Source organism: Cupressus sempervirens, chromosome 11 (assembly GCF_028749045.1).
Source record: "Cupressus sempervirens isolate cs-2001-9-10 chromosome 11, ASM2874904v1, whole genome shotgun sequence".
Classification (NCBI taxonomy): Eukaryota; Viridiplantae; Streptophyta; class Pinopsida; order Cupressales; family Cupressaceae; genus Cupressus; species Cupressus sempervirens.
In genome coordinates, this window is record NC_143128.1 from 24,627,959 (window position 1) to 24,700,047 (window position 72,089).

The 72,089-nt window shown below is 33.3% G+C and overlaps 2 protein-coding genes across 2 annotated transcripts; both read right to left on the reverse strand.

The window, feature by feature from the left end:
- Positions 1 to 3,656: 3,656 nt before the first annotated feature.
- LOC149528045 (uncharacterized) lies at positions 3,657 to 4,690 on the reverse strand. The gene is made up of 2 exons (XM_089807982.1): positions 4,343 to 4,690; positions 3,657 to 4,247 (listed from the first exon to the last, which is right to left on the reverse strand). The coding sequence occupies exons 1-2, from the start codon at positions 4,688 to 4,690 to the stop codon at positions 3,657 to 3,659; spliced, it is 939 nt and encodes a 312-aa protein (XP_089664108.1).
- An 808-nt stretch (positions 4,691 to 5,498) lies between these two features.
- LOC149528046 (uncharacterized) lies at positions 5,499 to 33,561 on the reverse strand. Its single transcript, XM_089807983.1, has 5 exons — positions 33,315 to 33,561; positions 6,867 to 7,010; positions 6,490 to 6,614; positions 6,181 to 6,406; positions 5,499 to 6,083 (listed from the first exon to the last, which is right to left on the reverse strand). Exons 1-5 carry the CDS (start codon positions 33,559 to 33,561, stop codon positions 5,629 to 5,631), a joined length of 1,197 nt encoding a protein of 398 aa, XP_089664109.1. The 3' UTR covers positions 5,499 to 5,628.
- Positions 33,562 to 72,089: the final 38,528 nt, after the last annotated feature.

Below are 72,089 nucleotides of genomic sequence, written 5' to 3' on the forward strand. Positions count from 1 at the left end.
TTTGTTCAGTTAAGCTTTACATCTATGATGGAAATAATCACTTTATTTTAACAAAGTCTAACTAATCAAATGTCCACTATAGCTTCCTTTTCATAACTCAACCTTTCCTCTTAGGTGCTATTGTTATGAGCAATCTTCTCAAATCCTCTTCATCAACCAAATAGACATGACTTTTAGATCAGATAGCAACATGTTTCATTAGTATATTTCACATCAATGCCAAAACAATAATTGTTCCAATTGTAAGTTTCCAACAAATATGATGGATTAAAAAAAATGAGAACATAAAGATAATAAAGTAGTAGATAGCCAAATGGGACTAGAAGTCTCCAAATATATTTCTTAACAAAGAAATCAATGGCTTCGGTTTATTAATTTATAGAAGGCTAGGATTTGAGGAGGATGCAAGACATGAATCGAAAGCTTTGTCAATATATTAAGAGCTAGGTGTGCTCACGTGTGAGGACACCATATGTAAGGAATAAGATGACTTGTGAAATACAAAGGTGAAACAAGTAGAGAGGCTACATTATGACATAAGAAATAAAATGACTACACATATATGAAATAAGAAGTAAAGTGACTACATGTATATGAAGAACATGCATGCTCATAAGAAATAAAATAAGAACTCCAAAATAAATAAAATTAACAATTGATCCATATAAATGAATTTAATAGTTACAATTAAATAAACAAACCAAAAGCAAATCCTTAAATTGAAGTGGAGACCATTTAAATCAATAATTATCATTAATACAATAAAATTTGTTTATTCCATAAATCTCCTTAGGTTCACGGCATTCAATACACGCACTGCCTTCGTATGTTTAACAAGATTTGCCATCGAGAATTATTTGAAACAAAATATGTTTTAAAAAACGAAGAATCTTAACGAATATCGTGACTATTAAACCGTTACATGTGCGATTCCTTTGACTTGTAATTCAACAATTCCATGTAATCCTTAAGGGCCCGTTTGGTTGCAAGCGTAGGAATAGAGAATTAGAATGGAAATTTGGAATAGGAATAGAAATGGAGAATGGGAATGGAAAAGACCAATCCCATTCTTGTTTGGTTCGCATAGTATTTGATTGGGAATACGTTACTCCCTTGTTTGTTTGTACAATATTGGAATTGGAATACATTTAAGTTTATATTTTAATATATTTTATTTATTTTAATATATTTTATTTGTTTTAATATATTATTATATTGGGTTAATTATTTCAATTTATTGTAAAGAGAATTTTTTTTATAAATCTATTTTATTTAATGAAATTAATAAGAAATCATTATTTTTAATATTTTTTAAATTGAATAGATATAAACATTAAAATGTTATACATAATAATATACTCGTCAAATTAGTAAAATTTGCTCATTTATTAAGTTTGGTAAATTTATTTTTGTTAACATTTATTAAATGAATATACAATAATATACTTGTCAAATTAGTAAAATTTACTCATTTAATAAGTTCGGTAAAATTATTTTTTTAACATTTTTTAAATGAATAGATATAAACATAAAAATGTTATACACAATAATATACTTGTCAAATTAGTAAAATTTGCTCATTTCTTAAGTTCGATAAATTTATTTTTGTTAACATTTATTAAATGAATACACAATAATATACTTGTCAAATTAGTAAAATTTACTCATTTCATAAGTTCGGTAAAATTATTTTTTTTTAACATTTTTTAAATGAATAGATATAAACACAAAAAATGTTATACACAATAATATACTCGTCAAATTAGTAATATTTGCTCATTTCATAAGTTTGTAAAAGATTTAGTCTCCATGATCATAAGTTCTTTACAACAAAATGGTCATTTCATTAGTAAAATTACAATCACCATCACCAATAGTGTGTTTATAAATATTAGAATAGAATTAAGTCTACGTTGAAATGTGATTTCGGCTTTCGCCATGGAACCAATCTCCCTAGCAGATGTCTCCCGCACAATGCACAACTTGCAATCTTTCCTTTCTTCTTGTGTAGATTTTGATGTGGTTGATGTAGATGAGTCATCTTTGACCCACTCAAAGAAATTGCAGCCATTTCTTTTATTTGGACAACACAAAAACTTACGCCCGGGATTTTTCTCTGTATGTGACATTTTCATTGCTACAGGTCCAGCACCACATCGACACATTGAAGAAGCTGTCAAATCCATCGACCTATATAAATAATGAACAAACATAATGAGAAATTACTACAAAAGTGTAAAATATATTTTGAAATTTGTATTCAATGGATTATGTTGTGACTTCTCAGTCCAATCTTGCTAGCGTTGCAAATACCTTGTGACTTACAACTTTTGACACATGATTATTCGTTTTCTAAAATAATATCCATGGCATGCTCATTTAAACTTACAATGTTCTAAAATAAAAAGGAGCAAATTTGTAGTTTTATGAATGTATAAAGAACCTATGAACTCAGATTTATAATCCTAATCTATAGACAGTGAAGACATGCACATTTACATTTGTAATCACAACTCACAATCTGCCTATGACTATCAATAATCAATATAAAGTTATACAATTGAAATGAGTAGATATGTAACTTTTCCCAACTCATACACAATTAAGCAACATAATAAGAGAGGCTATATCCCAAAACAATAAAATTGATTACATTCATAAAAGATAGAACTGAACCTTTAATATCCTAAATGAGATTCCAACAGCTCTAGAGTTTTTAGTATTGTACCAACCTATTTGAGCTCAATTTGATGACAAATGTAATAAAGGATTATGTAATATTACAACTTTGGCTTCATTGCAATCATATCCCATACTCATGTTATGATGTATCATATCCAAAGTGTCATGTACAGGCAACAGTTCATCATAGAAACATATTTGATACATCCTAATATGCTAGGATGTATCTGGATACAACCCACAACTTACTAACACACCCTAAACTCAACATAAACAAGAGAAGAAGTTTCTTTCTGCACTACTTTATTTGCTATTGCCTTTTTTGCTGGTTGACAAGCATGTGGGAGTGCTTTGCCATGTGGCTAAAGAGTGTTTTATCATCACTACATCACAGGTAATAGCTGGACAAGTACGTAGCAGCATCTTGTAGTATTTGGACCTAAATTTCATATTTTTGAGTGTTTAATGTGGAAGTACAGCTTCAAGTATTCACCATGAATACAAATTTAAGTGCATACAGCTAAATAGAAAATGTGCATACAGCTGAATAGAGAAGTGCATACAGCAACAATATGAGTTATTTTGTGCATAACAGCAATGCAGATTGCTGAATAAAACAATGCATACAACAGCAATATAAGTTATTTTATACATAACAGCACTGCATACAGCAATACATCACAACTTGTGGAATACAAACAACTTGTACGAGTAATCCATAAAACATAATTCAAGCATTACTTATTAGTAAAACAGTGCTACTGAAGCTGAAGCAAACAGAGAAAAGATTGAGAATATAGATCTTCACAAGTTTGAACCACTCAACAATATCATTATATCCGTAAACATAGAAACAACTATTGCAAGTAATGTATAAAATATAAGCTATCAGGATTACACATATGGCTTCAAAAAGATATTAAATTCACGAATAGTCTCAAAAATATTTTTAAGTTCATAAAGATTGTAATATATTATAGAGCTCCTCCGAACTTATATCTAATGTAAGCTTCCCTCTCCTCTTCAGTCATCCCTACGAATGCCCAGGCTTTTGTAGGTTCAGATGTAAAAAAGTCATATGCTACAATCATGGTCTCTTGAGTAATTCTGGGCATGGCCTTAAGGGCAGCATATGCACTTGACATATCATTCTTCTCTTCTCTTTTATCAACATTTATACTATGACCTTTAGTCATGCCTCGATCTATATTTTGGATGCTCTCGCATATGACATCCAAACAATTAGCCATGCTTGGCTTCTTCCTCTTTTGCCTCCTTGCTGTTGGCGTAGAAGGATTTGGTCTTACGGATGTAGTAGAATTGTTTGATTGAAGGTTCTCTTCTTCAAACTCATTAGTATTGAAGCCCCCATCCATAGGCGTATTGAAGCCCCCATCATCATCAAGATCAACAGCCTCTTCAAATAGTTGCCCCTCTTCTTCGGTCTCAATAGCTGTTGCTGCTGCATTTCCTTCAGCTATGTCGTTCCCAAAAATGATTGCTAACTCATTGAAGTAGAAGAACGGTTGCCTCTTGTACACTCTAGCATTTTTGAAGCAACTCCTCTACATGATGGAAAAATTAAAGAATTAGATGTCTTTCATTACAATTGATTGAGAGATAATTTACTGATATTAAAATATTATCTACAAAACATTACCTTCAGCAACTCGTCCCACACACTATCCTCGGCATCGACACATTGAGTCGTCTCATTCCAAGAGAAACCACTCATGTTTCGTAGCTCTTTCATAATTCTGAAACCTTGTTTCCACGTCTTTAACTTGTTTTTAAAGTTGTCCTTTCCAAGATTCATATGCATATCTTCATTGAATTTCTTTTGTATTGCTGTCCAAGCTTCTTTCTTAAAGCCCCCATCACCTTTTCTTCCTAATTGAATCTGCTCAAAAAGAAAATCAAGAAATTTTCGTTCCATCTCTCTTGCCCACACTACTTTGGCATTTTTAGCTGAAGTAGCGATCGCAGTCACATGTACCTCCTCATCCATTCTTGTTAAAAGATTGGTGATTGACATTTTACAACTATCAATGGGTAGCTGTAGAACTTCCAAAAACCAATCAATATCTAACATAACTCTTTTACCAACAATCACATCGAATATAATGGTTGACATAACAAAATGATTATACAATACTACGCTATGATATGTCAGTAGTATAAAAGGGTTATCTAGTAATAATACAGCCACCGTGCTACACTTGCAAGTTAGCTTAAACACAAAAAAATTAGTAAACAAGTTAATTACAGCAGCAACTCCAGCAACAAAGAATAGTAAGGAGACTTGCCAGCAACATGGATTTTTCAAAGCATGTTTTTGATGAAGATGCTTTATCAAGTCGAGAATATGCAGATATAAGGAATTCAGTCTTAGAAAAGAACCGTGAGAAAGGGGCCAATGGTACAAGGGTTGTTGAGTAGACAAACTTAGGTGATAAACAATACATTCAAGTTAAATCTAAAGATCAGACATGTAGTATACTTTTGCAACAGTCATAGATCAGACATAGGAAAAAACACAGGCAGCCTTTCAAATTAAGTAGTAAATGATCATAACAAATAAATACATATAATAAAGTATGAAAAGATTTAAGTATCAAAAAAATACCATGGAAATAAGGCAATGAATATTTCAGCAGTGAGAATTAAGTATCAGATAAATTACAAAGCTGAGAAATCTGAAAATAAACCTAGAGTCATACATCAGAAGAAAAAGGAGTCATAACAAACTAGTTTCAAGATTCCAACAAATGTGTCATAACAGACTAGTTTATAATAGACTAGTTTCAAGATTCCAGTAAACATGTCATAACAGACTAGTTTCAAGATTCCAATAGCATTGAATGATACAAAACAATCATGAATAGGTTATGATCCATGAACAAAATACTAAAAAGTGCAAATAAATGTTAATGTTTTGCAATACAACTAAGCTCGAGAGTCGTAGTCTTCCCACATCCTTTGGGCTATTTCATCTCGAAATTTCCCCCAATCATCTCTATCTCGTTGATTCATTCCATAAGTCTCAAGAATTGGCACATTTATCCCAACACGATCGTCATCCTCTTCAATATCCACTTCGGATGGAAGACCGTCCTCTATGGTTATGAAGTTGTGTAGTATGCCACATGCCAAAACAATCTTTGTTTGGGTAAATAAGCTATAGGATGTTGCATGCTTCAATATAGGAAAACGTTGCTTAAATATACCAAATGTCCGCTCTATCACATTCCTAAGAGAGGAGTGTCGGTGGTTAAATAACTCTTGGGGAGTGCTGATCGGGTTTGCTCTACAAAACTCTTTTAGGTGGTAGCGTGTACACCGATAAGGGGCAAGAAATCCTGGTACATTTGGATACCCAGCATCAACTAAATAGAATTTGCCTACACAAATGGAAATAAAGATATAGTCAAAATACAGCATAAAGATTTTGAATTAATATAATGACAAGATAATTATATCAAATATGAATTAATATACCAGGAGGAACCACAAGTGGATCTGCTCTAGACAGAGCTGAAGCAAGCACTCGACTATCTGCTGCAGAACCTTCCCAACCAGCAAGAATGTATTGAAACTTATGGTCGAATGAACAGACACCCAAGACATTTTGTGACAAATTGCCTTTTCTATCACGATATTTTTCTTGAATGTCCACATCGACAGTAACTGGCATATGGGTTCCGTCAATTGCACCAATACAATCCTATAGCAAGCAATATTAATTTCTAATATAAATTAATAATCATAACTCTCTAGCAATGAAATACATGCCACTAGGATATTTACCTTGAAATACGGATCAAAACGGTCCTTCCCAGCTATTTCTGGAGGTGTAGTTGCAACAGGTGGTAAAACATAATCTCTATGAAGCCCTAAGATAGCCTTTAGGACCTTGTGGAAGTGTCGACTCACTGTCTCTCCCGAGTGAGAAAAGTTATGGCCAATCTTTCGATTCCTTAGATTGTGCCCAAGGGTGTGGAGGAACATCACTAATTGTTCTTCCAATGTTATGTTTTTCGTATCTTGAATGCTCCCTTTTTGCCTTAGAATATTGGCCAACCGAAAGAAGGCTACTCTACTCATTCGTATTTGGTCATGGCAATCTGTGTTATTGGAATGGATGATATGCTTATAAAAAGGACATGTAGCTCTTCTTCGCTTACGCCTATGTCTTCTAGCCTCTTGTGAAGATGCTACTATGTATACTGCTAATGTGGCAAGCAAAACAGCAAGTATTCGCATGATCTTGATCTTCCTAACTATGGCTCCATGAACCTCAATATCATCAATAAGATCCATCAAATAACCTACAACCACATAATGGAGTTACTATTAGATTCTTTTTTTGCAATCTCCACAAATAGTATTTGATATTGACGAGTGATTACTAACAACATGGACATAACATGGAAAATCATATGGAAGCAACATGGAAATGAGTCATATTTACTGTCATTAAATATTACAAAAAATAATTGCTTCAGCTCTTCATGTGGCAACTAATTTTGGGCAAAAAATGTTGAGGTAGATGTGTTAAAATTGATTTGTTCCTTTTCTTTCTTATCTTAGGTCTTTGCTGGACATAAAATTTGTGCAATTACTATTAGATTAAACTTTTACCTATTTACCATTCTTTGTTCAATTTTTGCAAAGAAGTTGACTGATGTAGTTCTATATGAAATGTATGCAGGTATCATTTATCCACATTGGAACAAAGAGGTATCATTTATGCACAACACACAAGATTGCAAAAAGAGGTCTAATTGAGATAAGCAAGACTTGGGTGGAACAATTTAATAATAGCATAAGAGGCTAAGATCTGTACAAAAGAAATAAAAGCACAGCTACGTTTGTTAGAGTTAGGACTACAGCATTAATCAAAACCTAAAGGGATGAAGATTACACATTAGGTATGAACAACATACAACAATGCAGACATCCTGACGTGATGATGAATTATGTGTCAAATCCCAACTAAGAGCCCAAAAAACTCTTGATTTAATCCAAGTAGATTCTTAGCAAATCCAAAAAGCATAGTCATTAACCTCAAGCCAAGGAACTATTTCAGTGCACAGATAAGAGTGTTTAATATTTGCATCTAGGTCCAATTAACACTACTTAGAGCTCCATTGTTATTAACCTATTAAGATGATGATGCAAACAAGAAACTCAAGGACACCCATCAATAAGGATGGGTCAATCTCAATCCCATCATTATGAGTACTTGGAAGAGACAATCTTCAAACGGAAGTCAATGTTGAAGAATGTTAATAGCCATTTCTACTATCAATGTCCCTATCAATGGTATTAATGCAAAGTACTATACATGTGGGAGCATCAATATAACTTGTTTACAACTTCAAGAAGTCATACCATTTTTTAAATAACTATTAGAGACTCAAAGAAGAGAATTTATTAGGTAGAGATAAATTCTAACATATCCAACTCGAAAGCCTTTAAAAATCATCATTATATATTTCTAATTGATGTGTAAATGTGGCATTTTCATGACAACTATTGAACGTTCATTTCTTAAATAACAAATAACAATGATTAATTTAACACAATAGATACCCTCAATATGTCAAACAACCCTCAAAATGATTTAAAAACTGAAGTTAAGATGAAATATGTTTCACATGATATGAATATTTCTAATTAGTACTATCTCAGATATATCTCTAACTTGACAAAGTAGAAATTCCTGAACATAAACATAGATATACAACTGCAGAAATAAAAAATTCAGCACATGTCAGTTTCAAAAAAGCAAAAACAAGTCAAACAAAAATGGGCTCACCAAAACTTGATCATATATTTATTGTTCTACACGTTATCATCCCAAAATACCCATTTAAGAGAGGACACTTCTTAACAAAATGTAGAGCATAAATCACAAAAAATATGTAGAGAAATGATGAATGGAACCAGGAATTAGGACAAAATAATCTAGATTGTAGGTATGGATCTACTCTTCTAGTTTGTCATTGATTTTGTACGTAATAAATTTTTACTTTTCATGCAATCAGCATAAATGGTGCTGTGGAAATGGTTGGTGTAGTAATAATTGACTGAACGCAAATTGGCATTCAAAGCTAAGCAAACACAAAGGTTGGAGTGGTATGCTCACAGAAAGTTTCTCTATGTGACCTATTGGGTTGGGTTGTGTGGGCGGTTTTAGAAAGCGAATATATCATGCTATATGGGTAAACATAAATATTACATGCAAGATATAGAAAATCTATAGCATCTCTAAACTCGGGATAAGGCTGGCCTAATGTATATACACGCTATTTGTATATGTACTTGCATGGTTTTTGAGTAACCAAACTGACTGCACAGCAACATATATATGCATAATATGTGACTGTAATATACGCAGATACAATCTATGTGGCCAGGTATAGCTATTATTTCAGCCCCTTTTATCCATTACTTGAATGAGCCAAATTGTTGTGAATAGGTGACATTCTTATTATTTCCCCACAGCCAAGATTAATTTGCATGATTGATATCTTCAATTTAGGTATGGGTTGATTTTTTATCAACATAGAACAATAGGCATTAGTGGTCAATAACCACAACTAGTTCAGCTTGTTGTAGTTCATTTACTTAATGATCTAATCCAGAGATGTTTTACTAGATTTTGCAAACCATAATATGTGATTAAATGTCAGATTGTGTTGTTGTTGACCATCTCATTCCAAGTGTTGAGGCTCAGGCCCAGTGAAAACTCAAGAAGCTTCTTTTTGACTTGGACTTGGTGAAAAACTAAAGTGAAAACTTGGCAGTTTAAAAAACTATAATATCTTACCTATACTCTGTTTTTCTTAGCATACTCAACCAAATCTGCAATTCTTTGCCACAGATTTGTTGAATCCGACTCATATTCAGTTGTAAGTTCTTGGAATGACTCACTAAGTCTTAACATGATATCATACTTTGAAGTACCATTACATGTTGGGCAATTTGCAATTTTTACTACAGACTGTTGGGCTTTTCCCACATCATTGTTTCTCTTCTTATAAATGCCATTTTCACATAGTACATTGATATAGAGCATATTGTGCAATATTCTTTTCAGACCCATGCAAGTTAGTTCATCCCCACATAGCAGGCAACCCAACTATAGAAAGAAAGTTGGCGGCATCTACATAGAAGATACAGTAGGGAATTCTCTCTCTTGCGTAACTCACCCGGGCAGCAATATCAGTCAGGCTATGCCAGCTTTACGCTTCCAACCCTCCGGCTCGGCCCGAATAGAACCATAGAGGGGCGGCTCACCGACTACCATTCGGAGAGGGAATATATCTATGGAAGGATGGGTCCCCTATTGCCATTGTGGGCAACCGCAGAGGGTGGGTTGGGGAAGAAATCAGATCTTCGTTCAAGGTCTGCTTGCTGAGTCATATCTCCCTGCATGCGCATGCAGAGGAATGAATAGTTAGTGCCCCTGCCTCTCGCTTCACCGGTCCACTACGAACGTGCCTGCCGGTTGGGCTTCTATTCTCCATGGACCACTAGCAATCACACACATGCGAGATTAAGGATCACATCATTCCCCCTGGCAAATGGTAGGGCAGATCTACCAGTTTAAGTTCCAAGGTTTGTTCCAGAGTTCGTTGACTGAGCTCTCTTCATCTGTGGTTCTGTAATCACTATTGCTAGGGCATTTTGAGGGAAAATAAAGTTCAGGCAAACTTTTAGTGGGAAAGATTAAAGCATTAAGTCCCAATACGATCTAGGAAATATGTGTAGTGGGCGAAATACAAATAAAGCATGCAACAGCGTCGAGTTACTAGCAAATACATTTTTTCAGCAGAAAGTCTTATCTTTCTTGGTGGGGACCTGAAATCAAACAATTTGTTTTCTTTGCATAAGAAGGGCTAGTCTTTGATCTCTCAAAGTTCATCATTCAGCTTAAACCACAGACGTGTAGAACACCAATTTCTGATAAAAAAATAGCACGGCAGAGACAAAAGGGCAGAAAGGGGGAAAAAGTAGCAGAAGAGCTCACCTTAGCACCTTCAACCCTAAAGCTTTCCTTAGTAAACAAACGGAGCTTTCTTCACAAACAGAAGAATGGGCTTTCTTCGCAAACAGCAGAACGAGCTTTCTTCACAACAAAATGAGTGGAAACGTAGCTTTCCTCATAGCAGAATGAGCAGAAACACAACATTCTTCACAAACAACAAACAACAGAATGAGCGGGAGTTCAACCTAACCCCAAAAATATCACTCGTCGAACACGGACCCGACAGATTGTCAAATACGATTAATTGAGATTGAGAATGGGAAGGGCAAATCCAATTACAAGTATTTTTGAGATTTGACAAAAGCTCGTTTTGGGCTATTTTGGGAATTCATAATCCTATTCTGCATTCCAATTCTGCCAACCAAACAGGGAATATAAATCGTATTCTAATTTTCAATGCCAATTCGTGTGCTATTCCAGCAACCAAACGGGCCCTAAACGGTGATTTTGATCTTCGCAACATGATCTTCGAGTTTCCACAGATTCTCCCCATCTCATATTCTTCCAAATGATCGCAAACGATACTCGATCAGGTTCGCACCTATTATTTTTAAGTATTAAATGAGGATAAAAGCTCAATTAGCCGTTAATCAATGTGGAGTAGGGTTCTTTAAAATGTCAGCTACCAGGGACCCAAAAAATATCTTATATTTATTTTAAATTGTTTATTCTAATATAAATATAATATTCCTAAAATAATTCTAGATTCGATATCTTTCTACATTGTTAAAATATTTATAAAAGATATTTATAATAATTCATTTTATTTATTCAAAAATATCATATTAGTGTTCAATTTTACTACGTATAAGATCTTTAGATATGGAAAAAATTATTAAATCGGAGTTGAATTATAATTTTTAAATAATTTAGTTCTTATAAAAATAAGAATATAATCATATAAATATAAAATCAATAAAATGAATATTACAAATTGTTACCTTGATAAATATCTAAGCGGGTTTAAACAAAGTTTAGTTTCTAAGTGAGGAATAAGTTAAGGATGAGTTTTTCTCTCACTACGTATTCAAACTTTTCTCTCTCTGTACCTTTCTCTCTCCCTGTACTAAAACCATCTCTCTCCCCTTACTAGGACTACCTCTATCTACATACTAAAACATTTTGTCCTAATCCTAACTAAAACTATTGAACACAAACTCCAACTTTTAGGTAACCACCTATTGGTAATGAGAGCTAATACAAGAGCTAGAAGAGATATGGGAAGGTCGTGTTGCCATTGAACTCAAAGGGACAAGTTTGGTGATCTTGGTTTGATAACATGGAAGGAAGCTTATGTGGGTGATAAGGCACAATTCAAGCATGGTGTAGTCTTGAACTGGAATATAGGAAGAAGATTTGGAACCACATTTTCTCCAATGAGCTCCAAATTTCTTCTGAAAGGCACCAATTCCCTTTATGGAAACCTTGCTAAATTCTAAGTTTTCTAAAGATGGAAGATGATTGACATCATATTCGATGTTGCTGCATGCAAGCAATGCGCTCAATTACATTGCTTTGAGTTTAGAATGATCATGTCAATGTCATGTATTTGGTTGGACACATATTGGAGGATCTATTTCATTAAGTCACACTCCATAGCTTATAGGAAGTTGATGCTAAGATGCAGATCTTTCATAATGGTGAGACCATGTTCAAGCCATAAGAAAGGGAAACTGCGTAGCTTGCATGTCAAATATATGACAAAATGTCATTGTCAACTATCCTTCGTTATATCACACAATAGATGTACGAGCTCAAGGGTGTCATGCCCAAAAATTCTATAGGGAAAAAACACAACTATTTTTTTCTTTTTTGAAATGTAGGAACAAAAGGCAAAAACTACGTAAAGATGTTATGGATGTGAACCCTTAATCTTCTACACCCAATATGAGACACCCTGATGTGCAAGTGAGATTCAATTTGTGTTATTGTAGTGGTAAAAGTTCTAAGGTTTGTAACAAGAAGGTGCTTTATCAAATAATCATTTCATTTCTATTAATATTAGGATTACCTTTATTTTTAATATTTTCATTATTATTATTCAATTATTATTATAATTGTTTTTTGAAAACACCTATACCTTCTAATTTAATATACATATTTTTTTATTGTTGCTAACATTATTATTATTTAATACTAAACTAAAATTATTACATTTGCAAATAATGCCTGATTAATTATCAGGTAAAAACTACCATCTAATCCTATACTATCTTTATCAGTAATCAAAATTATATATATATATATAATCCTTTAAATTTATCTAATATACTATAATCAAGATATCATTAAACAACTATGATCATGATTATACAAATCCCTCAATTCAAATTATAATGAAAATGAATTTAATCCAAAATATATATAATCCCTTTATATTATTTTTTTTAAAATTTTAAAATAAAATAAAATACACTAATCTTTACACTTTAAAACAAAATAAAATACACTAATCTTTACTTAAGAATTCCATTGGATTATTAAAACTTACTAAATCATTTTTCAACACCTTTCTGCACAGCTAATCCTCTAATCCCCTATATCCCCCTAGTCTAACATCTACCTCCCCACACATTTAATTCCTAGTGGGCGTAATTCTCTTCATACCTTGCATGTGACACCTAGGAGGATCCACTTTGACTTCCTTGTTAGGTGTGACCATCGGAATTAGTTTCCAATCAGATTTATTTGAAAGGGAGTTGGTGGGGACTAAGTTGACTAGAGCTTTAATGCCTTTAATGTAATCTCAAAAAAAATTCAATACTCCACTCTCTTAGTGCCTAGGAAGGAGAGTTCCACTTGGGATGGAGGCACATTATTCCATGCACATCCCACTTTTCCCTAGAACTAGCATACATCTCTTGATCCAAGGAGGAAATCGACATGGAGTTTGGGGTTGCTTTGTTTTAATGATGTTTTTATGTAATGATGTTTGAAATTTAAATAAGACTTGCCTCCCTTTTGTAATTCAATAGGTAGGGGGTGGGTAAGGATGTAACCCATCCCCTTCTTAGAATATAATGTATTTATTTTCTATCATGAACCCTGTTGGCAATTAAATGCCCCGGTCGCCTCCTTATGGAAGGGTATTATAATATACCTTTTTGTTTACTTCTTAAGGTTTCTATCATAATTATGATAGTGACTTATTCATTTTATATTATAATTGAAGAAATATGGTTATTCTATTTTGATTTTAATATTTTATTGGCTGTATCTTGGAAGAGCTTTTTTTTTGTTTGCCCATACATTTTCTAGAGGATTTTTATGCATCTATAGTTTTTTTTTTTTTTTTTTGAGCTTAACTTATTTGCCTAGATCTTTTCATGTAATCTCTAAGATTGTTTAGATTTGAGTTGATGATCATTTAACATTGCATCATGCATTATAATTTATATTCTATTTAGCAAATCTAACATAAAGAAAACAACTATCATATTACTAACAAAAGCTATTTGCAAGATACACTAGTATTGAACGTGAACAAATTCCTTGATTATAATTTCATGAACATCAAATATACCATATGCATTATTGACATCCAATTTCATAATTTTAACTATCTACGAATCTATTAGCTATCAATTGCAAACTCCACAACTACTTGAGAAACAATACTAAACACCAATGCAATAAAATTATTCTTATGAATTTTGAGGAGATAAGAATAACAAATGATAATATCCTATCCATTCTTCCAATGTATATCATAATACAACTTACTTTCCTTTGACACATTCTAATTTCAAGTAATGATAAGGCAACATCAAAACAATGAAAATTTTCCTTCATGTTCCTCTCAAGATTTGCATTCAACACAATATCAAGCAAGCATTAGGGTGGTGAAATCATCATATCTAGATACACAATGGAAGGACCTTTACAAGCAAGAAAATTTGTAATCTCTCTAATGGCATATGTATGAAATTAATAACATCATTCCTACAATACAAATAAGTTCACATAACAAAAATGGTATTGTCCTCTAATGCAATACAAAAGCAATAATGTTCTCTTCCTCTAAGAAAAGGTAAGTCTTCTCAACTTCCAAATGTCCAAGACTTCAAGCAAATACTTGCAACCAAGAGACAAAATGCAGAACCATGGAGGCTCCCCTCCCAACATGGAGGCTCACCTCCCAACATAGGCCTCAAGGAGGCCACCCATCAAGCTTGGGGAAACAAGGCATAAACAGTTGCACACCTTCACATCCACATAACATGCATGATCTCAACAATACAGTAAAACACTACACAATGCATTACAAGACAACCCAATCCAAGGTTTGTACTAAGATTCAACAATTGAATCAAGCTATAGGGTGAAGGTGGGCTCTCTCCATGAGGAGGATTTTCAAAATATGATCCACAGATATGCACATATTCTCATTATCAACATGCCCTTTCAAGGCTTACAATAACTTCCCTCTACACACACCTCTTTATACCACCCAAAATGCAAGTAAACAAGAAGTTCCAGATCCCATCGAACACATAAAAATCATCTCCACACATGGGAGAGTTCCTCAACTACATGAGTGAGCCCAACTAACCCCTTCACCCAAGCATCTCTTCCCTCCCAAGGGTGAGTGATGCTTCACACCCATTACACAACACACAACATGAAACAAAACAAGATTCAAGGTGGAAAATCACATAAACTTCTCACATGAAACACTCGAACAAAAGATCTTTTTTCACAAACCACATCTACAATACACCAAATTTACCATGGAATGAAAAACAACATATCAATCCTACATGCAAATGATGAACACCATGGATCATGGATACCAACCTCACTCCAAGAAATGGCAAATGAAAAGTTGTAGTAGAGCTCCTTATCCTCTTCCTCAAAACCCTAGTTGTCTCTAAAGATAGAGAGTGGCCAAGCGAGTTTCCAATTTGGCCATGCCTCTATATATCACTCTCATTTTCGGGTTCAATAAAAAATGCATTCTTTTTGGGGTCTCCTAGGTCTTCTAGGCACCCTAGTGGTCATTATTAGCCCCCTGACTTAAAGTATTAACATAGGTAGGGTTTATTTTTATCACAAATTCACCTTAGAGCTACTTTATGACCCTCACAAGACTAGGTAAGTTCAAATTTCAAATTTTCTATGGTGGTAACCTTGTCCTCTTTCTAATTTAAGGCAATAAATAAAAATTTTCAATTAAGGTATTTAACTTGGGATAAGGTGGCCACATGATCCATCATCAAAGAACATGTCATTTTCACATAACAAGTACAAGTGTCAAGTGACACACACAAAATTCACTATACATTACACATGACACGTTCATAATCTACACATGAAACACATACTTCACACATACATCTCACATTTACAAAATAAACACTTTACAAATCTCATAAAGATTCACCTTGGTAGAGTCATATTAACATGTGTTTATACCTTGTTTCCCCATTATGTTTTCATGGTTCCTTTCCTGTACACTAAACTCAAGCAGCAGTAGTCCAATGCAAAGCCACATATAAAATACATATGAAAGTAAAGTACATGATAACTTCATTATTCTACCATTCACATACAACACATTCCATAATTAGCCTCCTATTCTCCATCATTTACATATTAAGCATTTAATCAAGAACCCTCAAAACAACCTACATATTACTAACTTTCATAACAAGATCAAAAATCACATCATAATTCCATTTATTTTCATAATAGTGAAATACTAAATAATATCCATTAATTCATCGACTAAGCCAAATAAGTGCTAATGCATACCATAATGAAAGATCACAAGGTAAATATCATCAAATAAGTAGCAAAATTTACTATCCATCAATTATCAAAAAATATATATGCCAAGATATCCAGTCCTAAGTAACAAAATGGAAATACAATATCTATGCTATGATGTGTTAGGGTGAGGCCTCACAAAGGGGTCTATAGCCTCCATTTGGTGATCAAACAATTAGATGTGCATGTATGTGCAACAACATTCACAAGGTTGAAAAATGTTTAAGAGAATGGTGTTGATGAGACAACACCTGCCAGAAGACACACCTTCCCAATATGCAAGAGAAAATGCGAATAGTAGGTGTAGGAGCCCAATGTAATAGCGTTTATATCAAACATAAGACAAGGCATGTGTGTTGTTTGAATGAGGACATCCATTCCTATAATCCATGAGCATCTAGAAGTATTGCTGCCAATGTGCTTGATAGAATACCTTGTTGGGTGATGCTTCATATTTCAAACATAGACAGGCACGTGAACTATTTGGTAGCAATAGTGTAAGAGTCAAGACACTAAGTGCAAGAAGTAGGTTTGAGAGAATAGTTTCAATGAGACTCCGATCCTATGTGTGATGACACACAAGAAGACACACCTTCCTAATATGCAACAACAAATGTGAATAGAAAGTATAGGAACCTAATATGCTAATTTTTATGTCAAATATAGACAAGCACGTGAATTGTTTGATGCAATGCCTTCCACATTCTCACATCCCCAACCTAATTCATGTTGACTTCCTATGACATGGATGGTTCACTTTGATAAAGATGGCTTTGGTGAAGCATTAATATTATATTTTTAAGCACAAATGGTTCCTCAACAACCCATGAGCGCCTCGAAACATAGAAGTTTCCATTCAATGTGATCAATTAAATGTCAAATTTATGTAAACAATATATAATGACAAGCACACAAATATTTGATGGAAGTCCTCAATAAAATGCAACTAGAAACTATAAAGTATATATTGAAGACTATTAATGAAATGTCAAGTGGAAATAAATCTGCACAAGGAAGATATGTTGGTCAAAGGCATGCATCTAGATAAGAACTTTGAAAAAGTTTGAGGAAGGGATGTACCACAACCTTTTTGGTGGAAGGTGAATTAGAATATGTAGTTCTCAGCTCAACCACAATTATAACCAATTAGTTATTTGATACTAATATGTGAAGAAGAAAATGTTAGTTAAAGTGGTTTCTTGAATCAAGTAGTGAATTTGAACCAAATAGAGAAAGGCATGTGAATTAGTTGACAAGATACTTCAGATGAATTTTAGAACCAATACACAAAGTTAAAATTTTGAGTGTACTTTGAAGTCAATAGTTTGAAAATATGAAGTTAGAAGAACATCAATCAAGGAATTTGGTAAGAAATACTATAAGGTACAAATTCCAAGGCAAGGAGCCTCCTAAGATATTAACAAATATGCTTCCCAAGATATTAGATACAAAAGATAGGACATATAGAGATTGTAGAATTTTCACAGATGATGAGCAAAGAAGGTAGATCACCTCTAGCACAATGAACATTGGATAGTGGTCTAGCCCATGTAGGAGGACATGCACTTGTAGTTCAATGTGCAGAACTAGTCTTGGAATGTATCAAGGTGTATGACTGGAAGTCTAGAGACATCAAGACCTCAGGAGGTAATATTGTGGCGAGGCTAGATCTAATGTCTATCTCCATCACATTCAGACTGCTAGTAAGAGAAGAATTCATAGAAATCTCTAAAGAAAGTACTCAAGGGTACTTCCATCAAAATAGGAAGACATGTTTGAATGTTATTGCTAAGTGTTGGTTGGATCAACCTAGAAGAGGACAATCATAGTTAACTAGAGTACTACATAGAGATATCTTTAATGAAGACATTTCTGATATGATAGTTCTCCTTAATAGGATAGTGAGAAATCATACTACTGAAGACTTTTAGGATTGGATGTTTTCATACATCAATACCATCACCACTAATTTTTTTTTTTTAAGATTAGGGATAAATGATTAGTGATTCCCTTCATCATTAGTTAACTAAATCCAATGCAAATAAGGGGTTTTACATGTCCTCATACTGGATGTATGTAATTGCTAGTATGAAGTCATGGCCTAGTCTTAGTCCTTATGGAGAGTATAACTTAACCATGAAAATGTATAATTATTAGCCCCAATTGCAATTAAAACAAAGAAACATACACTTCCATAGGGTGAATGATGCTTTTTCTATGCTTACAGCCAGAGAGCTATAGGGGGATATAGGACTCCAAATTTCTCCTGAAGTAGCTAGTCTCATCAGTACTTATGGTGGCTTTTTCATATAGTACCCTCAATTCACCTACATCCCCATTGGAGGTTTTCAAGATTTTCCTCTTATGTTGCCTCACTTTGTAGATGACAAGTTGGTGCTTTCAGAAGTTTGCAAGCAGATTGGTCAGGAAAACAAAAAGTACAGTAACAAAGGATCAATTCCTTTCCCAATTGGTATTGGGCACTATAGTTGTCTTTCTTCTTTAGATACTCAAAATATTGAAAGATCCATGGTGAAGATAAATTTATACTCTTTCAATGGTCGTTTTCCATTTGATGGCAATGAGTATGTTAAAAACAACTTGACATTGGGACCTAGTTATCTTCATTCCCTATGATGGAAGGTTATTGGGAAAACTATGATAATGAATTTGAAGTGAGAAGAAGGGACTGAATGAGATTCATGGTGCAACAAATCATTTATTACAAAATGGGATGGGATGTGACATGCAGAAAAGAGGATGGATCAGACCTAATTGATCCTTTCTTCTTTGAGCAGATACAACTATTAGAATTTCCATACATTTATTAGTCTCTGCCAGAACTAAAAAACCTCAAAAGAAAGAACCTTCTTTTTCATTCAATGAATTAAGAATTGGTTAAATAATAAAGTCAAAGAAGCCACAACTACTAGATCAACAGGAAGAGGTAGTGCAAAGAAAAGTAATAATTCCCAGGAAGTTACACCTATTTCAAACATTCCATCTTTAATTCCTACTTCTTTTGGTTCTTTACATAGAACACAAGGTGGAGATGATGGTGAAGATCTGGAACAAGGAATTGATCTAGTTTGAACATGTGAGCTCAATGCTATCATCAGGAAGAGGAGATCAAAACCCAAGGAGAAAACTTTAAAACCAATCCAAAAAATGATAGATGAAACTCCTAAGATGAATGCTTTACCATCATCATTCATAGATGAGATGATTCAATCCATATCATCCCCTACACACTCATTTTCATCTAAAAGTGTAGAAGCAACTCAAGAGGCGCTAGTTGTAGAGAATGTACATAACTTGGATTTATCATCTATAGTCCTACAAGTTCCTTCAGTAATCGACTCATCTATCAATATCTCAACATCTTGGTTACAACAAAGTTTGGAGAGAAAGAAGAAAAGGATGATCCAATTGGAAACACTGAATCTAGATGTCATAGTTGATCTAGTGCATAAAGGTGCGAAGGTAAAGAAAACTAGAATAGATTCTAGATTGGTGGTGCATCCTAGCTTAGGAAACCTATTTTTTGAAATTTCACAACCAGTCATAGAGAAGAACATAAATGAGGTGGATGAAGTTGATTTTAGCATAACCAAAGTGGATCTAGGTTAGACCACTCACAAAGGATGAGAGCATAATTTCCAAGTGTCAGCTCTTGTCCTAATGGAATAGTTAAGGAAAGATAAACAAGCTAAGAATAAACTCAAGTGTCAAATTCAAGCCCTTTCTTCAAGCATCTAATCGAAGGTCAGTGATTACTTTCTAGACCCTAGTTCATCTACAAACATAATAGGAGATCCCAAGAAGATGTTTGATAAAGAAACCATTCAAGATATAAGAGAATGCCAAACTTATGGTAAGATGGTGAAAGCATGGATAAAATGCATGAAATAATGATCATCAAGCCTACTTTAGGAAGTCAAGGTTACATATGCTAGGGCAGATCACATACAATGAAACATTCAAAAAGAGTTAACTCTCAAGGAACAACAAACATTCTAGAGAGAAATTGATGCTAATTTAATAAGATCAAAGGAATGGATAGTGATATAGTCAAATAATCAAATTTAATCACCAATGGAGAAGAAGATAAAATTGACATATGGCTAGAAAATACTAAATGGAAGAATGATAGCATGAATTAATAATTGGTGAAGGAGAATAGTTCTTAAACTCTTGCAAAATACTGAAAAAGAAGGCCTTAGGGAATATACCAATGATTTTAGAAGATATCCCTATTAGTGAACACACTCAAGATCCAAACATATCTTCTATTTTGGAATTCATAAAGGTAAAGATCAACACTAAACTCGGTGTTAAAAGAAGCTCAAATACTAACATTATGACGAGTTTGAGCAGTCTCTTAGTGGTGTTGGACACTTGTATTCAAAACTTACTAGGTTATGTCCTAGAGTTAGATGAAGTTAGAAAGAGACATTATCTATGAAAGCTAAAAATGCAAAGTTTGATCGTCATCAAAAATAAGGCTTTGGCATAGGTCATCAAATCATTTAGATCATATAAGGCAAACTTGACTTAGCTACTCACAACACCTACAGATCAAAGAGCAAGCTTAGGAAATATCAGTAATCATAGTTGAAAGTTAGAAGTGAATGTGTCTAAAGTTGTCTTAGATTTTTGTTTATATATTTTGTAAAGAGGTCAACTTTAGAATCAATTTTGGTTTTGGTCAATTTCTTAACTTTTTCTAATTTTGGTTAAACATTGAAAGTTAGAGTTGGTTATGAACTATCTTTAGAGTAGTCCAAACTCTAACTTTTTGAGTAGTTATGAACCCAAAAAGTTTGTTTTTTTGAAATAGCTATAAATTCACAAATCTCAATGCAATAAGGGACTTTTTGGACTTAGAGACAGGAGGCACTTATGTTTTGATAACAAGGCAATTTTTGGAAAGTGTGTACAATTCTTGGTCTTGTAATTAGTCATTTCTTATGTTCTTATTGCTAAGAAATAAAAGAAAGTACATTTTGTGTTCGCTTTTCTACTAAATTTGAATTGATTAAGTGTTGATTCATCAATATGAATATTTTCATGCTATGGTGTAAATATTCATGAATCATTGAATTAGCATAGCATCAATGATAACTCTCAAGCATAGTTCTTGTTTACTTTCATTAGAAGTCTACATCAATTTTATGGAAGCATTGAAGTCATGTGGTGCATTTGTCATCAATAGTTTCCTATTTATTTTCTAAGTTGTAATCATCTTTATTTAAAAATTAAAAAAATTATCTTACGAGGGAACTACCCCTCTAAACACAGAGCAAAGCCAAATATCAAGGGCCTATCCAACTATTGCAAAAACTAATTTTCCACATACTTCATTAGGCTAAATCACATATTTTCTAAGTGACAAATCTATTTACCAACACAAATATGAGAAAATAAAAATTAGTACTTTTTTTTATAAGAATATAGTCAATTTATTAAAAAAAAATATTAAAAATGAGAAATGATATTAAAATATAAAGAATTTAAGAGAGTAAATGAGAGTAAATCCGAAAATTAAAAAAATAAAAATTAGAATAACGAAAAGAAAATAATAAGAAGAATAATTTAAAGTTTTTCAAAAAAATTAAAGGAAAAATGTTATAACATTTAGGTTTATTAAATTATTTTTGGATACAAGTATATTGTGTTTTTAACAAGATGTGATAAGATAAACATATTCATGTTGAATGTTTGAAAAACTAGATTTGATTTTTTCATATTTCTAATAAAGTTTTTCAAAACATTAGGAGTTCTTCAAGTTGAATTAAATTGATTAATTTCTAACAAAGAGCTTGAGTGAGAAGCTTAAGGTTTGAACTAATGGTCAATATTAAGAGAAAAAAAGTCACATTTAATTGAACTATTCTTAAGAAAGATTTTTGAATAAAAAAGTAAGTGAAACTATGAATCGTGTAAGTTGTGATCAAGATAAGAGAAGATAACTATAAAGAAAAGTTGCAAATAATAGATGGGAGAAAATTGGATTTGATGGGAATGGAGTGGCACAACAAGATTAGAGATCTTGTTGTTTTCTAATAGTTGTAGTAGGGAAATCCCTAAATTGGGTGATCTCTAACAAATTCTTGTCATAAATTACTTAACTGAGTAAGCTCTTATCATATTATTTGAAATCCTCTAACAATGTAGATATTTTTTGATCTATTTTTACTTCTAACAAGGTACAAATTACTCCTAGAAGGGTGAACCCCCCAAAAGGGTAATTATAAGCTCCTAATTGAGCAACTAATTTACTACGATAGTGATTTTATGGGTATTATCTTGACCATGCATTTCATCCTCTAACAAGGTTTTCCATGATATCAAAATTATTGTGTAATTTGCGATGGTTGTGTGGTTGTTAGATATTGTTATCTTTTATTTGCAAGCATCATTTATATGCTTTATGGTTTGGGATTTAGTATTTTAGTTTAGTAGATTGATGGTTGGATTTTTACAAATTACTTGTACTGATTCACCTCCCCCCTTCTCAAGACTTAAGAATTCTAACAATTCTTATTAGAGTGTTGGTTCTCCTGATAATAATCCTACCATCTTGAGGGAAAGATCCACAATCATGGAAAGTTGTAGTCATGAGAAGCAACTTGAAAGTGCAAACCAAATGATCGAAGAGCTATAAGAAAATATAAGAAATTACATAGCCATAAAGATGCAACTCACTAAAAAAGATGCATGGAAGCTATTATCAACTACTTGAGGGAGCCATGCCCAAGGAATTAAAGGAAGAAATAATAGAGAAAATGGAAAAGAATCAAAATCTCAAAGATAAAGTGGAGTGTAATGTCCCCACTTGCAGCTTAAAGAATGAATGATAGTACCCACAACATATCATTTATGTGAGCATGTGTGTGTGTTAGCCCCAATGGATAACGTTATTAATGTATGTGAAAGAGTCATAGCATGTGTTATGCTGTCATTGATGCCAATCTTTAATGGGTTAGACATTATGTTCAATCAATAGAGTTCCATATTATTTGATTAATGAAGAGGATTTGAAGAAAGTATGATGATGTAAGTGTTGATAAGTGTATGGTATTCATTGGGCAATTGAATGAGTTAGACTCTGACAATTTAATTTTGGTTTGATATTTTTACATGAACTTCAACATATGAGAAAAGATATGAAAGGATGTATAAGCAAGAAAATTTGGTTGGTGAATGAAGGATTATAGTACTAACCAAGCCACTATAGTTGTCACTGAGCACCTCATTAAGAAGTGGAGAATACATAGTGTTAACCAATCAATTTCAATGTTAACTAAGTCTAGTATTAAGCAAGCGAGATGTAATGTTCACCGAGTATGAAAAAAAAGAAAAAGTTTAGAAAAGATTTAATCTAAGGCCAATATTTGATGAAAATTTAGAATGTTCAAGAAGTTTTAGGGATAAGGATGAATTTAGTTATGAGATAAACAACTAGAAAATTTTGACAAAGATCTAGTAGAGAAGATTTATCAATTTGAAATGGAGGACAAAGTTCAAGGTGGAAGTTTATTTTTTAAGCAACTAGATTCAATGATTTTAAACATTATGAAGATCTAAGGATTATTATTAAGAAACAAAACCTAGAAGATTCTAGAGGACTGACAAAAAAATTCTATTAAAGGCATGCAACCTAATGTTTCTTGTTGTCGATGTTTCTGATTGAAATTGATTAAGTTGATGAGGAAATAAGGTGAACCGAGCAAAACAATATTATGAATATCAAGAAAAGGAAGTGCTAAGTTGGATTGTGAAGTGTGTGAATCAACTAGAAAGAGATTGAGGAATCAAAGATCTAAACAAGAAAGATGTGGTGCTAAAGCCTAACAAATAATTTAACTATTAATTTCTTACCATTGTAATAGAAAAATACCTTAACCGAGTGGACCTAATAGTCTTTTAAAATCCCATATGATATTATTCTTTTGAAAGTTTTTAAATTAGTCTTGTAGAGATGACCAATCTTAAGAAATGTCAAGGAGTGATAAGTTATAGATGATCTTTCATATAAATCTTCTAATAAGGTCACATTAATAATGTGTATGTAACATTTAACAAGGTTTGATCCTAACAGAGCTCTCTTTAGAAGAGTTAAAATATTTGGGTTGTCAGTTTCCAAGTTGTTTTTCCCTTTAAAGGGTTTCCACGTTAAATACTTGTGTCAAAATGTGTGAATGTTAATTGTGTTGCATGTTTATTTAAAGTTAACTCCTTAATGTTAAGACTTAGTAAAAGCACACTAAGACAAAACACATTGCAATCAAGTATCAATTTCTAAGGGAATTAGTTCAAGATAAAGAGGTAAGATTGGAATATGTGAACACCAAGGAGTAGGGTAAAAACATATTCACCAAGCCATTACTAAGGATGAATTTTTGCATATTAGAGGTAAGCTAGGGGTCATTCCTCTATCTAATGCTCACTAAAGTATAGATTAGTGATGCATCAATTGAGCTTCATTGAAGAATTATCAAGTTGATACAATATTGTTAGAGAACATTGCATATGAATCAAAACATCAAGTATATTACAATTTCATCGTATGAAGTTTTTGGCATTTGAATTCAAAGAGGGGGAGATTGATGTCATGTCAAAGAAAATAATAAGATGACGATATTTTTATAAGAGCAAGAGGGAGCTAAGATAGAGTGTGAAGATAAGATATCATAAGCAGAATCTCAAAGAGAGTTCTCGTGGATGAAGAATCATAATGAAACTAAGGATATTATAAAATCTTATAATTTATTATGTTTCTCTATAAGTTTTCTTTTCATAATGTCATGTATTTCCATTAACACCAAAGACAGTGATTGTTAAAAATAATTATTTAATTGTATATTGTAATTGATGTTACATAAATGTTGAAGATTTAACCAAGCACAACTAGTATTGACTGAGCTCAGTTGAGCACTAAAGAAGACTCTAGTATCAACTGAATAGAATTTAGAAGAAACTAAGTTTCATCTAGTCATTGAAGGAAGCTAGCATAAACATAGTTTGGTCAGTCAATGAAAAGAGCTAGTATTAACATAGTTTGTTTGGTTATCAAAGGAATTTAGTATTAACCGAGTGACTTAGTCCAATGTAAGATGACTACCAATAGATTGCTTTTGTCAATCATTTGGTTAATAAAAGATGACTAAATGGATGTTAAATATTTGCATGAAAGGGAAAAGCCGACTTGACATTGAATGACATATATATGCAATGTCAAGTTGTGGGTTGAATTAAGCAAGTGGGAAGAATGTTAAAGATGTGAAATGAGAAGGATACTTGATTAAGGGCAGAGCATCTGACTTAGAAGACCAACATGAAAAGAATATTCTAATCAAGAAGGATCAAGAGGATGAACCTGAATATCAATCTAAATCTACAAAGTCATTTGCTTCATCAATCATGTCAATCATTATTACTTTCTAACAATTATAGCAGTGAAGAAATCTCTTAATAGAGTTGACTTAACAATCATTTTGTAAATCCTTTAATAAGGTGGCATGTCCAATTGAAGTGTTTGAAGACCATCAAAAATACCACTCCTAAAAGGGTGATTCAAATCCTTTAATGGGATCACACTTGACCATGTGTCGTGTAACCTTTAATAGGGTTGGCTCCTACCATTAGATCTAATCATGAATGTCAAACACAATCATGAATCTAACATATCATCATGGTAATGATCTAATCATGTATCTAAAATAATACCCCATAGAAGTATCATTAGCATTAATGCTTCCAATAGAATCTACCTAAAATTTAGAATATTGAAGATTTAGATCCATAAAAGATTACAGCAAAGGTAATGGCCTCCCTCCCTAGTTCTCCAAGAAAAGATTGATAACATTAAGTTCATAAAAGACATCATCTGAGCCTTAGACCATTAGATTAAATACTATTCAACCAAGCACTTAATTGGCTATTGGATCTATCTTACCAAGTTCAGAGATGAGCTATTGTTAACACTACTTCATCTACTGAGCTACAAGCTCCACTCATCTCACAATCCAATTAGATCAAGTTACAACAAGGCACTATAAGTACTCCTATAATTGTTGTTGTTTCTCTAATAATTCATTTTGTTACTATTGTAAGTGATTCCATAGCAAGTTGAATAACAATTGAAGTCAATCCTCAACCAAGCACTAAAGATATGAGTAAATGTAAGGATATCATTTCTTCATGTATTCTGAAAGCTAAAGGGAAATAGATAGAAGTTTCTATTAATGAAGTTCATCTAGATGAAGATATAGTAATTTTCGATTGGGATCTCTCCAATCTTACTCCTAATAAAATGGACACTCTTGGAGAGCTTTGGAAGAAAAGAGACAAACAAAAGAATCTATGAGTAGAGAAGAAGAAAAGAAATCAAGTGCTAGAAGACATCAAAGGTATATTTATTCTTCCAATGAGTATTGAAGTTGATGAAAAGAACTCTATTTTGGACCAACTTGTTGAAATAGTCCACAAGTTCAATGAAGATTTGAATGGTCAAGAGAAACTGTTGCAGAGGATAGAAAGAAAAATTGAGAACAAGGTTTTGGATAATGTGGCACATAAGATTTCCATAGATCAAGTGGAACTATCCACTATTATTTTTTCTTTTGAAAGAATTTTTAATGATGTTGTTTCCTTATTTGTAAAATTAAGTGATACCACAAATTTTACCAAGGAAATTAGAGACACGATGTCAAAGATTGATACTGATCTGAAGTCAAGTGAAAACTAGTTATCACTTGACCCTAGTACTAGCTCAACAATTTTTTTCAAGATAAGGCATTTAACCAATTTGTAGGTAGATTTATTGAGAGAACAAGAAATAATTATGGCTACATTTTTTTTGAAAAATAAAAAGTGACCAAAATAAGGGGGTCAGTCCTTACAACCAAAATGATGACAACTAGTGCACTGCCAATAGAAATAAGTAGAGAGCAACCACTACTACAAAGAACAACAACTAGTAACAAAAAAATAACACACAATCATTCACAACTATCAAAGTATCATCTATACTAATTCTAAAAACTATAGTACTAAACATACTACGATTATTCAGAACATAATAATTGTTGGCATAAACAAGCCAACCCACCCAAAAAACAACACATGATCATTCACAACTACCAGAGTATAACTATAGTACAAAACAAACTAAGAGTTTTCAAAAAATAAACTATTGGCATAAACAAGCCAACCCAAGTTTGAGAGTAATTTGTATACTAGAAAACAAGACATTTGCAAAAATAAATTAAAAAACTAGGGCTAAAAACCCCTAGAGACCTCTACATTATTTCTCATCCTTATCTTTTCTTTTCCCAACAAGAAAAACCCTAGCCCATGTTGGATACAATTGTTCAATTGTGTTTTGTCTTTGATGTTACAAAAATGTCATATCAGTTATCAGTAAGAGTCTACTGAGCTCAGTTGGTCAGCAAGGCAAAAGATAGAGCCTATTGAGCATTTTTGGAGGTTACATTGTGAAGTCAGTCTATCGAACTCACTTGGGTGTTGAAGGCTTCTATGGTAGAAATCAGTTTCTACCAAGCTAGCAAGGTTAGGAAAGGGAAATTAGTTCCTACCAAGCTCAGAAGGTTAGTAAAGGAAAGTTAGTTCTTACCGAGTTCACTCGGTCTCTAAAGGATTTTGTAGAGTTTGCAGTGTTTATCAAGCTTCACTTGGTTGACACTAGAAATCATTTTCTAGAGCAGTGTTTACCAAGCTAGGTCAGCTAATGAAGGATTTCATTTTTTTGGGAAATAAAGTTTATTTGTTTCATGTAATGTTTGTAGCCGACTAATGTATGGTTCATTGGTAAATGTAACTTGTAATTGAGCCAACTTGACAATTTGTAATGTATAAATAAAAGGTCAAGTTGTGAATTCTAATGTATGAATGAGTGGATGTATGAATGAGTGAGGATGCAAGTGATTTTATTGTGAAGAGGAAGTGTGAGAAAATTTTGAAGAAGGATCAGATATCCTTGAGGAGCAGCAGAGTTGTATTAAATCAGTGAGGATCTAGTGAAGCAAAGCATAGATCTATATTAGCAAAGTTCGGTTGCATCTCATTCAGGTCATTTATTGTTACTTTCTCACCATTATAGCAATGATTCCTAAATCTCTTAATAGAGTTGGTCTAACGGCCATTTTGTAAATCCTCTAACAAGGTGAACATTTCTACTGAATTGTTCTAAAGTTCTCTAGCAAGGCCACTCCTAGCAGGGTGATTAAATCCTCTAATAGTTTCACACCTAACAGCGTATTTTGTGACCTTTAACAAGGTTGGCTCCTAACAGGGCTCACTTCAGAAGAGTAAAAATTGGTAGCTAGTTACTTGGTGGTTTTTCTCATATTGGGTTTCCACATTAAATCTAGTGTCTCTTGTATTCATGTTATTTACTTTTGTACGCATGTTAATAATTGTGAATGCTTAAAGATTAGTAACAAGCTAATCTACTGAGTTACAACATTTTTCTTTGTGTCTACTGAGTGATAGCAATAATTAAGTTTTAAGATATCTAAGTGATCTGTGGATTTGTTTTTGTGGTAACTAATTCACCCCCTCACCCCCCCCCCCCCCCGCCCCGCCCCCCAACTCTCAGTTACTCCATCTATAATTCCAACAACCCAATCCTCAGCAAGAAACTTATACAAGAATTTGGTGTCCTCCATGTCCAACCCTACCTCATCCTTCTCCTGCACCAATAATTGGAGGGTAGTTGGAGTAATATGAGTAACCTTCAAGGAAAATTTAGAGGAGTAAAACCCATCCTCTAAAAATTTGACCCTTTTCTCCATCTAAGCGTTCTTCTCATTCTATTCCTCCTCCTCGTTTCTTTTTTCTACATTCTTAGATGCCTCCTTTTTTGGAATTTACAAGTGGAAAGATTTACTTATGAGAGGTGGTGGGGGGGGGGGGGGGTGAATCAGAAGTAACTAACCTTAACCTTTTCAAAACTTTTTAGCTGATATCATTCACATGCGTCTAATTCTAATAAACATGAAAGTAAAGACATGCATGAAAATAGATAACTCAAGAATTTGGTAACCCAAAAAACCTCCAAAATGAGAAGGTAAAACTGGGGTGGGGATGACACCCACAAAGTATCACTGCAACAATATGTAATTGTTTAAGGTTACAAAGTTTGACCACTTCCAATGATCTGCCCTGTGAAAGGCCTATCCTGTTAAAGACTTTATACCCTATCAAAAGTGACCTGGTAAAAGGATTTACAAACACTCACTTGGAATGTTATCTTGTTAAAGGATTTAACACCTTATTTAAAGGCTTACAACATGGCTATTAAACCAACCTATCATCATAGGATTTTCATTCCTAATACAATTGCTAGAGAGTATTAGAAAGTCTTGACCTGATGACTTGCAATCTTTAATTGTTGATTCTAGATCCTTATTCTTCTCTATCTATTCTAATCCTTTCTTGATTTGATATGTCTCTCCTCAAAACACTGATACTCTATTCTTGATCAACTGAATTTTGCAATGTTGTTCTATTCTTTCTAATACTTTACACCCTTCTACACTTCACTATAATTCACCCATATACTTCTCACATACGTGTACACAATGGGGTTTCATCCTCCTTTTAAAGGCTTCAAAGACTTAGGCTTAGGTTTGAATCTATGATCAATATTCACTCTTCATTTCTTGCTCAATTCTTGACTTTTCCTATTGGTTGCATGCCTTCTCCATTTTTCTTATTGGCTACATGTTGATTGCATAGATAATGCAAAAGATTCAATCTATCTTCAAGATCCTTCAAGATTCATCCTATGTTAGCTTCAAAAATGGTTTACATCTAAGTTTATGAAGGCACAAATTCATATGCTGATTCTGTGTTACTCGACACTTACTAATTGCTGATGCTCAATACATATAGGAATTCTAGCTCACTCAGCTCCTATAGTAATTTTGTTTCACTTGGCATCTATAATTTTCTTAGCATCACTTATCACTTGGCACTTGAACTTCATATATTTGACATCAATGACAAAACAATAATTGTTCCAATTGTAAGTTTCCAACAAATATGATAGATTAAAAAAAATGAGAACATAAAGATAATAAAGTAGTAGATAGCCAAATGGGACTAGAAGCCTCCAAATATATTTCTTAACAAAGAAATCAATGACTTTGGTTTATTAATTTATAGAAGGCTAGGATTTGAGGAGGATGCAAGACATGAATCGAAGGCTTGTCAATATATTAAGAGCTAGGTGTTACAATCAAATAAACAATTCACAAACACACTTTCCCTCAACTCTATGCCTCCTTAAATATGTAATTCTTGCTTTTTCATTTTCAATAATCACAGTAGATCTTAGGGTTTATGATCCAGTTCAATATGATTCATTGTATCTATCCACCTTCTTGATCATCCTCTAGAAGCTTCTCTAGAATTCGTCTATTAGGTCTTTACCTAATCCTCACCTTGAATTTAATGATCCAACTCATCAATCTTATCTTCAACACGGTTTACATATCCCAACAAATCACCTGAGTTGGCTAGAAATCATGATTCCTCATATACATTCAAAATACCATCACTCAACAATCACTAAGTTCCGACACTCAGTCATCACTTAATCACTTAGTTGTTCTAGAACTTCTTGCTCAACATCAACTAACTTTCTTGGTTGATACTAATGCTCGGTCAACACTAAATGTTCTTAGCTTCCTCTAGAACTCAGTTAACACTAGCATCACTCAACATTCCTTAATCTTTTACTCTTTTGTTCAGTTAAGCTTTACATATATGATGGAAATACTCACTTTATTTTAACAAAGTCTAACTAATCAAATGTCCACTATAGCTTCCTTTTCATAACTCAACCTTTCCTCTTAGGTGCTATTGTTATGAGCAATCTTCTCAAATCCTCTTCATCAACCAAATAGACATGACATTTAGATTAGATAGCAACATGTTTCATTAGTATATTTGACATCAATGACAAAACAATAATTGTTTCAATTGTAAGTTTCCAACAAATATGATAGATTAAAAAAAATGAAAACATAAAGATAATACAGTAGTAGATAGCCAAATAGGACTAGAAGCCTCCAAATATATTTCTTAACAAAGAAATCAATGACTTCGGTTTTTTAATTTATAGAAGGCTAGGATTTGAGGAGGATGCAAGACATGAATCAAAAGCTTTGTGAATATATTAATAGCTAGGTGTGCTCACACGTGAGGACACCATATGTAAGGAATAAGATGGCTTGTGAAATAGAAAGGTGAAACAAGTAGAGAGGCTACCTTATGACATAAGAAATAAAATGACTTCACATATATGAAATAAGAAGTAAAGTGACTACATGTATATGAAGAACATGCATGCTCACAAGGAATAAAATAGGAACTCAAAAAAAAAGATTTTTTTAACAATTGATCCATATAAATGAATTTAATAGTTACAATTAAATAAACAAACCAAAAGCAAATCCTTAAATTGAAGTGGAGACCATTTAAATCAATAATTATCATTAATACAATAAAATTTGTTTATTCCATAAATCTCCTTAGGTTCACGGCATTCAATACACGCACTACCTTCGTATGTTTAACAAGATTTGCCATCGAGAATTATTTGAAACAAAATATGTTTTAAAAAACGAAGAATCTTAACGAATATCGTGACTATTAAACCGTTACATGTGCGATTCCTTTGACTTGTAATTCAACAATTCCATGTAATCCTTAAACGGTGATTTTGATCTTGATAATTGAAGCCTGGTTGCTTAAAGTGTCTCTTTAATATAAAGCTCTACTCAACACAAGAAATGGGTCATCGCAACATGATCTCCGAGTTTCCACAGATTCTCCCCATCTCATATTCTTCCAACCAAAATTTTCCTCGTGGCATGGGGACCGCCCAAGTGATCGCAGACGATACGCGATCAAGTTCGCACCTATTATTTTAAAGTATTAAATGAGGAGAAAAGCTCGATTAGCTGTTAATCAAAGTGGAATAGGGTTCTTTAATGTCAGCTATCACGAACCCAAAAAATATCTTATATTTATTTTAAATTTTGTATTCTAATATAAATATAATATTTCTAAAATAATTCTAGATTCGATATCTTTCTACATTGTTAAAATATTTATAAAAGATATTTATAATAATTCATTAAAATTTTGTATAAAATAAGCAGAGAATATAATATTAGTATTGGGGTTGGTTAGAAACTATTAAACATTCAAAAAATAATTGCAACGAAGGTGAACATTTTAACCCTACATCAAATATTTTAATATTTATTGATTTCTAAAAACGATGTTATTCTTACAGATAAAAATATCATTTTGATATGAAACAATGGAAAAATAAATAAATAAAGAAATTCATATACTTTCTATTTTTCAAACATTTATTATTATTATTATTATTATTTTTGATGAATACTTACCTTTTCGATTAATAAAATATACTCAGTTTACAATTCACAAAAAAGGGGCCAGAGGATACAAGATCACCCCACAAAAGAGTTCAAACGATGAAGCTGGACAAGAAACACGGCCGTGGCCAGAATCAGAAACTATTCATAAAAAAAAATAAAAAAATAAAGCAACCTTAGGTTGCCAAAGCAATGCCAGCCAAGGGTGGTGGACCATCTTTATCTTGAAAACCCCAATCATCTTTGGGATTGGGGGCAGGCTGGGAACAGTCTAGCCATCTTCACCAATAGTAGCAACAGTGGTAGCCTCTGCATCTTTAACCTCTAGCCATGGAGGAGAAATCGCCAGGTCTAGGCGAGGGCACTTCCCTGAGTGCGCACGATGGGAACTAGGAGGAGGAGCCGGGGACCAACCAGAACCACCACAGGGTAGGGAAGCTGAGAAGCGCATCCATCTGCCATCACCACCACTGGGAGAGTGGTGGTGGGAAGCTTGGGAGCGCGGGGTGTGTGAGTGGCGGTGGGAGGAGTGGCACCAAGGACGGCATCCATGGGGCATCGAGGTCTCCACTGAGGCATCTGGAGGAACTCTAGTGATAGTACAAGGGGCATTGCCCTAGTGATTGAGCAGCTATTGCAGGTGAGCAACTTCGAGTGTAACTTTATTAGCTTGCACCTGTACTTGCATAATTACATTATTACAAATGCATGCCTTAGTATACATAGCAATGTTAACATCCAGAAAATTGTGTCTCAAAAGAACAACATTCTTATCTTTTCATAGAGAAAATAGGATCTCCAGCCTAAAGGTATGCCAACTCTAAGTGAACTTCCGAGGAAATCTGGGAAAGTCACCCAGTAAAATCATATGCCAAGAGAAAAACTCAGGTCTGAATGGCTTGAAGAAATCATGAATCCAGTGCCAATAATTCTGAGCATGCTTGCAAAACTGAAAAATATGCAAGAAAGACTCGAGTTGTCCACAAAAGGGGCATCTAGGGTCAAAAACCCCAATGTGTTTGAGCCAAGGCCCCAAGGGAAGACCTTGGAAGACCACGCACCAAGCAAAATGTGCAATCTTGGGTTCAATTATAGCATTCCATATGGTGTCAAAGTGTTTTCTCAATTGAGAAAGGGAAGATTGCAAATGCCATCTATGGTTTAGCATATCCACCATGGGAAGATGAGGCAAGAGCCATCTATAGCCCAAACTTGGCTTGTACTTAGAAAAAGGAGTGGTAGGAAACCACCTCCAATCAAGCCACCAAGGGTAAATAGATTGAATCCCCACTTTATGAACTAAGTGAACAGGGATGGAAGAAAGTAGAAGGTCAAAAGCCTGTCAGTTTGAATGGACAAGGCGGTACTGTACTTGCGTATCTTCCTAGGTCTTGAAATTCATGGTGACCTATGAAAAGAGGTCCTTTGGAGTTCTGATACCACGTTTGAAAAAATGCAGAGCACTAGCCCCTTGAGTCTTGGCAAGGGGAGTACCCTGAATGGAAAACATGGGAGAACACTATATGTTATGCTAATTCAAGGAGAGGCCATTGCAGAATTCATCTCCAGCCCATCGAAGCTAGGGCTTGACAACCTCCCAGGCTTTCCAGATGCTCTTGATGACAAAGGATCCCTGAATGACCATGGGCTCACACATAATGAGAAGGGTTTGGAAGCCAATCCCCTTCCAAGAAGGCCTATTGACAGGGAAGCCAGAAGAAATACAGTGCCGAACCAGAATCTTCCAAGCTTCATCTCTTGAGAGAGCCCTAATAATCCATTTTGCATAGAGAGAAAGGCCTTGTCTCCAAGTGGAAAGCAAGCCAAGACCATCAGACTCTCTTGGGAGACAAAAAAAGTCCTAGGCCACTCTGTGGAAGCCATGGTGATTAGAACCAAAGGCCCAGAGAAAATCCCTAAGCAATCTTTCCAGCTTCATGTAAGAGGCTTTGGATGGAGCCCAGCAAGATGAGTAATAAACATGAGTGGCCACAAGAATCTTAGAGAAAATCTAAAATTTTTCCATGAGGGAGAGTGGCTTTGTGATCTAGTAGTCGATCTTTTTGCTAATCTTGGCCAACACAGCATTCTAAAGTTCCATAGGCGATGCTTGGAACACAAAAGGAATGGTGAGGAAGTAGAAGATTTCTCTGTGAGTAACCCATTTCCACTCAAAGTGGCTAAGCCAAGGTTGAGCTGGCAAAAAGGATTGGTAGAAGCAGATTGTTTTATGCCATTGAATGGCAGAACCAGGAGCTTGAAAAAAGGTGTCTAGTCAACTTAAAGCATTATTGATGTTTTCTTCGTCCTCTAAAAGAGTGAGAAAAGAATCATTAGCAAAGTGTCCATTGACTAGTTGGGAGGATGATTCAGGCAAGGAAATGCTGCAAACTAGTCCAAAGGACACAAAATGCGCAAGTAAATAACCAAAACCTTCCGCAACAAGGACATAAAGCGCAAGAGCTAGCAGACAACCTTGTTTGCTGGAGCGAAAAAGACCAAAAGCCTTTGATTGCAAATTGTTGATGGTAATGCAAGAATTACCATCCCCAAAGAGCATTTCCATGGACTGGAGGAAGTTGGGACCAAAATCCAAAGCCTGGAGCATAGCCAAGATGAAGGCCCATTCAATGCGATCATAGGCTTTAGCAAAATCTATCTTTATGAAGATGGCCTTCTGATTGGACTTGCAAGCCCATTCCATTCCCTCCTAGATAGTAATGATGTTGTCAAGAATATATCTGGATTTGATGAATCCAATTTGCTCTGGTAGAATAATTAAGGGCAACAAGTGCCTGATTTTGAGAGAGAGAGCCTTGGCAATGATCTTGTATGACACATTTAGAAGGGTAATGGGTCTCCAATTGCATATATCCTCTGGATCACTAGCTTTAGGTATGAATTTGATATTTCCTTTGTTGATAATGGCTCCTAAGCTTTTAGAGTGATAGGCTTTAAGATAAACTTGGTGCAGGTCAGGACCTATATGCTCCCAGAGCTGTTTGTAGAATTCACAAGGGAACCCATCACACCCAAGGGACTTGTCATCCGCCATGGAGTAGACCACCTCTTTAAGGTCATGGAGAGAAAGGAGTTGCTCATAGAAAGTGTGGTGCTCAGATGTTAGATAGTTTGGAGTAAAAAAAATACACTTTCTGAGACCTGCCTCTTGAGCAACTGAATTTTCCTGCGAAGATGAACAAATGCTTGCAGGATGGCAAGGAGACTAGACAAAACAACATTTCCTTGTTTGATTTTTTTAATCACAACATTGGTATGACGAGCCTGAAGAGCCTAAAAAAACTCCTTGGAGGCTTTGTTGCCAACCTCCAACCAATGGAGACAAGCTTTTATTTAAGCTCCCCATGTGACATAATTATCAGCAATTTTCTTGTCATGACGAAGCTTGGCAAGCTGAATTTGCAAGTCCACATCAAAGGGATTGAGGGTGAGGGCCTCAGAGGCTTTTTTGAGGGCAAGCGTGCTGGCCTCATAGGACCATTTGCGATACATAGCCAATTTTTTCCAATAAATGTGCAAGAACTGAGTAGTTCTAGTAATGACATCATTCCACCATTGAATCCAACCCCTTTGAGAATGTGGATGTGGCTCCAAGTTCCAAACACATAGGATGTGTGAAATGGTGGAAGCATGCATCAACATAGATGTGTTGAGGAAGAACTAAGACTTGGCCACCTTAGGGATTGTTGTTTGCTAAGAAATGACAAAATAGATGGGGTAGTGGTCAGATAATGTCACATCTGGCAGGAAAATGACAAGTAAATCTCGATTCATAGAAAAGGATAAAAAATATTGCACAGTGATCATAGCACAATCAAGGCATTTTAATATGCGGTCAGAGCTAGCCAAAAGTTGGACCAAGTGTGCTAAATCCCACTATCTTGGCAGCGGTTGGTATTGGGATAAAAAATCCCCAAGTTATTGTGCATGTAATACCAAGCTTGTCTTTCCCCAACTGTCCAACAAAAAGGTAGAATGTCATCTTTGTTAGAGGCCACTTCAACCATATTAAAGTCCCCACACATAACCCAAGTAGCTAGAGGCAAGTTGTCAGCTAGCCAGGCCCACATCTAGGATCTTTTCACAGCATCATTAGAAGCATAAACATTAACGACTCCAAAAGAATGATTGTTGATGGAAAGCAAGAGCCAAATAATTGTATGCATGGGGTCAAAATTGTGCAAAATAATAGAAGAATGAAGGCGAGGTGATAGGAGAGTAACTACACCACCTGGATCGGCTTCATGTTGGGAAGAAAACATCATGCCATCCTGCCAAATTACGTGGCATGCCAAAGCAAGCATGAAACAAGAAATTTTAACTTCTTGCAAACAAAGAAAATCTAAATTACCAAGTCTATGATGGACATCCTAAACATAGTACTTTCTGGGGAGATTTGTGATACCTCGCACATTCCATGATAGGAAGTTCATGAGAACTCTTCCATATCATCTTCATCCTTAAGAGAGGAGTAGCTATTCTGCAAGAAGGTAGAAACATGGTTGAAGTCAGAAAGAAAATCCTCCAAACTTACAGCCTGACGTTTCACCTTTGGTATCTCTGCACATCTAGGAGGACTACAAGAACATTGTGTTGCTAGTGGAGCTATGGAAGAGGCAGAAAAAGGAGTTTGCACCCCAGTAAAGGCAAAAACCCTAGCGGCTACCTTAATCCCCTATGAGCCAGCAGGGTTTGAATCCTGTGAAACTCTAGAATTAGGTCCTTTGTCCATCACTTGCATCCCTACTCTGGTAGGAGTTGATGCTCCTGTAGGGATAGGAGGAACTGTGATGACCGCAACATAAGACTGCTTGGGGGGCAAGGGATTCGAGGGAGCCTTGCCCTTGCACCCAACAGTTACCCATTCTTTTTTTTTTCCCTTTAGCCTGTTTGATAGGTGCCTCTTTAGGCATGGGCTTGACCCTAGGCATAGCCAAAGGGCAATCCTTGATCTTGTATTCCACGGACTGGCACCTATAATAGGTGTTGGGGAGGTTCAAGTAAAGAACCTTCTACGATAAGGTTTTGGGCCGAATTTGAATTTCTATAGAATCCTTGAGATCCTTGGAAAGATCCACCTCTACGCAAACACATCGTTGCGGGTGGGTATTGAAGAATTTCTCAGGCTCCTTGGTGAGAACTTTGCCAAGGGCTTTGGCACTGGACTCAATGAAAGGCCAGCAAGGCAGGGGTAGACCTAGGAACTCAACCCATATAGGAACCCTAAGCTTTTTATCATCTGAGACTGTAAAGTCTCGTGACCATTTTTGAAAAACAAGCAAGGAGGAATGCACAGACCATGGTCCATTGTTAAAGATCATGTCGGCCTATGAGGGGTTAGTGAAGAAAAATAAAAAGAACCTTTGGTAAGATTTTGCATAGTGTTAAAGCCGACTCCATGAGGAGTCCAACTCTTGTTAACCCATTCTTAGAGCATAGCTTCAAGAGGAGTCCTACCCACAAAATAACCTATTAAGGTGTGTTGTTCTAACCAATCACATGCAGCATCAAATTCTTGCAAAGGAAGGATAATGTCAGGATTACCTCGTGAAAAACCTTCGGGACAAACTTGCGCGGATGTTTGTTATATGGAGCACCCATGACCAAAATAGCAACGTGAACACTAAAAACAACTAGTTCACCATTAGCCGGAGCCATTATATCCTAGCCTAAAAGAATCCCATAGTGAATGTGGTGTGACAAGTGGAGCGAACAGAGGGAAAGTTCAGACAAAAGTCGTACACAAAAAAAAATGCATGAAGCAAGAAGCCCTTTTTTTAAATATTATTATTATAATAATAAAATCTTAATTTTTCTTTCTAAATCGAAGGTTTTATTAGATTGTTAGATATGTTTCTATTGTATATTTTTCAAAAATCAACTGAAAATGAAAATAATACATTGTATTTAGTATTGAACATCAAATTTTTATGATTCTTTAAGTTTCTATTATGATTCTCTCACCTGTTCTTTAAAATAATAACTAAATTCAATGCACATTTAATTATTACCCATACTATGTGCAATATACAGCAATGCAAATGCTAAAAAGATTTCAGAAAGAAAGTTTAGAATTATTTCATTTTTAAAGAAATAATAGGATGATTGGTTATCATGCTCTTTTTATTTGTGTGTACATTAATTATAGTTATTAATTTAATATTTTATCACTTCATAAAATAGTCAGATGAACGTCAATTTTTTTTAAATATCAAAAAGTTTACATTAATGAATGCTTCCACTGTAGAAAGCCTCTCAGCTTAATAATAATTCATTTTGTTTATTCAAAAATATCATATTAATGTTAAATTTTACTAAGTATAAGATCTTTAGATATAGAAAAAATATTAAATCTGAGTTTAATTACATATTTTTAAAATAATTTAGTTCTTACAAAAATATAGAATATAATCATATAAATATAAAATCAATAAAATGAATATTACAAATATGAGATTTTATTATTATATAAGAACGCAAATTTGAAATTATATATATATATATATATATATATATATATATATATATATATATATATATATATATATGACAAATGATATTAATATATAAAGAATTTAAGAGAGTAAATGAGAGTAAAACGGGGAAAAAAAATTTAGAATAAGGAAAAGAAAATAATAAGAAGAATAATTTAAAAAATTTCAAAAAAAATTAAAGGAAAAATGTTATAACATTTAGGTTTTGTTGGATTATTTTTGGATACAAGTATAATGTTTTACTAACAAGATGCGATAAGATAAACATATTCATATTGAATGTTTGTAAAATTAGATTTGATTTATTCATATTTCTAATAAGGTTTTTCAAAAAGTTAGGAGTTCTTCAAGTTGAATTAAATTGATTAATTTCTAACAAAGAGCTTGAGTGAGAAGCTTAAGGTTTGAACTAATGGTCAAGGTGAAGTGAAACAAAAGTTATGTTTAACTGAACTATAAGAAAGATTTTTTAATGAAAAAAGTAAGCGAAACTATGAATTGTGTAAGTTGTGATCAAGATACAAAGAAGAAAAGTATAGAGAAAAGTTGAAAAGAATAGAAGATAGAAAATTGGATTTGATAGGAATGGAGTGGCACAACAAGATTAGAGATCTTGTTGTTTCCTAATAGTTGCAGTAGGGAAATCCCTAAATTGGGTGATCTCTAACAAGATTTTGTAAAACTAAGTAAGCTCTTATTGTAGTACTTGAAATCCTCTAACAAGGTAGATATTTTTCTGATTTATTTATACTTCTAACAAGTTACAAATTAATCCTAGAAGGGTGAACCCCACAAAATGGTAATTATAAGCTCCTAACAAAGCAACTCATTTACTACGTTAGTGATCTTATGGGTATTATCTTGACCATGAGTTTCATCCTCTAACAAGGTTTTCCACGATACCAAAATCATTGTGTAATGTGTGGTAGTTGTATGGTTGTTAGATATTGTTGTCTTTTATTTGCAAGCATCATTTAATGCTTTACAATTTGGAATTTAATATTTCAATTTAGCAAATTGATGGTTGAATGTTTACATTACATGTATTGATTCACCTCCTCCCTTCTCAATACTTAAGACTGTTGACAATTGGTATTAGAGTGTTGGTCCTCTTGATAATAATCCTAACATCTTGAGGGAAAGATACACATTCATGGAAAGTTATAGTCATGAGAAGAAACTTGAAAGTGCAAACCAAATGATCCAAGAGCTATAAGAAAATCTAAGAAGTCCATAGCCATAAGGATAGAGCTCACTATAAAACATGCATGGAAGCTAGAACCAAATTTATCAACTACTTGAGGGAGCCATGCCCAAGGAATCAAATGAAGCAATCATTGAGCTGATGAAAAAGAATCAAAATCTCAAATATAAAGTGGAGTATAATGTCCCCACTTATAGCTTAAAGAATGAATGATAGTGCTTGGAACATATTGTTAATGTGTGTGTGTGTGTGTGTGTGTGTGTGTGTGTGTTAGCCCCAATGAATAATGTTGTTAATGTATGTGAAAGAGTCATAGCATGTGTTTTGTTGCCACTAATGCCAATCTTTAATGGGTTAGATATTATGTTCAATCAGTAGAGTTTCATATCATTTGATTAATGAAGAGGATTTTAAGAAGGTATGATGATGTAAGTGTTGATAAGTGTATGGTATTCAATGGGCACTTGACTAAGTTAGACTCTAACAATATAATGTTGGTTTGGATTTTTATATGAACTTCAACATATGAGAAAAGCTATGAAATCATGTAAGAAAGATATCTTGGTTGGTGAATGAAAGATTATAGTATTAACCAAGCTACTATAGTTGTCACTGAGCATCTCATTAAGAAGTGGAGAATACATAGTGTTAACCAAGCAATTTTAGTGTTAACTAAGTCTAGTATTGACCAAGCGAGATGTGATTTTCACCAAGTATGAACAAAAAGAAAAAGTTTAGAAAAGATTTAATCTAAGGCTAGTGTTTGATGAAAATTTAGAATGTTCAAGGGTTTTCAGGGATAAGGATGAATTTAGTTATGAGATCAATGACTAGAAAAGTTCAACAAAGATCTAGTAGAGAATATTTATCAATTTGAAATGGAGGACAAAGTTCAAGGTGGAAGTTTATTTTTTGAGCAACTATATTCAATGATTCTAAACATAATGAAGACCTAAGGATTATTATTAAGCAACAAAACCTAGAAGATTCTAGAGGAACGTAATTTTTTTTCTACTTAAGGGATGTAGCATGATGTTTATTGTTCTTGATGTTTCTGATTGAAATTGATCAAGTTGATGAGGAAATAAGGTGAACTGAGCAAAACAATATTGTGAAGATCAAGCAAAGGAAGTGCTAAGTTAGATTGTGAAGTGTGTGAATCAACTAGAAAGGGATCAAAAGAAAGAGATTGAGTGAATCAGAGATCTAAACAAGCAAGGTGTATTGCTAAAGCATAATAAAAAATTTTACTATTACTTTCTTACCATTGCAACAGAAAAATATATTGACCGAGTGGACCTAATAGTCTTTTAAAATCCTATATGGGAGTATTCTTTTGAATGTTTTTAAACTAGTCTTTTAGAGCTGACCACTGTTTAGAAATGTCAAGAAGTGATAAGGTCTAAATGATCTTTGATGTAAATATTCTAATAAGGTCATATTAACAATGTGTATGCAACATTTAACAAGGTTGGCTCCTAATAGAGCTCACTTCAGAAGAGTTAAAATATTTGGGTTGTTAGTTCCTAGGTTGTTTTTCCCTTTATAGGGTTTCCATGTTAACAAAATGTGTGAATGTTTATGGTATTGCACATTTATTTAAATTTAACTCCTCAATGTTAAGACTCAATAAAAGAATACTAAGAAAAAACACATTACAATCAAGTATCAATTTATGAGGGAATTAGTTCAAGACAAAGAGGTAAGATTGGAATATATGAACACCAAGGAGTAGGTTGTAGACATATTCACCAAGCCATTACCTAAGGATGTTGTAAGAAATGAATAATGTTGAGCAAGGAACGAGAAACAATCCAAGTAAGTTAAGTGTGAAACAATGTTACCATAAGATAAGCAACTCCAAGAGCATACACCAAGATGGTTCAACAATGGAGACAAGGGTTTATAAAGGGAAAGCAAAGAAAACCCCTTGTGAGTTATTATGAATGAAGGAAAATGCCTAAAGAAGAGAGAGAGAGAGTGTTGGAGCAAAGGTAGCTCAATACAATAACATCAAGTGCTTAGAGTGGTGTGTAGTTGTGAAGAAAGAAGGAGGAGCATCTCTTATATAGAGATGAGAGAGGAGTTGCATTTGTAACTCCCATTTCTATGAATGCCACATTCATAATAGGTGTGTGCAAAGTGTCACAATCCTCTTAAGGAGGATAAACTAAATAAAGAAATAAACAAGAGTTGTCCTTACATGTGGAATAAAGGACAAATAATGACATGTCCTCCACATGTGTACAAGTGGACAAATTACATGTAGGGACCCTTGGAATATCCCAATTAAAATATATCCAAGGAAAGATTAACCTTTCTAACACCCCCCCTTAATCTTTACTTGGGGAGTGTACTTCAACGGGTTGCAAACTCAAATTTTTACAATGGAACTGAAATCTCTCTTTAGAAAGTGGTTTGGTTAAGATATCAGTCACTTGATCTTCTCCTTTACAATAAAGAAGAATAATTTGATTGTCTTCAACTTGTTCTCGAATGAAGTGATGTTGAAGTGAAATATGTTTGGTGCAGGCATGATACACTGGATTCTTTGCCAAGGCAATAGCACTTTGATTGTCACAATGTATAGGTGTAGGTGATTGTTGAGGTAGACCAAAATCATCAAGAAGTCTTCGAATCCACAAAGCTTCCTTAGCTGCATTGGTACAACCTTTGTATTCAGCTTCCATTGAGCATAGGGAAATAGAGTGTTCCTTTTTGCTTTTCCAAGAGATTGGACCTGAACCAACAAAGAAAAAATAACCACAAGTGGATTTCCCATCATTGGGATCTCCACCTAGATCGGAATCAGTATAGCCATGTAAACTGAATTCAGAGTTTGGATCATAAAATAAGCCTATATTAATAGTTCCTTTAATATACCTTAAGATGCGTTTAGCAACTTTAAAATGAGTTTGTTGAGGTTTAGACATAAAACGAGACACTAAACCAACACTATAAGCAATATCAGGTCTAGTAAGAGTTAAATAATTTAAACTTCCTACTAATTGTCTATACAGAGTTTCATCAACAAAAGGAGTATTCATATCATTCATTAATTTAGTTCCTAATTCACATGGAATGGAAACATGGTTAGAGTCATTCATCTTAAATTTTTCTAAAAGATCATAAGCATACTTGCTTTGAGAAACAAAGATACCATTAGGAGTTTGAAAAATTTGCATACCTAAGAAGTAATGTAAGATACCTAAGTCGGTCATTTGAAATTTTTGTTTAAGTTGGAATTTAATATCATAAATCAAAATGTCTAAACTAGAAGTGAGAATTAAATCATCTACATAAACAATAACAATGATAATATCATCGGTAGTATGTTTAATGAACAAATTAGGATCATTTTTTCTTCTAGTAAAACCTTGAGAAATGAAGAAAGAATTAATTTGAGAATACCATTCTCTAGGTGATTGTTTAAGACCATAAATAGATTTGTTCAATTTGCAAACTAGATTTTCACTACCTTTCTTAACAAATCCAGGAGGTTGAGCCATATAGATTTCTTCATGTAACTCACCATTTAAGAAAGCACTTTTAACATCCATTTGATGAATGGGCCAATTCAGTTTAGATGCTAAAGCAAGAACTAATTTGATAGTAGGCATTTTAGCAACAGGTGCAAAGGTTTCATTATAGTCTAAGCCTTCAATTTGGGAAAAGCCTCTAGCAACTAGTCTAGCTTTGAATTTACTAATTTCATTATTAGTATTCAATTTTGTTTTATATAACCATTTACATGAAACTAGGTTTTTGCCAGGAGGTAATGTAACTAAGTCCCAAGTGTGATTAGCAAGTAACGAATCATATTCCTCTTGCATGGCTTTCTGCCAATGAGGTTGAGAGTTAGCTTGATCAAAAGACTTAGGATTGTTAGAATTCATAATAGTAGTCATCAAAGCATAATTACAATAATTAATCCTTCTATGTTTAATTCCACCAGATTTAGAAATATAATCATCAGCTTCATTGATGAGATTTTGAGCCCATTTAGGTTTACGTTTAGTTGTAATGGAATTATCACTAGAGGAAGAATCATGAGTAAGAAAAGTATCATTAGTATCTATTTGAGTATCATGAGATGTAGGAGTAGAAATAACCGGTGGTACTTGATTAAGAGAAAGAGTAGGGTTAAGAGAAGGAGGTTGGTCCTCCACTAGCACAATTTTAGTGCCACTGAATTCATCATCCGTTGTAGTAGAGCAATCATGAACTCCAGTTTCTACAATACAAACATCTCTAGCAACTTGAACTTTGTTAGTAGTGGAATCATAAACACGATAACCCTTAGTGTGTTCATCATAGCCAACAAACATATAAGGAGATGACTTAGCATCTAATTTATGCCTTTTCTGTTTAGGCGTATGAACATAAGCAATAGAACCAAATATCCATAAATGATGTAAATTTGGTTTCCTACCAGACCAAGCCTCTTCTGGAGTGATAGCTTTGAGAGCTTTGGTAGGAGTCCGATTAAGAATATAAGTTGCACAAAACATGGCTTCAGCCCAAAATTTATAATGCAAATTCTTAGCATGCAACATGCTTCGAGCCATTTCAACAATGGTTCGATGCTTTCTTTCCGCTACACCATTTTGTTGTGGTGTATAAGGAATAGTAAGCTCGTGCTTAATTCCACATGATTTCAAATAAGAATGAAAAGAATTATTCACATATTCCTTCCCATTATCAGTTCTAAGAATTTTAAGTTTATATCCAGATTGCCTTTCAACATATAACTGAAATTCAATAAATATATCAAGAACTTGATCCTTGCTATGCAAAAAATAGATCCAAGTTCGTCTAGAAAAATCATCAACAAAGGTAAGGGCATACTGAGAACCTTGGATGGAGGTATTCTCCATGGGACCCAAAAGATCACTATGGACAAGATGCAACTTATGAGTTGCTCGCCATGATTTTCCACTTGGAAAGGGTTCCCTATGCATCTTACCACTCATACAACCTGTACAGGTAATCTTGGAAGGAATAATGTTAGGTAAGCCATCAACCATATTATGCTTTTTCATGAAAGTAATATAATCAGAATTTAAGTGACCAAGTCTTTCATGCCATATATTGAAATCAATAGAAGTATGTAAAGAATATCGTGAACTAGCAAATTCATGGAATTTAAACAAATTGTCGTTATCCATTTTAGCATAAGCAATTACTTTAAGAGTTGGAGGATCTATAATATAACATGTATCTTTGTAGAATTCAACTTTATAGTTCTGACATAGTTGTGAAACAGAAATCAGATTAGTTTTCAAGTCAGGTACATATAAAACATCATGCAATTTACCATTAGGAATAGTAACATCACCTAGTCCTTCAACTTTACAAGTCTGATTATTAGCTAACTGAATAGGAATGTTAGCAATATCAGCTTGTAAGGAATCAAAAATTTATTTATGAGAGGTGACATGTTGAGATGCACCACTATCAACAATCCATTCTAAAGGTTTACAAAGATTAAAGCTACAAGTAAAAGCTTGACGAGAATTAGAACTAGTTGAATTACCTTTTCTATGGTTTGAGGTTTGATGATTGGTACTATGATTCATAGGTTTTCTATCATTTTGTTTTTTAAAGCAGTTATTGACAAGGTGACCATCTTTGCCACAATAAGAACAATGAGGTTTGGAATTGGAATGGTTCCTTTGATTATTAGTATTACGAGTATTATTAGGATGATGGGTAGTATTATATTTTGGATGAAATTTATTGTTGGTGTTATTTGAATTAGATGGCTTGTAATTATGATTATTGGAACGAAAATTATGAGTTGAATTTCTAGAGACAAATGCATGTTTAGTTGATTTGAGAGTACCAAATTGAATTAGCTTAGCTTCTTCCTGTCTCAATAAAGTTTGAAAAATAACATAAGTTAACTGAGAAGATAAAGTAGGAATAGCAAGCTGAGCATGAATATTGGTTATAAACTGTTGAAACTGTCTTGGAAGACATTTTTTAAGAATAAGATGGATTAAACGAATATCCTCTAATTGAACACCTAAAGCCATAATTTGACTTTTAAGAGAATCAAATTTTAAGAGTAATTCATCCATACCTTTAAAATCTGCATACCTGAGATCTTCGAGTTGATCTTGCAATTGTATTTTGCGATATTCATCGCCACTGTCATACTTGGTTTTCAAGATGGACCATGCATCATGAGCTTTAGAACAATGAGCAATTAAGACATATAAATCTGGAATAATAGAAATACCAATTAATCCTAAAGCCTCTTCATTTTTAGCTTTCCAAGTATCTTTCTCATCTTGAGTAGCCGCTGAACTGGGCTCAAGAGAAGGGTCAGTGGCTATTTCAAAGAGATGTTTAAAACGAAAAATAAATGAGATATGAGTTTTCCAAGAATGATAATTCGAATAATTAAGTTTGATTTCTGGAATTAATGTTGACATGTTTAGGAAAAAAAAATTCTTCGCTTTGTGGGAAAAAAATGCCCTTAATTTTAGAATCAAATGATTTGGAGAATAAAATTTTATAAATTGAACAAAATTGTTTTTATTTTATTTTATATTTTATTATTTTAGGTTATTATTATTATTATTATTTTTTTTAAGAATATTTAATTTTTTTTTTATTTTAAATTTTAACTAATGGTGATAGAGAAAATTAAAAAGTAATTTAAACAATTAATATTAGTTAAAAATTGGAAAAGAAAGAGGGGGAAACGTTTTGTTTTTAAATTGGAAAAGGGAGGGGAGTGGGCGGTGGCTGCCGCGTGGCGAAAGAAGAGCCGCGGTCGGTGGTCGCCGCGTGGTGGGAGCGGCGATCCGCGGGCGGTGGTTACCGCGTGGCGGGAGCGGCCAAAGTCGGTGGTCGCCGCGTGGTGGGAGCGGAGGAAGCGGTTGTGGGGGGTTTTTAAAACCACAGAGTGGCGGATGCGCGCGGCAAGGGTTGCAGAGGTGCCGAGCTGCACCGGCGGCGGCGGCGGAAGTTTTAACCGGTGGCTGTTTGCGCGGCGGCGAGAATGTTTGTGCGGCGGCGCGAATGTTTGCGCGGCGGCACGAATGTGCAACGATGGTGCAGAAATGGTGGCCGAAATGCTTCGGCGGATTAAGCTGCCAAGGAATGTCCCAGGCCAAAGTGCTTTTGGCAGTGGAAGATTTGCTGAGGCACGGGGTGGCGCGGCCGCCCTATAAAAAAAATAAAAGAAATTTTTAATTTGATTTTATAGATATAAAAACTTTGCACTATGTTTTTGTTTTTTTTTTTTTAAAAACACAAAGTAGTAAAATATATTATTTTTTTTCTTAAAATTTTTTTTTTTAGAAAAATAAAGTAATAGAAAAAATAAAGAGATAGAAAGCTTCACTATTGTAATATGTTTTGTTTTGGCGGCATGCCGTCCAAAACAAACCAAAAAAAATAAAATTTACTAAGAAAACCCTTTGGCGGCAAGCCGTCCAAAGAGGCTTAGTGAAAAATATGAAGCTTTACAAGAAAACCCTTTGGTGGCAAGCCATCCAAAGAGGGTTAGTAAAAAAATGAAGCTTTGCAAGAAAACCCTTTGGCGGCAAGCCTTCCAAAGAGGGTTAGTAAAAAAAAACTTGCATGCACAAGATTAGTTAAAATGAGCTAAGATCACAACACAATCTTCTTCTCTCAATAACGTCTCCAAATAAGGTGTGCTCCAATGAATGGCAACCTTCACCACAAAACTTAAAACAAGGATTAGATAACCAAGCTCTGATACCATGTAAGAAATGAATAATGTTGAGCAAGGAACGAGAAACAATCCAAGTAAGTTAAGTGTGAAACAATGTTACCATAAGATAAGCAACTCCAAGAGCATACACCAAGATGGTTCAACAATGGAGACAAGGGTTTATAAGGGGAAAGCAAAGAAAACCCCTTGTGAGTTATTATGAATGAAGGCAAATGCCTAAAGAAGAGAGAGAGAGAGTGTTGGAGCAAAGGTAGCTCAATACAATAACATCAAGTGCTTAGAGTGGTGTGTAGTTGTGAAGAAAGAAGGAGGAGCATCTCTTATATAGAGATGAGAGAGGAGTTGCATTTGTAACTCCCATTTCTATGAATGCCACATTCATAATAGGTGTGTGCAAAGTGTCACAATCCTCTTAAGGAGGATAAACTAAATAAAGAAATAAACAAGAGTTGTCCTTACATGTGGAATAAAGGACAAATAATGACATGTCCTCCACATGTGTACAAGTGGACAAATTACATGTAGGGACCCTTGGAATATCCCAATTAAAATATATCCAAGGAAAGATTAACCTTTCTAACAGATGTATTTTTGTATCTTAGAGGTAAGCTAGGGGTCATTCCTCTATCTAATGCTCATTATAGTATAGATTAGTGATGCATCAATTGAGTTTCATCAAAGAATTATCAAGTTGATGCAATATTGTCAGAGCACATTGTATATGAATCAATACATAAGCTACATTACAATTTCATTGTATGAAGTCTTTGGCGTTTGATGTTAGAGAGGGAGAGATTTATGTCATCCTAAAGAAAATAATAAGATAAAGATATTTGTATAAGAGAAAGAGGGAGATAAGATAGAGTGTGAAGATAAGATAATAGAGGGAGAAATTTAGAGAGAGTTCTTATGGATGAAGAATTAGAATGAAACTAAGGTATTATAAAATCTTATAAATTATTATGTTTCTCTATAAGTTTTCTTTGCATAATGACATGTTGTGTTGCCATCAATGCCAAAGAGGGTGATTGTTGAAAATAATTATTCAATTGTATATTATCATTGATGTTACACAAATGTTGAAGCTTTAACCAAGCACAACTAGTGCTACCCAAGCTCAGTTGGGCACTGCAAAAGAATCCAGTATCAACCAAGTAGAATTCAGAAGAAACTGAGTTTCATTTTGTCATCAAAGGAAGTTAGTATAAATATATTTTGGTTGGTCAATGAAGAGAGCTAGTGTTAACCAAGTTTGGTCGGTTATCAAAGAAATTCAATATTAACCAAGTGACTCAGTCCAGTGTAAGCTGACTGTCAATAGATTACTTTTGTTAATCAATTGGTTAATATAAGATGACTAAATGGATGTTAAATATTTGTATGAAAGGGAATTCAAGCCATCTTGACATTGAGTATCATATATATGCAAGGTTAAGTTGTGGGTTGAATTAAGCAAGTGGGATGAATGTTAAAGATTTGAAATGAGAAGGATACCTGATTAAGGGTAGAGCATCCAACTTAGAAGACCAAGATGAAAAGAATATTCTAATCAAGAAGGATCAAGAGGATAAACCAAAATATTGATCTAAATCTAAAAAGTTAGTTGCTTCATCAATCTAGTCAATCATTGTTACTTTCTAACAATTATCGTAGTGAAGAAATCTCTTAACAAAGTTGACTTAATAGTCCCTTTGTAAATTCTATAATAAGGTGGTATTTCCAATTGAAGTGTCTAAAAACCTCCAAAAAGGCCACTCCTAAAAGGATGATTCAAATCCTATAACAGGATCACACTTAACCATGTGTTTTGTAACCTTTAACAGGGTTGCCTCCTAACAAGGTTTACTTCAAAAGAGTAAAAAGTTGTAACTAGTTGCATTGATGGTTTCCCAAATTGGGTTGCCACATTAAATCTTGACGTATCATGTGTTCATATTATTTTCTTAATGCTTTATGTTTCTTCAACTAAGTTACTAAAGGTTAATACACGTTAATATCTTAATGTTGCTTTGTTAACTAAGAAGAGAGAGGATTTGATTTATTAAGTGAGAAGTTTGCATTGACATCTAAGGGACTTTGAATTGTTTTTGTGGTAACTAATTCATCCCTCCCCTCTTAGTTACCCCTTGAATTTCCAACCACATATATAGCTAGATAACTAATTATAACCAATTATATACTTGGTTACCAAACTAATGATATGAAAGCTTAAGAAGTTCAAGTTGGTTAAATTTTTTTAAGGCCTATATGATAACTAGTTATAACTGATTCACCTCCCCCATTAGTTATATATATGTCATTAGATAACTAGTTGTAATTGATGGTATACTTGGTTACCGAGTTAATGATATGAAAGTTTATGAAGTTCAAGTTGGTGATTTTTTTAAGGATTATATGATAACTAGTTATAACTAATTCACCTCCCCCATTGGTTATCTAACTATATATATACACATATATACATATATATACACATACATATATGTATATATATGTGTATATATGTATGTATGTATGTATGTATGTATGTATATATGTATGTATTGTGTGTGTGTCTACACAAATAGTATCTCTACTAAGTAAGGGATGCTATGAGTTTTCTTATTAAAAGATATCCCAAATGCCTTAGGGAGACACTCTTCATATGAAAATTACCTAATTGAAAATTATTTCTCATTAGAGGGTTAGGTATATTGTAGGAGATTCCTTTCTAGGGATTACGAGGGGTTAGTAAGGGGTAGGACACACACACACATGTATGTGTGTGTATGTGTATGCATACATACATATACATATATACATATATATAAATACATATATATGTACATATATATATACATACATATATATACACACACATATGTATGTGTATATATATGTATATATACAGACATATTTATATACATACATATGTATCTATGTATATGTATGTATATCTATATGTATGTATATATACATATACATATACATATATATACACATACACATACATATATATACATATCACACACACACATGTATATGTGTACACATACATACATACGTCTACATATATTGTCTATAAGATATTCTTGATAAATCTTTGTTTGAGATTCCAATTTGAAATCTTGAGATTCATATATGAATGTCCTCTATTTCTCCAAGTTCCTTAAAGAGAAACTTGACACTCTAATGAATGCCCTCTTGATTTGAAATGTAATAATTAGATCTCACTAGTGTTAGGCATGCTATCAATCTCTGATGATAATCATTCTCTATAACAAAATTCTCTAATCATTAATAGAAAGTAATTATCTATGATATATATTTTCTTTGAAAGGAGGGTTATATAATATATGTATATATGTTTGGAAATACGGTAAGAAAACACTATCAACCCAATATTTGTGATTTTTTTTGGTCATTTCACTATTTTTCCCAACTACTTATTCGGCCTTCGATGATTGAGTCAAACTTCCTTCTATTCCTTTGTTGCTTGTATGATATTTTAGTCTTATTTGTCTTTTATTATTCTACTTTATTATCACAATTCAATACTATAACCTTCCTTTGTTGCATATGTTCATTGCAGGCATGATTTTTTCATATATGTTTCCTTCTTTATATTTCTAGGTTGACTTGCTCTTCCCATGTTGGGTCCATCAACTTAGTTTTTTTTACCATACTTATGATTGGATTGTGTTTTTCTCTTACCCATCTATTTTTTTGTCAACCATGTTGGGAATTCGGTATTGTTGAGTCTTCTCCTATGTGATTCCACTGACCTGCATGGAACCTTATCTTATTTTACTATTTTGTCTTTAAGTTACGTCTACATATATTGTCTATAAGATATTCTTGATAAATCTTTGTTTGAGATTCCAATTTGAAATCTTGAGATTCATATATGAATGTCCTCTATTTCTCCAAGTTCCTTAAAGAGAAACTTGACACTCTAATGAATGCCCTCTTGATTTGAAATGTAATAATTAGATCTCACTAGTGTTAGGCATGCTATCAATCTCTGATGATAATCATTCTCTATAACAAAATTCTCTAATCATTAATAGAAAGTAATTATCTATGATATATATTTTCTTTGAAAGGAGGGTTATATAATATATGTATATATGTTTGGAAATACGGTAAGAAAACACTATCAACCCAATATTTGTGATTTTTTTTGGTCATTTCACTATTTTTCCCAACTACTTATTCGGCCTTCGATGATTGAGTCAAACTTCCTTCTATTCCTTTGTTTCTTGTATGATATTTTAGTCTTATTTGTCTTTTATTATTCTACTTTATTATCACAATTCAATACTATAACCTTCCTTTGTTGCATATGTTCATTGCAGGCATGATTTTTTCATATATGTTTCCTTCTTTATATTTCTAGGTTGACTTGCTCTTCCCATGTTGGGTCCATCAACTTAGTTTTTTTTACCATACTTATGATTGGATTGTGTTTTTCTCTTACCCATCTATTTTTTTGTCAACCATGTTGGGAATTCGGTATTGTTGAGTCTTCTCCTATGCGATTCCACTGACCTGCATGGAACCTTATCTTATTTTACTATTTTGTCTTTAAGTTACGTCTACATATATTGTCTATAAGATATTCTTGATAAATCTTTTTTTGAGATTCCAATTTGAAATCTTGAGATTCATATATGAATGTCCTCTATTTCTCCAAGTTCCTTAAAGAGAAACTTGACACTCTAATGAATGCCCTCTTGATTTGAAATGTAATAATTAGATCTCACTAGTGTTAGGCATGCTATCAATCTCTGATGATAATCATTCTCTATAACAAAATTCTCTAATCATTAATAGAAAGTAATTATCTATGATATATATTTTCTTTGAAAGGAGGGTTATATAATATATGTATATATGTTTGGAAATACGGTAAGAAAACACTATCAACCCAATATTTGTGATTTTTTTTGGTCATTTCACTATTTTTCCCAACTACTTATTCGGCCTTCGATGATTGAGTCAAACTTCCTTCTATTCCTTTGTTGCTTGTATGATATTTTAGTCTTATTTGTCTTTTATTATTCTACTTTATTATCACAATTCAATACTATAACCTTCCTTTGTTGCATATGTTCATTGCAGGCATGATTTTTTCATATATGTTTCCTTCTTTATATTTCTAGGTTGACTTGCTCTTCCCATGTTGGGTCCATCAACTTAGTTTTTTTTACCATACTTATGATTGGATTGTGTTTTTCTCTTACCCATCTATTTTTTTGTCAACCATGTTGGGAATTCGGTATTGTTGAGTCTTCTCCTATGCGATTCCACTGACCTGCATGGAACCTTATCTTATTTTACTATTTTGTCTTTAAGTTCTCTATTGTTATTATGCTTCATGCCACATTGTTTTGGTTGTTTATATATGAGATTATGTAGGATCCATTGGTTGCTAAATTCATGACCTTTGGGTCATTTATTTGGTCATGCAACTAATGGCCATTAGTTTATTAACATAGATTTCCTTTATAATATTTCAAAATTTCTTCTATTTCCTCACCTGTTGTTTTCCATTTTCCTTTCAAGTGCAATGGTTTTTCTTTAATCTATTGTGAAGATTTCAGGTCTTGCTAATAAATTTATTAGAGATGGTTTTTTGTATGAAGATGTGCTTACTAATTCTATGAAGGGATACTAGCTATGGTCAAGTTCAACACAGGTTAGTGGTGTTCTTTCCATTGACAAATTGGCAAAAGTTTCATCTTATGATCCACTCTATGTTGTTGTCAAGTCTACACTAGATATGTATTGCCAGGCTTTCAGTCCATTCCTTTTAAGCTTTGAGCTTGGTGTGTTTTCATTGTAGTTATGTTCAATTTATTTTCTATGTAGTCCCTAGGTGGCTCCCTTCTCATCAAGCATCCTAAGGATTTCCCTATGTGTCCTTTTTGGGTTTTCCCTACTCCACTTCCCTTTATACCTCCATGCAGGATTCTAGTTATTCCACTGCATTAAGGTCTTAGGTGATCTAGGTTTAGGTGGATTTTTGTCTAATGTCTTCTTGATGAGAAGATAGTCCTATTTGTTCTACATCTTTATCACTACTTCAAGTAAGCATATTTCCTATGGATTCTGGCATGTTTCATTGGCTATCTGTCTTTGGAGAACATCATTAAGAAAGAATCTGAAGAACAAAGTAACAATAAAATCTTTAGATATATGTCTAGTCAATTCATAATAAAAGACCAAGAGAAACAAAAATATAAAGCTTTAAAACTCTCATATTGAAGATGCAAAGTTAGAATTCATTTTTGTGCAGTGAGACGAGACTTCATGTTGTCAACTGCTCATCCATTGGAAGTGAACATTTTCTAATGTGTTTCCAAAGCTAAGATGACCCATGCTCTATTCAAATGATTTCATGTGTTTAGTGGGACCTAGGTGTAGTATTATAAAGAAGTTGATATGGGCCCTTGATATGCATCACTAAATAATGAACCCATGGTCAGTAATTTGTTTTGAGGATATCTAAGGAGAAGTGGTGAAGGTAAAGCAAAATGTTTCAAAAGGTTTCTCTCTTTAGAAAGAAAAGGTCTTAATGGTGATTTTCCATCTAAAAGAAGAAAGCAAGGATTCCTTTCCTAAGGATAGAGAGGAAAACAATTCTAACAAATATGTATGAGGAAATTCCATAAGGAAGCTAGAAAGATGCTTTGGGTGAAGTCAATTGCAAGCCTCCATCCCCAGTACAAAGGAAATCAAGTGTTCTTGATCAAGGTGGAGAATCCATTCCATGGCTTTCCCAAAATTAAATTGTCAAATTAAGTAAAAAATACCTTATGTGGAAAAGATGGAAATGAAGTACCCATGGTGCCAAAGGAGTATTGCTTGTGCAAAAATCCCTAATCAAAGGAAGAGACAAGCTTGTGGAAAGATAAATCTAGGGCCTCCTTCCCTACACATAGGAAGTTGTGATATGAACCCTAGTTCTAGATTCTGAAGAAAAGAAGGGAGTTTCCATCAAGCCAACTTCAACTATTTTGGTAAGTGGCTAATCTCACTACTATATGGGAGTTAAGTGAATGACATGATCATTGGATTTATGAATCTTCATATGGGTGGAATTGGAAAGTTTTAAATAGTCACTAACCATCAAATTTATTACAAATTCGACCATTATAGCCATTAGTTGTGATTCATTTCATTCATATGGCACCTACATTTGGATTACCACATCTATATGATTATAGTTTTCCAAAGCATAGTTCTCCATTATTTTAATGGATATTTATTGAGCAAAATTTATCCCCTTTATGAAATTGTAAGCTATAGGTAATGCAAAGTATCAGGGTATGATCATCTAATTGGTTTGCAAAGTGAAATTAAGAGATTCTTAGATATTTCATTCAAGTTTTCTAATTTAGGCAATCTTCATAGAAGTCTCAACTCTCAACCAATTCACCCAACAAACCAAAAATTGAAGGAAAGTAGGTTAGTTGAAGCTGATGAATTCCCCATGGTAATGCAAGTGTCATAACTGGTAAAAAAATGCATTGAAAGATACAATCCAGAGACAAAGAAAATATCACTACCTAATCAGTCCATTCTATTGTCTATAATAAAGCATTGATGTAATCTACATTTGGCATCCTAGTGAAAGAACAACACTATGACATTGACTTCTCATCCTTTGAATTGATGTTCAATGAAAAGAAAAATTTTAGTAGAGAAGACTTCCAAAGAACTTGGTTCTAGCTGCCTCACTCCAAAAAGAGTAAGATGCCAAAGACTCTTTTTTGAACCAATTTAAAAAGAGATATTGTGGACATCTTGGCACTATTGCTAAGGTTAAAAGGAAGGGAAGAAATATTGGATTTCATCGAATACCACTTCTTCTTGGTACATGCCATATGTGATGATAGACTATAGATTGATTGGGTTGGTATTATATGTGAAGTACTTGCTTATTGGCTAGGTTAGGCTAAGGCATTCAAGCAATTCTATATGTCTTTGTACTTAATATATGCCTTACCCACACATCACCTCTGGTTGGGTCTTTCTAGTATCCAAAAATATGATGAAAATATGAAGGTGTATGATTTCTATCCACACCTATAGTTTTAGAGGAGATTTGAAGAATATGTAAAGGTTAATGATAAATTTACAACAAGGTTGTGCTAGGAGTTGCAAGGTTCCCTTGAGCATAGGTTTTCACCTAAGACTATATTAGTTGTAGGCCGATTTGGATAATATTTCATCCAATTCCCATCTTTCTCCTACCTAAGGATTTATGCATTTGATGGTTTTCCCAAAAGTCTTCACAAGTATCTAGAAAAAAAATGTTCTTATTGAAGGACTAGGTAAAGCTGTGCTGACAGCTAAATAGCATTCTCCATAGAGAAATGTTGCAACACCTTCTCAACATAATCAACCTAAGTGTAACGCCCTACCAAGGGATCCAAAAGAAATAACCTAAAGTTTTACTAAGTTTGGTAGCATTTTTTTTTTGAAACATAAAAGATAAACCATTCACATCAAACACATAGTAGCAGAAGCAATAACATACATTCAACTAAAAGCATACATAATAGGTTACATTCCTTAAGGATCCCATGATGTTGAATCACATTTAAATCTAATCTAATACTAATTCCATCAAATAACACATCCATATGAAAGAACAATGAAAAGTCCAATGTCCATTTAATATACATTTGTTCTGAATGCCTTATGGAAAATTAAATTGGAAAGCTCATTCATCCACTATACATGTCATAGGGTATGAAAGGCTTAAAAGAATATACATATGTAAAAATAGAAATACAACATACTCCTCAAATCCATGATACATGTACAATAATATAAATAAAATCATCCACCATAAATGATGCATCCATAAATCAAAAGATATAACATCCATCATAAAATGACACATGAACATAATGAAGGTAAATGTCAACAAAGAATGCTTTAGCCATGGTGACTACAAACAGATCTCAATGGTAAGAGTGAAAAAGCACTACCACCTGACCATGTGGAACCTAAATGGCCCACTCCCATAGCACTGAGGAGATAGTCTCAAGTCCCAAATAGGGTATCAGATCACATAACATAGATACTCTCTAAGTCCAAGAATCCTAAAAGTATACTAACTCAAAGGTTCCAACATAGACAATCATCTAGACCTAGAAGCACACAAAACACATAGGAATCTACTATGTAAGTGGAAAAGTTTCATTGTACAAATCACATTTGGAGTTACCTAAGCAGTCCCTTAGGACTCTCGAGTCCCTAGTGATCCCTGTGGCCACTAGTATCCTCTCTTACTGACAAGGCATACTATGAAATGCAAGGTCATAACCAAGCGTTCTCTCTACTCCCATCCTAATATGTACTAGCACTCGAGGCATGGGAAAGAACATACAATTATCTCTTATTAGGTTCATTTAAGTTATTATTTAGTGTAAAGTTATCACTTATTAAACAACTTACAATGGGTTACCCCTAGTATCACTTAGGGTCCCCAGCCCCCATTACAAGCCACTTCCCGACACTGCATATAGATAACCTACATTAAGCTCATGAAATCACAAATCACAAAATCATAGTAAAATCACCTCACTCCTATACAAGTGACTGGGAAGCATCATAAAGATAATCATCATAATCATAATAATGACATCAATTGTCTACGAGCAACTAGAAAGCAACAAAGAAAAGTCACCATATCCACTGGTTCTCAATGACCAACTGGAAAGTGACAAGATAAATCTCAATATCTATCAGTTCTCAACAAGAAACTAGAAAGTATCCCAACAATATTGATCAAGGACTCAGAATGGTTAAATCAGGTATCTCATAGCATATATCCCACTATCCCACAAATACACTGGAACATAGTAACCAACAATATAAACATAATCATCATAAGCATACCATCACATACATGGTTGAGCAAAAATGATCCAAATCGAGTCAACATGATACCACACTCACAAATCCCCCAAGTCTTTGGTAGACATCCTATAATTGGTCAACAATCTAGTCAACCCCAAAACATAGATAGCATAAAGAAACAAGATAGATATACATGTTTTGATTTGCTTTTACAATCACATGGTTAAGCCAAATATGAGGTTTTAGTTTCGTTTCAGAGGTGTTATCAAGTAAGATATATCCTCCATTATCTTATAATTAACTCAAGTATTTGTTTAAGTAAAACAAAGAATTACCCCCACAATTTGAAAATCAATTTTCTAAATTTACTAAGGGTAAGTATTATATTTGTTTTGAGTTTGCTAAGGTAAGATTCCTGTTGAATCATAATTCTATTGAAGTCGAATTAATCATCTTAAAAGATTTCCAATCTTGCTAATTAATACTCATATTAATTAAATTTTATTTTATTTTAAATAAACTAATGTTTATTTAACATTATTTAATTAATATTTATAAATTAATTTTAAATAAATCAATAACTATATAATATGTCTTTTATTAATTTTATAAATTAAAAACTTTAAATAACTTATTAAATAAATAATATTTAAAATAAACTATAATAAGTATATTAAAAATTGTAATTAAATTAAATTTTAATAAAATTTAAAAACTTAAATAAAAAAACAATTAACACAATGTACTCTACAATTTTCATTGATTTGGGCATTGTTTTTAAAACAAACACCATCCCTTAATTAAGGGAGGCCGCAACCTACTGCACAACCTTTAAGGCTATGAACAGTCCACTGTCATGGACAATGTTGTCGGCACGGGGGTGGGGCATGACTACCCACCTCCCAAATTTTTTTTTTTTTTTAAATAATATTTTTTGTATTAAAGAAAATGTTTCATAATAACATTATATATATAATATATTTATTTTCTTTAAATCCAAAAATTAATCTGGTGGGTAAATTCTATGTACCCATAATTTTATTTTATTTTAAATTTAATTTTTGGTTTTAATTTCCTCTAAGAAGATTTTTACCAATTAAAAATTCAAACCTTTCCCAGTAAATTTCTCAATCTAGAATCTACTAGGAGGAAAATCATATTGAACAAATAAAAACATTCCATGTACAGAGAAATTTCCAATTATCCAGAATCCACAAACTGATATATTCTTCACAAGAATTATCCAGACAATCATCTAACAAACACGAAGAAGACATGAAAGAAAATAGCATATTTAAATTATGAAAAATTCACAAGCGTCTACCTAGCCATTTATGCTAATTCGTTATGCCCCAAAAAATCTATAGAGAACAATTCCCCTTTCAGAACCTTCTCCTTTCCGAAAATTTCTTCCTTCTCCAAAATTCGTGGTCCACTAAAAATGAACCCCCAAATTGTGATAAGGGTTCTCTCCCTAAAATCGGGGCATTAATTGTGCGTTCACCCCAGAGAACTCTTTGCTCACAACCTTTTAACTCTTTATTAACTTTTATTTGTCTTTCTTTTATCTTTTCCATGCACATACATTAATTAATTAAACTACTTTATTTGATTTTTACTTGACCTCTTTTAAATTGATTTATTTAATTTAGTCTCATGCACGTACCATGCAATCATGAAACTTTTAATAAAATAATTTCTTTTCCCACTTCTAAATTTATTTTTGAACATTAATTTTGATAACTATCTATTAATTTAAATAATAATATTATTTAGCATTTATTTAAAAATGTACTCTAAATATATTATTGTTAAATTAACTATATATTATCACGTTCCAATTTTAAACTTATAAATTTATCCTCAAATTTAATTCTTTTTATTTAATTAATTTCTCAATTAATTAAATAAAATAAAATATTAACATATCATATAAATTTTTCATTAAATTAAATCATTAATAAAATATTTTAATTTGACTTAATTAACCAAAAATTTACCAAAAACTCATAAAGTAAAATATGAAAACCGATCATAGTAAAACACATACAAAATCAAAGTGAAGGGTTGAAATCTCGAATTAACATCATCTAATGCATTTGAAGGGTACACGACTCAGATACTTGTCCTAATTGTTAATTAGGATGAATGGCTCAAAGTTTTAGGATTTGGACTTAAGAATTTATCTCCCCTCTCTTACCATTGAGATAATGTAATAGGGTACGCTCATCTTGGAAATTTTGAGAAGTCGATACTCAGTACTTGTAACCTGTATAAAATCCATGAATGTACAAGCACAATATATACTAAGCTAAATAGGAAATGGTAGGAAGTGGTGCATCATGTAGATCCCGACTAGTAGGTGACTATGACTCCCTTCCTTAACCATATCAGAAATGCCATACATAAAGAGAACAAACATGCATACCATACACATGCAGTATGGCGTAAGTATCCATAAGAAACACATAGAATAATCCATCTAACTAAACATCATCAATAACTTAACAACATTGTAATAATCATCATGCACACATGAAGTATAGAGTACCAAGTAATCTCATCATATATCAACTAAGTCTAAAACAATATCTAACAATTTATGGATAATGCTACTAATCATCAAACATAAAACTGGCCTAAAAGAGTTTGACAATGATAGGAAAAATGTAGACTAGGGGTAGGCACTACACTGAGATAGTGTCAATGTTTTATTCTTCCTATCTCTACAAATATTTATACCAAGGATTTGTTTTGCTGCCCCCAAATCATTCATAGCAAGTGCATGTGCTAACTAGCATTTTAGCCCCTTAATATGATCCATATTAGACCCAACTACAAGCATATCATCAACATATAAACATAAAATAATGTAGCTATCATCATCCAACCTCTTAAAGTAGACACAATGATCTAAATGATACCTACTATAACCATGCTTGTGCATAAAATTGTCAAATTTTAGATACCATTGCTGAGGTTCTTGTTTCAAGCCATATAAACTTTTCTTCAATTTGCACGCTAAGTTCTCCTTACCTTTGACTTCAAATCCCCATGGCTAAGCCTTATATATCCCTTCATCTAAATCACCATGAAGGAATATTATTTTAACATCAAGCTATTCTAAATGCAAATCTTCAATAGACACAATACTTGAAACAGTATGGATAGAAGTCATCTTAACAATAGGAGAAAATATCTCATCAAAATCAATGCCCTTTTTCTATGCAAATCCTTTTACAACTAACTTGGCTTTAAATCTTTTCTTACCTCCATCCTCTTCTTTGAACCTGTAAAGCCACTTATTCTGTAAAGCTCTTTTACTTGCAGACAACTTGCACAAATCTCATGTCTTATTGTTCAGCAAAGAGTCCATTTTGTCTTTCATTGTAGACTCCCATTGAATCTTAGTATCCACCTGAATAGCTTCATCATAACTTTTAGGTTCGCCATCAGTAAGTAAAATAGAATCCAAAGAGGGAGAAATTTTTTGCGAAGGTCTAATTTGCCTTGTTAATTGTTTAATGTTCACCGATGTGTGTCATATTTTTTTTTGTGATTGTTGCACATCATGAGGAATGGCTGGAACATAAGCTTTTGGAGTATCATCCAACACTACATAATCATCTTCTTTCTTCTCATGTTGCTGCAACAGATCTTTCTACAAAACTTTCTCATTGAATATGACATCCCTGCTTCTTACAATTTTATGATTTTCAAAATCCCAAAGCCTATAACCAAACTCATTAATGCCATATCCAAAAAATACACATTTCTTTGACTTAGCTTCCAGCTTGGTTCTATTTTTAGAATATGTGTGAGCAATTGCTTCACAACCGAAGGTTTTGAGAAAAGAATAACTCGCCTTCTTACCAGTCCATGCTTCCTTTGGAATACCACAACCAAAAGGAGTAGAGGGACCTCTATTGATCAAATATACAATAGTATTGATAGCCTCCACCCACATGTGTAATGGAAACCTAGCATGCAACCTCATGCTCCCTACATGCTCCATTATAGTCTTGTTCATACATTCAGCCACTCCATTTTTCTGTGGAGTCCTTGGAATAGTTTTCTATCTTCAAATACCATTAGTGGAGCAATAATGTTCAAATTTATGACTGTAATACTCACCACCATTATTAGATCTAAGACATTTTAATTTCTTACCAGTCTCATTTTAAACCAAGCATTTCCATTTCTTAAAAGTTTGAAATACATCATATTTATGTCTAAGGAAACAAATCAATACTTTTTTAGTCATGTCATCAATAAATGTAACATAATAATGAGAGCCACCAAGGGAAGATACCTGAGCTAGTCCCCATACATCTATATGCACAAGCTCTAATTTCTCCTTTTTGTTTTCCTTCCTAGTCTTGATAAAACTCACTCTCTTTTGTTTTCCATACACATGACTTTCACAAAAATCCATATTAACACATTTCAGACTTGGTAAAAATTTCTTTAAATAAAGTACTTTCATACCTTTCTCACCCATGTGCAGAATTTTTTTGTGCCACAATGTTGTATCAGAATCTATAGTAGCTATTTGTTCTCGCTGCTCAATTGTAGCAGTTGTTCTTGAACATTAATTTTTCACTAAAATAATTAAAGTAGAAGGAACAATATGACCTATAAAAAGATATAAGGTGCCTACATTCACACCTTTTTCCACTACAAGTGAACCTTTTGAAACCTTCCAATTTTTATCATTAAAAGTAACTACACAACCCTCACCACTGAGTTACCCTACTAAAATTAAATTCCTACTCAGCCTTGGAACATGTCTTACCTCATGTAGTAGACAATGATTCCCATTCTGCAACTTAATCTTAATTTTTTCCTTTCCAAAAATGTAACGATGTTCATTATCCCCCAAATAAACAAGTCCAAAATCCTCTTGGACATAATCAATGAAATAAACTCTATGAGGTGTAGTGTGAAATGAAGCAGCAGAATCTAAAACCCATAAATTATCAACACTTTCTAAAGATAGAAGCAAAGCATCCTCTTCGAATTTGTTACTTACCACATTTGCCTCCTTGTCTCCATCTAGTTTATCTCCTTCATTTTTCTTTTGATTCCAACAATCTTTCTTTTTATGACCTAGTTTCCCATAGTATCAGTAGTCATTCGGTCCTCTCTATTGAGACCTCCTCCCCTTTGACTTTCCTCTTGATTTCCCATTATTTCCAAAATTACTTCCTTTCTTAGTCATTTTGCCCCTACTTTGTACATTCAAATAACTTCCTGATTTAGATCCACCTGAGGATTTTCTACTAGTTTTCTCACTCAAAATAACACCGATCACATCATCATATTTTAGGGTACTAAATCTAGGAATAGAATTACTCACAACCATTACCAAGCCATTCCAGCTTTTAGGCAAAAAACAAAAAATCAAGAGAGCCCTAATTTCTTCTTCAAATTTGATACCCATAGAAGATAACTAGCTAGTAATAGTATTAAACTCATTTAAATGATCTACAATAGATCCACCTTTTGCCATTTTCATATTAAATAAATGCTTCATGCGAAATACCTTGTTTGAAGCAGAGGGCTTTTCATACAGTGTCACTAGGGTTTTCATCAACTCTTTTGTTGTCTTCACTTTTGTAATATTAAATGCCACCGATGGTGCCAAACATAATTGAATGCTTCCAAGTGCCTTTCTATCTAAAAGATCCCATTCATCATTTGACATAGATTCCTGATTCTTGGCTTTACCTTCTAATGGCTTCCATATATCCTTCTGATAAAGATAGTATTCCATTTCCATCTTCCATAACTAGAAGTTCTACCCATTAAACCTGTCAACCCTCAGCTTAACCTCATTTTCCATCACTCCCACTCAACTATGAGACTCCCTCTCAACCATGAGACTTTCTTATAGAGGATAACTAAAAAAACAACCTCACTTTGATACCACTTGTTAGGATTAAACCACAGATAGAAAGTTAAAAATTAAATGCGAATACAACCAATATTAGAAAATAATAGATCACACAAAAAATAACACAAAACACCAAGATTTAATGTGGTTCACCCAACCCCTGGGCTACATCCAACAAAAAACAAGTCTAATATTAATACAATCCAATAATTACAACCTGATTACAATCCATAATCCCTTATAGCTCATACTGCCGCAAGAAGCAATTTCACATCACAACTATGAAACAATCCCTAACCCTATGCTCTTTTTATACAAGTCACCACATTCTAACAATCTCCCACTTGGGGTCTAATTAGGTTCCACACTAAACAACAATCTCCCACTTGGAGACTAATCTTGTTGCTATGCGACTACTCCATGAGGCTCCCACTAGATCAAACCACCCTAGACTCTATTATTATTTTATTCATGTTTAGTCTAGAAGACCAACGTAAGTTGAAGAGGAGTTCAACTTCTTCCTTGTTACTACCTTTGTCAACATATCTGCTAGATTGTCATTTGTATGTATCTTCTCTAGCTTTATCTGTCCATCCTCCAAAATTGTCTGAATGAAATGGTACCACAACTATATGTGTTTGGTCTTTGAATGTAAAGCTAAAATGTTTGCAATATGAATGGCACTCTGATATCTATGAACAAATAATTATCATTCTAAGGATGTCCCAATTCTTTCAAGAAGGACTGAAGCCATATGTAACTATTAGTATGAAGTATGTACAATACTTTTCTGATTAGTCACCACAATCTAACAAAACAAGTAACATATGTCGAGCACAACATGTAAGTTAGAGCATGCTAAGTAAATAGTGAGTGCCTAGTCACTCATGTGCTGAGTCATTCGAGTGCTGAGAATATAGTATCTATCAAGTGATTTAGTTATTGAGCAAGTAGTGCATGCCAAGTCATTCAAATGTTGAGTGATAGCATTAAAGTTACAATTAGTGTTGAGCATCAAGGACTTTAGATGTCGAGTAAAACAATTTTGACATAGTTGTTTGTATTGGAAAAAATTACAATGTAAACCATTTTTGAGCTCACTTAAGGATTGATTAATGAGTTTTTGTTGATAAGGATGAATCCTAAGTGTAAATCCTTATGTATTACATGCATCCAACAAAAAAGGGAATGTTTAAGTAGAAATATGGGTGAATCACAACCATTGATTCATACATAACCCTAAGTCACTCTAGGTCTTCTTATGTTGGACAAATGCTAAATGTAATATGCAGAGAGATATAGAGAGAGAAGATAGGAGAAGAGAAGAGAAGAGAAGAAGAGTTTTGCATGTGAAAATAGGAAATTCATGGTAACTAAGGTATTATGGTTTGAGGTAAATTGCAAAATCAGTTAAAGGAGAACAAAGGAAGGAAACCATGGATAGAAAAGAGACATCTGATTAGAAAAGATCAAGTACACATTAGTATAGAGGTGATCTAACATCAAGCAATAGAGTAATAATTATACAATCATTACTGAGACATTCTAATAGGTGAATCAATTAAGTCTCTTAACAGAGTAGTTCTAAAAGGTTGTATTGAAATCCTCTAACAAGGTGCTTACTTAATTGTGAGTTGAAGTCCTTTAATTAGGCACACTTCTAATAGGGTTTTAAAATCTTTTAATAGGGTGAGACCTAACAATCTTTGTAATCTTTTAACAGGGCAGAACTTTCATAGGATAGATCATGTTTCATGATCAAATGTTGTAACCTTCATTGGATACACTTTATCACTACAATAGTGAAGATTTATGTCATCCCCACCTGAGTTTTACCTTCTCATTGGAGGGTTTCTAGGTAATCATATCTTGTGTCATACATTTGTGAATTCTTACTTCTTTATATACTTTATATGTATATGTTTTATATGGTATTTTAGTTTACTTGTTATATTTTGAGATGGATGTATGGTGAATGTTTTTATGGGAAAAATTTTGAAGCACTGATTCACCCCTCTATCTTAGATTTTACCTTTCCTATTGAAATTCCAACAATTGGTATCAGAGCATGGTTCTCTAAAAGTAAAGCTTGTATATTTGAGGAAAGATCTTGGAAATTGAAATATACAAGTTGGAAAAGATTATTAAGAACTAGGAGATTAAAATACAACTCATTCTACATTAGTTGAATGAAGCAAGAGAAGATCTAAAGAAACTATTGAGAAGAAGGAAGGAAATTGATATTGAGGAGAATGACACACAATATCAAGAGATGGATAGTACTAAAATATTTTCAAATGGAAAATCCAATGAATTTGATGCAACAATTGTAGATCTAATGGAAAAGAATAGAACTCTAGCTAAAGGATCAAAAATCTTAAGATAGAGCAAGAATCACAAGCCATATTACTATGTGAGGTGAATGAATAGAAAAAGAAAGCTATGGAAGAAAAATCCATGATTGAAGATGACAAAAGAACTTTGACCAATAGAGTAGAAGAGAAATAATTAGAAATAAGTAGGATTGATCACATGCAATTGGAAACAATGAATCAAGTCATAATTGCTAATCATGAAATAAATAGTAAAGAAATTGACATCATAACATTGAAGCTACAAAATGAATAGTTGAGAAATGATCTGAAAATGGAAAAGGAGTTTGATTAAAGTTTCAATAAACCTAGTGAAGCCATCTAGTAATTTAAAAAATTGATGAGATCCCCTAGACCTAACAATGATACATCTAGCCTAAAATACACTAGTAATCATTGGAGATAAGTTAGATGGAATAATGATAAGAAACAAATTGAAAGGTACATGTTTACTTGCTGAATTTGAACCTAGAAACATTAAAGATGCTTTGGATAATGAAAGTTGGATTGAAGCAATGAATGAATAAATAGAATAGATAGAGAAGAACAAAACTTGGACTCTTGTTCCTAGACCCAAGGGTAAAAATGTGATTGGTACAAAGTGGGTATTAAGAAATAAGCTAAATGAAGATGGAGAAGTTTCTAGAAATAAAGCAAGGTTAGTATGTAATGGTTATTCTCAAGTAGAAGGTATTGATTATGGTGAAACTTTTTCTCCTATTGTAAGATTAGAAGGTGTTAGAACTTTACTAGCATATGTAGCACACAGAGGATTTAAAGTTTATCAAATAGATGTAAAATCTGCATTCTTGATGGGGAAGTATACAGAGAACAACCAGAAAGTTTTGTAGATCTTAGAAAAAGAGATATGGTCTACAAATTACAAAAAATATTATATGGTCTCAAGAAAGCTCCCAAAGCTTGTTATGAAAGACATCATAACTACTTGGTACAAATCAATTTTTAAAGAACAAATGATAACAATAGTCTGTACATCAAAGAAGGACCAAACAAGAAGATTGTTTTCGTAGAAATATTCATGGATGAAACTTTATTCATAGGAAATGATGACTTATGCAAAACATTTTTAGAAAAAATGAGTAAAGAATTTGAGATGCCTATGTTTCAAAAGATAAAATTCTTTGTTAGATTGTCGATCCAGCAAAAGAAAGATGGTATCTACATTACTCAATCTAAATATATCAAGGAGATGCTAAAAAAATTTGGAATGGAAGATTCAAGACCAGTTGGAACCCCTATGTCTACTAGACGTAAGCTTTCCAAAAATGATGATTCCAAAGAGGTAGATTAGACAACATATAGATCAATGATTGGAAAATTACAATATATTGTGCATACAAAGTTTGATATTGCATTAGTAGTTAGTATGGTGGAAAGATTCTTAGCAAATCCAAAAGAAAATCACATGATGACAATGAAAAAAATAATTAGATATCTTAAAGGTACTAAAGACTATGGTTTATGGTACAAAATAGGAGACAATTTGGATTTAAAAGTATTCATAGATGCTGATTAGGTAGGAAGTATTGATGACAAAAAGAGCACTAGTGGTGGAGTATTTTTTCTTGATAAAAGACTAGTGTCTTGGATAAGCAAGAAATAGAATTGAATTTCTCAATCCACATTAGCAGAAAAATATGTGGCAGTAGCAATTAATTGTTCTAATATTGTTTGGTTCAAAAAACTATTGGTAGGTATGAAAATAGAGATCAAGGATCCAATGGTCCTATACTATAATAACATCAGTGCAATTAATATATCAAAGAATCCAATGATGCATACCAAAATAAAACACATTGCTATAAAATATCATTTTTTGAGAGAATTGGTACAAGATAAAGAATTTAGATTGGAATATGTGAATGCTAAAGAAAAAATTGTAGAATTATTCACCAAAACATTACCTAAGGATGCATTTCTATATCTAAGAGTGAAGATATGGGTCATTCCCCTATCTAAGGCTCACTAAATGAAGACTAGTGATGCATTAACTATAGCATGTTGAAGATCAATCAGTTGGTGTAGTATTGACAAAGGGCATATTGCAACCAATACATGAGGTAAATTGATATTCACTTAATATTATCTTTGGCATGAGATTTCAAAGAGGGAGAATTTTTTTGTCATATCTCATAGAAATTTTATAAAGATAAAGAGAAAGATCAAAAAGGGAGAATGAACTTGGTCTGATATCAAAGACAAAGTTTTCTATCAGAAGTAGATGCTAAAAATAAAAGTTTTCTAATAGAGAGGGAAGCTAAAGCTAGAAGGAGTTCACACTGATAGAGGGAGTTCTCATGGATGAGAATTAGAATGAAACTATGGATATGTTCCTTACTTTATTCTTTCTCTAAAAATTTCATTGCATTATGACATGTTGTGTTGCCATCAATGCCAAAGAGGTAGATTGTTCAATACAATTGATTAATTGTCTATTATCTTTTATGTTAGACAAAATGTCACATTAGTTCCAATTAGTATATATTGAGATCACTTAGGAATTGAAGATAGTTTTATCTATCTGTCAAGCATTTCATAGTTTTCTTAGTTCAGAAAGTAGTGTCTACCAAGTTCACTTAGGTGCCATAGAAAAGTTTGCAAAAGTTGAGTGTTAACTGAGCCCACTTAGTTAATGAAGGAAATGTTGGATGGAACCAGAGTTAACCAAGATCACTTGGTTACCAAAGGAAGTTTGTGAATGTGCAGTGTTGACCAAGTTCAATTGGTTAACATAGGAAAATAATTTTTGAGTTAGTGTCTACCGAGTAGAGTCGACTAACAAAGGATTTTCTTATTTTGGCATATTGAGTTCAATTCATTTGTCTATTGGTTCTAGATAACTGAGAAGATGAATAATAATTATTCTAAGTCATATTCAAGTCAAGTTGAGAATATGAGAGATATAAATATAAGCTCAAGATTAGAAAGTGAGAAAGTGAAAACATAATTGAAGATTTGATAATGCCAAGAGGAAGTAAATTGCAAGGATAAGTAGAATATCATTGTTGAGATGCAAAGATAAAATAGATCAAGAAGGATCAAGTATACAAGCCATAATTGATATCTATTATCAACAATTTAGTTCCATCAAGAATCAAGTCATCTCATTGTTACTCTCTAACCAGTGTAGTGGTGATCTAAATCTCTTAATAGAGTTGGCTTAACAGTTGTTTGTAAATCCTCTAACAAGGTGTCCTTTCTATTGAATTGTCCAAAGACCTCTAACAAGTTCACTCCTAATAGAGTGATTAAATTATCTAATAGGTTCACACCTAATAGTGTCTTTTGTAACCTTTAACAAGGTTGGCTCCTAATAGGGCTCACTTCAGAAAAGTGATAATCAGTAACTAGTTACAATTGGTGGTTTTTCCCAAATTGGGTTTCCATGTTAAGTCTTGGTGTCAAGTGTGTTCATGATTTTTCTTTTATGTATTTACAACTAATTTAAAGTAATATTAATTAAAAATAATATCTTAAAGATTTTCATGTTATGCATTTGCCAATCTATTATAGTGTTTACCAAGTTACAACATTTTTTTGTGTGTTTAATGAGTTCCAACAGAGTTGAGTTTTCATAGAGATTGTTTTGTATTGATATCTAAGGGAATTGGGAACTATTTTTTATTAATTGATTTATCCATCCCCTCTTAGTTACTCCTCTTATATTTTCAATAGTTTAATCATAATACTATGTGGAGAAGATAGTTGTGTTCAAGCCTAGAAGAGATGATCAATGAAGAACAAATATATAGGCTTCACCAAGCTTCAAAGAGGAAGATGAAGGAACTTATAGTTGGAGTTCAGCCATGCTAGTGTTGACTGAGTGAATAGTATAAGCTAAAAAAATTTAATGTCAATAGAATGGGAGTAAAGACAGAGTATCAAAAATGTTAGACTGGGTGCCATAAATGGACCAAGCGAGGATAGTGTAAGTTGAGCAAAATAGTTGAATGAAAACTAAGTTATTTATTAATGACCAAGTCCTAGGAACACAATGTTGATAGAGTAACAACATGATGTAGATAGGGATGGAAAATATAGGGCCAAGGGTGAAACTAACCTTCCAAAACCCCTATAGGTAAACACAACAAAAGAAAACAACATAGATAATAAAACAAAGGAGAGAGAAAAATTAGCAATATCTCATTGGTTAATCAAAATAACCATATACATGCCTAGCTTTAAGGCCTTCCAAGTCATGGCCATCAATTAAAAATTCCAAATGATTCTTTACAAATTTGATATACTTTCTAGATCCTTCATTTTTCTTCCTGAGCTCACGCTCTACTAAAAATTTCCAATACTTAATTCCTAAAAGCTTGCACTAACCTAAGACAAGACTCCCTTATTTAGACTTACCAAAAATAACTTATGGAAGATTCTAGAACATTACATTATAGAAAGACAACCTCCAAATGGTTTGTACACATCCCAAGACAAGATCCCAAGCATTAAATTTGCAACCTACATTAAATATGTGAGTTAGCTCCCACTAGAACCAAAAACTAGGTAACTCTATGAAAGAAGAGCCTAAGCAATAGACAAACTTCATGTTTACTCAGCATAAGAAGGAGAAATTAGTCACCAAAGTAGCTCAACTAAAACTAAGTAACTCAAAAGCCATAATGAACAACTCAACAAATATAGTAACTCAGCCAACACTAGATAACTATAGTAACTTAGTAGCTATAGTAACTCTACCAAAACTAGCTATAGTAACTCGACCAACACTATCTATAGTAACTTGGCTAGCATTGGATATAGTAACTTAGCCAACATTGAATAGATTGTTAGCAACAACAACTTGGAAACATTGGCACTCAGATCTAATAGGTAGTATGAACAAATACGAGAAGGATAGGAAGACAACCCAAGATTCTCCTACATCAGAGAATGGAGGTTGAATGAAATGATTCTTCTAAATCATTGAGATGTCACAACCTAAGCTGAATTTAACTCAGATTGAGAAATTCATGATGCATCTTGAATAGGTCTATTTTTTCATTTTACCAAATATTCATTGTTATCCTTTCCTCTCATCCTTTTACCATCTCTCTAATCCAATAACTAGTCAATATGTTAAATCTACTTCTTAGGATAAGCATCTAGTACAAAAACTTTATTATTTGACTCATGAAATTCATACAAATCAGCAATGTTGAATATAGGAGATATATCCATGTCATTAGATAGCTCAACTTCATAAGAATTACTACTATCAAACTTCCTCATGATTCTACAAGGACCAAATTTATTCATTTTCAACTTACTGTATGTTCCAACTAAAAATCTACCCTTCTTCAAATGAGCCATCACCTCATCACCTATTTTAAAAACATGATGTCTTGTAGACATTTTTTCAGTCTCCTAATACTTCTAATTACTTTGGTCCAACTTTAGCTTCACTTCCCTATGCAAATAATTCATAAAATCAACAAACACTTCCCCTGCAACACTTCTCTTCTCTTTTCCAATAATATCCCTTAAATTTGATACTCCTCTAGGCTGAATTCTAGTAATAATCTCAAAAGTTATTTTTCCTATACTCCTATTCACATAATTA

Excerpts from the sequence above, each read along its gene's own strand:
- LOC149528045 (XM_089807982.1), bottom strand. The coding sequence starts at position 4,690 with ATGGATGAGGAGGTACATGTGACTGCGATCGCTACTTCAGCTAAAAAT. Across the intron at positions 4,248-4,342 it reads TGTGGGACGAGTTGCTGAAG|AGGAGTTGCTTCAAAAATGC; the intron begins GTAATGTTTTGT and ends TCCATCATGTAG.
- LOC149528046 (XM_089807983.1), bottom strand. The coding sequence starts at position 33,561 with ATGCCCCTTGTACTATCACTAGAGTTCCTCCAGATGCCTCAGTGGAGA. Across the intron at positions 7,011-33,314 it reads CATCGTGCGCACTCAGGGAA|GTTATTTGATGGATCTTATT; the intron begins GTGCCCTCGCCT and ends ATGTGGTTGTAG. Across the intron at positions 6,407-6,489 it reads GTTTTGATCCGTATTTCAAG|GATTGTATTGGTGCAATTGA; the intron begins GTAAATATCCTA and ends TGCTTGCTATAG.